This window comes from Urtica dioica, chromosome 3, assembly GCF_054948205.1.
Source record: "Urtica dioica subsp. dioica isolate 48M chromosome 3, U.dioica_male_clone48M_v1_H2, whole genome shotgun sequence".
In the NCBI taxonomy this organism is placed as follows: domain Eukaryota; kingdom Viridiplantae; phylum Streptophyta; class Magnoliopsida; order Rosales; family Urticaceae; genus Urtica; species Urtica dioica.
In genome coordinates, this window is record NC_142758.1 from 4,397,139 (window position 1) to 4,469,227 (window position 72,089).

The window sequence follows — 72,089 nt, forward strand, 5'->3', positions numbered from 1 at the left end:
AGGTTGCTATGGATTCCTAGCGTTAGTTGTGGACAAGACTAAGGATGTAGAAGCAACTCCTAACGACATGTCAGTAGTGAAGGATTATGTAGATGTTTTTCCTGAAGAATTACCAGGCTTAGCTCCAAAGCGTGAAATTCCTTTTGGGATTGAATTATTACCTGGTACAGGACCGATCTCTAAGGCCCTCTACCGAATGGCACCAACCAAAATCAAGGAACTACAAACACAACTTCAAGAGTTGTTGGATATAGGATTCAGTCGCCCAAGTCATTCACCATGGGGAGCACCGGTTTTATTCGTGAAGAAAAAAGATGGATTTTTCCGCATGTGCATCGACTATAGAGAGCTAACAAGGTTACCGTCAAGAACAAGTATCCGCTTCCTAGGATTGATGACTTGTTTGACCAACTCAAGGGAGTGAAGGTATTCTCGAAGATTGACTTGTGATCTGGCTATCATCAATTACGAGTCAAGGAGGACAACATTCCAAAGACTACTTTTCGCACCTGCTACTGTCATTACGAGTTCACGGCCATGCCTTTCGGACTCACTAATGCCCCAGCAACATACATCGATATGATGAATAGGATCTTTAGTGACGTCTTGGATAAATTTGTAATAGTCTTCATTGATGACATTCTGATTTACTCTAAGAGTGTTGAAGATCACGAAGTGCACCTTCGAGTTGCCTTACAGACATTGAGACGACATCAGCTATATGCCAAATTCTCGAAGTGCGAATTTTGACTGGATAAGGTGCATTTCCTTGGTCACGTGGTTTCTAAGGATGAGATCTCCATTGATCCTTCCAAGATAGAATCTGTGAATGATTGTAAACCGCCTCGAAGTGTGACGGAGATCAGGAGTTTTCTCGGTTTAGCAGGCTACTATAGAAGATTTGTTGAAGGGTGGACCGACATCTACATTAGCTGCTCCACTCACCGCCCTCACGAAGAAAGATAAGAAGTATGAGTGGACCGAGAAATGTGAAGACAGAAGTTGGCTAGAATTGGTTAAGGACTACGACTGTGGTATTCATTACCACTCCGGAAAGGCAAACGTGGTAGCAAATGCCTTAAGTAGGAAGGATGAGGCTATGCTATCGATGATGTGAGCATTATCTCCTCAACTCCCTGATGAAATCAACAATCTGGGAGTTGAAATTATCACACAAGGATTAGCCAATATGACCTTACAGTAAGATCTTTTTGAGAGAATCAAAGAAGCGCAACTACGTGATCCTGAGATGTCAAAGTTGAAAGATGATGCGTTGGAAACCCAAGAGTCAAAATTTTCCATTTCGGAGAATGATGAGCTCTTTTTCGATGGAAGGATTTGTGTACCCAACGAAGATGAGTTACGAAAACAGATTCTTACTGAAGCACATGAGACACCGTATTTAGTCCACCCAGGTTCCACGAAGATGTATCAAGGCCTCCGAGAACACTTCTGGTGGAACAGAATGAAGGGCGACATTGCAAAGTTCGTCAGTAAATGTTTTACCTGCCAGAAAGTGAAAGCCGAACATCAACGACCAGCTGGAGAATTACATCCAATCGAAGTTCCTGAATGGAAGTGAGAACAAATCACAATGGACTTCGTAGTTAGGTTACCTAAGGCGGTTGAGGGTTATGATGCTATCTGGTTAGTGGTGGACCATTTGACCAAGTCTGCTAGGTTCATCCCGATGAAAGTTACGTACTCGTGGAGAAGTTGGCTGAGCTATACGTAAATAACGCGGTGAGACTGCATGGCGTTCCTCTGTCCATCGTCTCAGATTGCGATGGTCGTTTCACTTCTAACTTCTAGAGGTGCGTACAAAAGTCGATGGGATCGCAACTACAGTTTAGCACCGTTTTTCACCTTCAAACGGATGACCAATCCGAGAGGACGATTCAGACCCTAGAGGATATGCTAAGGGCATGTGTCATGGATTTTGGTGGGAGTTGGAGTAAAAGGCTGCCACTTATTGAATTCTCATACAACAACAGCTACCAAGCCTCAATCGGCGTTGCACCGTATGAAATTCTCTATGGGAGAAAGTGCCGATCTCCAATTCACTGGTTTGAAGCGGGAGAAAATAATCTTGAGAAAACAAATTTTATCCGAGACACAACAGAGGCCATCAAGAAAATTCGTGATCGAATGGAAACTTCCCAAAGTCGATAGAAAAGCTACGCAGATAAGAGAAGGCATCCACTGGAATTTCAAGTCGGTGATTTTGTATTCTTGAAGGTAGCACCTCTCGAGGGTGTGATGAGGTTCGGCAAGAAGGGAAAATTGAGCCCAAGGTACATTGGTCCTTTCGAGATCATAGAAAGAATCGGAAATGTAGCCTACCGTCTAGCCCTGAATCCTGAGTTAGCATTGGTGCACAATATGTTTCATGTCTCGATGCTCAAGAAGTACCTACCCGACCCAACGCACGACATAATCCAAGAGCCCATCGAAGTACACGAAGACTTGACGTATGAAGAAAGGCTAGTCCAAATTCTCAATCGTGAAGAAAAGATCCTAAGGAACAAGGTGATTCCGTTAGACAAGGTACTTTGACGAAATCATAAAATAGAAGAAGCTACTTTGGAACGGGAAGAAGACATGAAAACACGATATCCTGATCTTTTCAGAGAATTGTAGTATGTCCAAGTAAGAATTTTTATGTTCTTCTCGACTTTTGTTAATTTTGGGGATGAAAATTCTGATAAGTATGGGAGATTATAAAACCCTTAAATGTAATCTAGTAAAGACTAATGATGTCAAATTCATATTTCATTTCCAAAAATATCAAAAGGAAATAAAAGTGTATATATTAGGTATTATTTTTCTTGATATGGTTATATACGTAAATATAATCGATATATATATATATTAATTATATGTACGTGGATAATATGATAGATATGTATGGTGGGTAATATAATATTATATATATATATATATATATATATATATATTGAATTGAATATAGATACTAACTATATATATACACTTTTTGATATTATGATACGAATATATAAGGGTAATCTAGCAACGTAGCCAATTTCAAACATGGTTTTAAGGATGTAGCCAACGTTTGGTAAATTTTGTAATCTAGCCATTTACAGAAATAAACGGTTAGAAAATATCGAAAATACCCTTATGTAACATAAATCATAGAAACCAAATACTAGCCAACGTTTCAGCTAGCCGAAGTTTACCATACGTAAAATAAACGGAAATTAACAGAAATTAACAATGCAGCGAAAATTAATAAAAAATTAGAAAGAAATATACGCTCAATAACCAACTTTGCCAAATATAATTTTTTTTTTAAATTCTAAATATATACACGTGTATTAACTTCGAAAATTCGTAATGAAAATTTGATCGGCTTGTGAATAACACCGTATTAAATGCGTATTAAAGGAAAGGAAAGAAATATCAATTGATAACACCATCGACAACTTCAAACTGGTGGGCATTGATCGGCTCTACCTACACATATGTAAATTTACCATAATTAACAGAAATTAACAAAGCAGTGGAGATTAACAAAAAATTAGAAAGAAATATACGCTCAATAACAAACTTTGCCAAATATATAATTTTTTTTTAAAATTCTAAATATATACACGTGTATTAACTTCGAAAATTTGATTGATCAAACGTGGGCTACAAGTTTTGTAAGAAAATTCTAGTAGATGATATTATAGTAATTAACATCTTACATAACTAAGACGCGTCATCATTTTTGGCTAGAGTGAAAATTTGGACGAAAAAGTTGGCTATATTACAATTTCAACGTTTCAAGTGGCTTAGTTCGACTAATTTTTCAATATATAATATGATATATTATATTATGTACTGGGAGTATGTGCCAAAGTTAATTATATAAACCAATGATTGAAATCCCGGGGGAACCGGACGGGAACCGGCCGGGATCTTTCTTTTTTGAACTCCCCGGCACTGGAACGACCAAAACCGGAAGTTTCAGGTGATTCCGGGGGAACCGGACCAGGAACCGAGAAGGAACCCGGTTCTCACTTCCCGGTCCGGTTCAGTTAAAAAAAAAACAAAAACCGGGTATAAATACCCGGGTTCGAGTCTTCTCCAGCCTTCTCTCCCTCCTTTCCCGGCGATCTCTTCTCGCCCGGTGTCCTCAGCGGCTCACGGCGTCCTCGTTTTCTCAGCTGAGACGCGCGCGCGAGGTGGCTTCGGGTCTCGGTGGCTGTCGGCCGAGCTTCCTCTTCGCGAGCTCAACTCCGTCTCGCTCTCTCGCTCTCTTCCTCTCTCTCGCTCTCTCGGCTTCTCTCTCGCTCCCGCTCTTCTTCTTCTTCTTCTTCTTCTTCTTCTTCTTCTTCTTCTTCTTCTTCTTCTTCTTTTCTTTTTCTTCGGTCTTTCTTTCTTTCCTTTCCTTCTTTCTTCTTTTCTTTCCTCGTGGGTTTTTTTTTCTTTTTCTTTTGGTTGATGTGCTTTTATTCGGCCATGAAGACTTAATGGCAAAGGTAACTAATGCAGATAAGTGATGAGTTGGCAAGCTCAACCTTATCCTATTAATTACAATCCAACCCCTTATTCCTTATTTTCTTTCAAATGGGTCCTGAAAAATTGTTACAACTAACTCCTCCTCATATAATTATTTAATTAAATCCATAATCGAGCGGATTATAATTATATGATTAGAACCAAGAATTTTCTCATTTGTTCTCGATTAATTCAAATATATTCAAGGTTTCTCGGAAATAATTCTCGTTCTTGATAATTTATTTCTTAAATTATCTCCAGAAAATATTTCCTCGGAAATACTTTATTAATTTAGATAACTCGATAATTCCTTCACTCCTTCCAAGATTTCTCATTACCTTAATATATATAAATTACTCGATAAACTCATTGGACCATAATTCACTCGAGAGACGGAAAAATATAACGAGGAATTTACTTCACTAACTTCCTTCCGGATTCCTTTCACATTGAAATTACTTAGGTCGTTAAAATATATTTTCACTTTCACAATCTTTCTTACATTCGTGAAAATATTCTAAAACCTTATCGACCTTGATATTCTTAATTTCCCATTCTCGATTATTTCATCGTTCCTTCAAGAAATTCCTTGATATTATTTCCTTTGAAATCTTGAAATCTCACTTGAAATGTGAACCGATGGAGTATAGAGAAAATCTTCTCGTTTATCTGAAACGAGAGATGAATGAAATTCTATATAAATTCAAACGAGAGAGAGAAATATAATCTCTTTTATTTATTTGCGAGAGAGAGAATCATATGAAGATGCCGTTTAGAAAATTAGGTTGTGCGGGTCTCACAAATACTGTATGACCGCTGCATACGGTCGCTTTGAGTAGTCATTTATATTCCTTCTATTGAACTTACTTTTTGTTGTGTTTGTAATTTGGTATTGTGTTAAAACATTGTACACTATTTTTAATTTTATGAATTTTATCATACGTACTTTGTATGTTTTTTGTATATTTCTTTTATGAATTCCACTCGGTAAATACGGTATTTGACGGTATTCCTCTACGGTAACGGTAAGTTCAACGGTACCAGTTTCCTTTTTTTTTCCTACTTTCCCCGGTATTCCTTTACGGTACCAGGGGTTACCAGTCAATTCTGAAGCTCGGAACGGTAACGGTATTTCGATCCTTGATATAAACACATGTTGCGCATATGTTTTTGATATATAATATATATATATATAGACGTTTCTCTTTAGTCGGTAGGTATTACTTATATATATATATATATATATATATATATATATATATATATGTATGTTTAGATTAGGTTTTTGCAAAACAACTTTTTTTTTTCTCCTCTATCTCTTTCCTCTTAACCTAAGCAAAATAAAAACCCTAGCCACCCACTGCCCAAACAAAATCTACTCTTTCAAACTCTAAAGCTTTTAGAAGTCGAGTTTCCCTCTTCAATAATTAAGGTATTCTCTTTAAGTTGTTCTTCTTTGATTTATGGGGTTTTGTCTTTTAAAAATTATTTCTTAAAATGCTTACCGTACTTTCAAAACTCGTTTTTTTTAATCGATTATTTTTTAAAAAGCTAGATTTAAATGTCTTCTATCTAAATCTTTAATAAAAAAAATATTTTTATGATATACAGGATATTTTTCGATTATTTTCCAATCAGTGCGCAGACCTGATTCACTGGTCTGGCCTATTTCCGATTTTTCAGGAATTAAAACGTTTACTGTAGATTCTAAAATTATGTTTTTGAATTTATTCTTTTTGAAAATGCTAGTTTTATATGGTTTCTTTTTAAAACTGTAATTGAAAAATATTTTCATTCTGTACATAATATTTTATGAATTTATTACGATCAGTGCGCAGATTTATTTTCGCCCTGATTATTTTTACAATAAAACGTCTTGTTTATATATCTACAAAATTTTGTTTGACCTCATCTTTGTACAAGACCTAGTTCTATATGTTTTTGGTTTTTAGTCCAAATTTTAGAATTTTCGGATGCACAGCGAATATATTTGGAATAAATTCCAAACAGTGCGCATAATTGTTCCAAAACATTTTTTGTTTTTAAAAAGATTCAATATTGCCTTCTTTAACTTTTTTTTTTATAAATAATCTGAGCATATTTTGTGTGTGCCCCTGAAGTAAGAAGTTTTCCAAATATTATTTTTCTTTTACAGTAAATTTTATAGATTTATTTTTCTAAAAAAATATTTTATCGACCCCGAGGGTGTTTTTGTAATTTTACACCTTTAGCCGAGATTTTGAAATTTCCAGAACCTGAGTTGTCTTTAGAACTTCTTCAATAGAAGCTTACTAATATTTTTCCATCACTTAGGTTCCGAGCCGCGTAGCTTTTCGACCCGTCTAGTTTTCCCGAGCCGTCTTTGACCAACGGTCGTAATTTCCGAAGCGAATGGGAGAATAATCTCACTGCAACACGGATTAGTTCAAAACTAAATGGAATGTTATGTGATATGAATTATTTGTGTGTTATGTGTATTAATGTGTGATTGTTTGGAATATGTTGATATGATATGATATGATGATATGTGAGTTTTTAATTAAGTATGCTATAAATTAGAATGGTTATATCACGTATTTTACTTCTATGTAGGTTATCATGTATGTTTATATTTTATGTCGTTCATGTTTTAACGTAACGAACACGAATAACAAGATAAGTAAGCAAGAGAGTCGTACCACCTCGAACTACGGAGGTAATTAGAGGAATTTCTCGAGCCGAATTACGGGCTCACATAGAGAGTTCCTCATATGTTTATGTTATGTGACGGGGTGTTCTATTGGAGGTCGCAGCCCCATGGTTCATTCCAAAGTGTACACTGAAATCGGTACGGCTACTCTAAGGGACCCCCGAATTAAAATACGATAGACTTTTAATAGGGTTTCTCATGTCACGGTTAAATTTAAAATACTAATAACCGGTTCGTGCATTTTTATTTTATTACTTATGTTTTGTGAGTTATAGTTATTCTCGCTGAGCGTTAGCTCACTCTATGTATATACGTCCGTGTTGTAGGTAAACAACATATGAACACATGAGGAGGGTGGATCAACGGCGGCGATAGCAAGAGGGTTGAGTTATGGTTACCGTTTACGAAAATAAAAGATTTCCGCTTTGCTTTCAGTTTTTTAAATAATCCAAATCCAAGGTTTTATTTTTCATGTTTTAAGTTATGCATTTTAATTCCGTTAAAGGTTATGACATTCTTTATGGTATTATCTACAATGGTATTTTTTTTTTGTTTTAGTTTCGATTATGCAACTTCGATTGTTTTTTATTTAGTTCATCAAGTTTTTAAATGAAAATTTTATTTTTAGGTCACGAGTTTTCAAACTTTATATTTTAAGTTATGTTTAAAAAAAAATAAATTTATCTCAAATTTTCTTAAGTTTTAAAAAGTAAGATGGTCGAAAAGTCGGGTCGTCACAGATTTGTTGGTTCAACGGTTTGACTCGCTGTTTCGTTTGCCTTCTTGTACCTCGATCTAACCTACTCAAAGAGAGATGAGAGAGAGAGAGAGCATGACTCGAGATAATAATATAAAAAAAAAAAAAATAAAAAAAAAAATAAAAAAAATCCAAACTTTAAGATCAAATACATAAAGGAAACTATCAGATCTGCCACTAACCTTCAGATCTCGGCGAGCAAAATACAGTTGCTTGGTGATTTAATAAATCGTCTGAACCATATAACTGCTCGGTGATTTAATTAACCGTCCGAACTTTGATCGGTGAATTCTTTACAATTCTTTATCGTGATATTTTTCTTTGAAAATTCATTTTCAACTCTATTGAATTTCTGCTACTTATTTAACTGCTCGATAGAATTTTTTATTTTTCCTTAATAATATCTATGTCTGTTCAATTTGCTACTTCTTTTTTCTTCCGATGTGGTAGTTTTTTTTTTCCTTCCGTTACCACTTTTATTTTAAAAATAAATAAAAAGTAAAAATTAAGTTTTTAGGGTGTTAGAAATACGTTATATTGATCTTTATTACTCATATTATGGTCAATAAAATTCTTATTTAGGGTGTTAATTACTACACAATAAAGCCACATATTAATGCCCATACAGCTCAATTTCCAATTTCAAATGATTTGGATGTAATTCTCAAATGCTACACATTCAAGACAATAAATAAACTCAAAATACACATCACAAATCATAAAATAATATTCAAATACTACCAATTTTTAATATAAACTCATATATCACGTTTATATTTTTACATACAATTAATTAAGGGTTATTTTGCTAACTAACCCAATCAACCTACTAATATTAAAAAATAGCCAAATTTTCATTTAATTAAGGGAATAGCCCATATTTTGTACACTACCTAAATTACCCTTGAAATCTCACTCACCCAACTCAACTTCACTGTCTCTCTCTCTCTCATGATGTCGTCTACTTCTCCAACTATCTCTCCGCCGGCGAACGACACGTCTCCACAGCCTCTGGAGGCTCCGCCGAAGGCGCCGGCCACGTCGAACGCGACTCAGAAGATTCTGTCGCCTCCGCCACCGCAAACAACGGTGACGGTCGACTCGCCGCCTCCACCGACTCAAACGACAATGTCGTAGATTTACAGCCTCCACCGCCTCGCGTTTCACGCAGCAATCGAGCCTCCGACAGAGTGTCCGGCGATGATTAGAGGTTTTCTAAGGTTGTTTGTTTTAAATTGTGGTTCGGGTTCGCTGATGATGGAGTAGAAGAAGAGGATTCACCGATTTTGTTGATTCACTGTAAATTCGTGAATCAGTTAATTTAATTAACTGACTGTTGAGTTAGGTTAATTAATTAACTTGTTGGTTGAATATTAGCTTAGGTTCTAATAGCATTCAATTAATTAACCTAATTCCTAATTCAGACTAAGTTATTGTTTTTGTAAATTTTTTGTGAATTTCAAATCCTTCACGAATCAGTTAATTAATTAACATAACTCACTCCAGTACGTTAATTAATTAACTGATTCGTGAAGGAAGCGAGGGCATTATGGTATGAGCAAAAAATATGGGCTATTTGCTTAATAAAAATGAAACTTTGGCTATTCTCTCAATACGAATAGCAAATTTGGCTAGTTACAACAAATTTCACATTAATTAATGATATAATTTATAATATATTTTTAAAATGATTACAAATTATGATTAGTTATATCTATGTATATATACATGTATAGGAATATATGTATATATATATATATATATATATGCATACATATTCAAAAGGTTGATTATTTTTCTTTTTAATGTATATAATTGTAATGACTATACATATTTGTATGTATTATGAAATATAAATAAGAAAATATTGCTGATAGTAAATAAAATAAATAAGTAAAGGAAATAATGAGTAAAGAATAATAATAATAATAATAATAAGTAAACGTAACAACGAAATAAAGAAAAAATAGAAAAAATAAAACAAAGGTAAAAAATGTACACATACATTTATTTAAAAAGTGAACAGTAGAAGCAAAGCAATCAAAAGTCCCATAGCAAAAGTCCCACATCGACTATGTATAAGGAAAATTGAAGTTTTAACTCTTATAAAGATGAGAAAGTAATTGTTTAAATGGACATGTAATAAGTACAAATTTTTTTAACATAAAATCTAATTCTGGCGATCACGATCTCTAGCGAACATGGACTGGAAGAATTTATGAGTTTTTCCTTATTTAGATATATATATTAATCAAAGTACCATTAATCTGGAGCTTGTTCATTGAGGTCTGACTAACCACCTATGCGACTACGTCTCACTAAAGCTCGACAATCCCTTCTACAGCACCACACTTCCTCCATCTACGGCTGCCCCGACAACTCCTCAGTGAGAATCCACTGCAACAGTAATAAAATTTGTAATAATATTAAGTAGAAAACTATTTTAAGCTCTATAGTTTCCACTATTCGTGATAAATTTTCATTTGGTTTTAGGTTTTTATTCACGTATGTAACCCCGGCAGCTTCTCAGTGGTAAAGTTTGATAGTGTGTTTTTAAAAAATAGCCAACTTCAACTAATAAGCTTTTGATATAGCAATTCGAGGTTGTCATCGATTTCGCTCATCTGCAATTCCTTTTCAACAGATCGCATGTGAAGAAAGTTGAGTAACATTATGTTTGAAATTATGAATGGATTACTTTTATTCTAACAATAGCGTAGTCTCCTAGTGTTATAGGAAGTTTGTGTTTACTTTGCATCTATTGCTATCTATATTTGTAATATTATAATATCAATTGTGAGAGAGTGTTATAGCTACATATTTTCAATGTTATAGGAAGTCTGTGTTTACTTTGTATGAAATTATATCTTTTGAGTAACATTACATTGAGTAACTTGTTGGTGATTATTACACTTTGGTAATCATATTAAGTGCGGAAAAGATTAATTACATTAACAAGAGCTAATTAATATTATGGTAATCTGACAAGATCTAGAATTACTTATTAATTATTCATGAAAGCAATGTCAACCAACGAATAAGAGCTAGGTTCAGAGGTAACACTTACATGATTTGGATCAGCTACTGAATCTTCAAGCTTTGACTCATCCTTCTTCAGTCTTAAAAGACTAGACGCTCTGAACTCGTCAGTGATGACACCGTAATCTTCCGAGACGTAATCTCCGATACGAATAAGAAAGATGAGTGGGCACAATCTTTATCTCACTACGATCTACAACGAGGCGTTTATATCGTATCGTGTTTATGAGATTGGAATTACGGTGTTCCAAGAGGGATAGAAGGGCGTCGGCCAAGAGAGGGAGGGAGAGACTCTTGGTTGAATTTTCTTAATCAAAGAAGTGTGTTTATTGCCTTCTCATGAACCTCTATTTATAGTAGTGGAAATGATATATTTTTGGTAGTTTCCAAAATATTTTATTTCCTTTTATTGTGTTCACACCAGTGAATCCAAGCTTGGCCATTAGATTTTATCTCATGAATCCTACTTTCCCTCTTAACCATCAGATAAATATCTATGAGATTTTATTTATTGTTTAAATAGAGAATATTTATTAATGAGAGAATAAATGAAATATCTTATTATTTCCTTTTAAATATTATTCTCTATAAATATTCATGAGAGAGAATAAAGGATTATATCTTATTTCCTTTTAAATATTTTTCTCTCTCCTTTATTTAAACAACTAAGGAGAAAATATTGGTAAGTACCAATAATAGCATGGACGAATTTTGGCACACGGCCAAGGGGGGACTGACACAAATCCCAATGCCCGAAACCCCTTAAAAAATCATGCACCTCAATATGTGCGAGGCCCAATTGCTTAAAACAATTATTTATTTACTTGGTCCAACAATAAACAAATAAGTAATTGATTAATTATTTACTTGATCAAACAATAAATAATTAATACTATCATAAATAATTATTTAATTATGCAAATACCAATATTTCAGAACGGATGTTGTCAATCACAATTATTGCTAGTGAGATTATAATAATGAAAACATTATTATTCAAAAGTTCTTATCCGCCTATATCAGTCGAATCGGGGACTATGGACCCAGTATTAGAAGCTTAACAAATCCGATGAAAAGGCGAAAAAATCATTTATCTTTTCTACATCGATTTGTCTAATCTTGGTCAAACTCCAACTTGCAAGCCAAGACTGAATCCTCATTGGTACTAGAATTATATTTATTTATCTTGACGAGTATCCAATGATATAGTCAGTTCGTGATCAAAATCCTCTAAGTTCAACCCGAGTCGAAAAAATTCAATTATTCCATTATACTTTTCTTTACACCTATAAGCCCTAAGCATTGTTGTTTCCCCAGCGAATGATTCTTCAGAACGTACAAACTTCGGAAGTGCGCGCAATCTATCGGTTCTGGAATCAACCCTTAGGTGAGAGAACATTTACATTCTTTCAGGAAGATTGGATTCCATTTATGTAAATCACTTCCCACTCGAACCATGTTCCGCAATGCTCCCAAGACATAAGCTGTGATTAACATGATAGTGGCATTTTAGCGAATGAGTTGAAGAGTGCGGTAACATAATCTAGTGTCCATGATCACTTCAGGATATAGATCAAGTCTCACTGTGACCATCATTTGTGATCTCAATAAGTGTGTCGTAACGGTCCTTAAACAACACATCTACAAGCAAGATCTGTCCGGGTCGTACACTTACCACAAGTGTAGAATGCTCCCACTAAGTGATCAACCTTCACTTGTGTTCCACATATATGATTTCAGATTCAGCTACCCAGGCATGAACAATCATTGACCAGTTTTAGTTCACCGCCCCAGCTCAAATGTCGTGCATGTGACTCAATCTGACACGGAGACTATGTGTTGATGAATGTTTGATAAATCTTAATATATAAGTAATAACGCTTTCGATTCGAATAACTTATAAATGTAAAAATTTTATTTTATTAATATTTCAGCGAGAATTTACAAAAGCATCTTCTCGTGGGCAAGAATTCCTAACATAAATCACTTCCCACTCGAACCATGTTCCGCAACTCCCAAGACTTAAGTTGTGATTAGCATGATAGTGGCCTTTTAGCGAATGAGTCAAAGAGTGCAGTAACATAATCCAGTGTCAATGATCACTTCAAGATATAGATCAAGTCTCATTGTGACCATCATTTGTGACCTCGGTTAGTGTGTCATAACGGTCATTAAACGACACATCTACAATCAAGATCTGTCCAGGTCGTACACTTACTACAAGTGTAGAATGCTCTCACTAAATGATCAACCTTCACTTGTGTTTCACATATATGATTTCAGATTCAGCTACCCAAGCATGAACCAATCATCGACCAGTTTTAGTTCACTGCCCAAGTTCAGATGCCGTGCATGTGACTCAGTTCGATACGGAGACTATCAGTTGATGAATGTTTGATAAATCTAAATATATAAGAAATGACGCTTTCGATTCGAATAACATATAAATTTTATTAATATTTCAGCGAGAATTTACAAAAGCATCTTCTCGGGGGCAAGAATTCCTAACATAACTATGGAAGACCTAAAAAAGCTGATTGCAAAGTGTGCAAAAGGATGAGACATCATAACTACGGTAACGCTTGGGAGGGCGAGCCACACAGAGTCATCGACATAACTCCATTGGGCTTGAGATTGAGACCTCGCCGCTTGTTCTAGAGATGGCTAGGTTTGACTAACCACCGCGATGACTAAGTCCCACTCAAGCCCGACAAACCCTTCTATAGCACCACACTTCCTCCATCTGCCCCAGGCATCATCAACATCATAAGGGCTGCCCCAGCAACTCCTCAGTGAGAATCCACTGCAACAATAATCAAATTTGTAATAATATTTGAGAGAAAACTATTTTGAGCTCTCTAATATCCACTTTCCGTGAGAACTTTTCATTTAGTTTTTATTCATGTATGTAGCCCCGACAACTAATTGCTAATTGCTTCTCTGTGGTCATGTGCTTCAATTCAATCACCTTTTTCTCCACTAAATCTCTGATGAAGTGATTTCTGATTTCAATGTGCTTAGTTCTCGAGTGCTGGACTAGATTCTTCGAGATACTCATAGCATTCATGTTATCACAATATACATGAAGGACAAACAGTTACCCAATAACCACCTAGAGCAATACACGATGAAGACGGTTATGGAAGAATCGTCTAGGACGTGGGGACTAATCAACGCACCTCCAAGCTTTGCCCCCATCTATAAAATGAAAAAACCCCATCCAATGGAGGGGAGTAGATACTCTTACTCACTCGCCCTTCAATTCAGTGTGAGTATGGCCAACTTTTTTCTATTTCCTATGTTTTTTTTTTCATATGTGTGGATGAAGTTTTATTGTAGGCGAATTAATTTACACGTCTTTGATGGTTGTTTTGGTAACAATATACATTGTTTATTGCTTAAGCAATTATTTATGAACCGTTCGATCCTTCGTGGATTCTAAGCGATTATTTGGTGTTACTAGTCAATATTTCCAAAATCTTATTATAACGGCTAATTTTTTCGTTCTGCTCAGCTCTATTAAATAATTATATAACCTTAACTTATGGTCTTGTGAGTTTCGGTATGATTTTAACTATTCATATTCGATATTCGTGTATGACAAGTTTTATTAGTACTCCCCTTATTAGATATGTTATTCTCCTTTTTTTTTATAATAATTAAATGAGGATTGTGTTTAGTCTAATAACAAAAGGTAGTAACGAGATATGTTACAAGACCACTTTTAAAAAATAAAAATTGAAATGTATTCATTACAGAATTCTCTCTTCATCTTGAGAAATGAATTCGGGCACGATTTAGAAACAAGTATTCAATTTGAAATCCCTGCGGCAAGTTTTGCTCTCAAGTCCTTCCTCAATATTTTTCCCGATGGCGACTTGGGAATTACTTCTGTGAAAAATACTCGGCTTATTCTTTTGTAAAACACAACCTGTGCATAAAAACACAAATAAAGTGATGCCTTTATAATCACTAGTTTTAGACGTTATCGAAACAAAAGGCATTGTAAAGTAATAATAACAATGATAATGATAACACATCCACTTAGGCTTTGCTAGTTTAAATGGTAGGGTTTAATTTAAATTAACAAAAAAAAATTAGAAAAATAGTCAAGTTAAACATAACTACTTGGTTTAGATTAGAAGTTAGACTGGGTGTTTGGAAGAAAGTTACAATCGAAAGACTGAAGTTAAGTAGTTGTTTAGTAACGTAACGATCCAAAAAATATATATAGTAATACTAATTATAAACGAGTTACTTTAAAAATAATTAATTGCAGCATTCAAAAATAACATTTAATTACTATTATTTATTTATATACATATATATATATATATATCTTTTATATTCAAATTCATTAAATTATACATATTTTTACGGACAATTTGACCAATAGTTCGATAGTTCGCACTCATTTTAAAAAATAGTTCAGATATTATTTTATTAAAAAAAAAATTCATCATACTCGTAATAAATTAATTAACTAAATAGTAAACTAAATTTGTCTTTTAGTTAATTGATTTACTAAACTAACATACGTCTACCTAGATTGTCCAGAGTCAGTGAATCTTTGTCAAGGAGTCAAATATTTTACACTAGTAGGTCAGCTTTGTACATATAATATAGAAGTTCTGTGTTTTTTATTTTTTCTATTTCAAATATAGAAGTCTAGTATTTAAGGGGACGGAAAGTAAACTTTTAAAAATAACAAAGACAAAAATAGTAGTTTCTTTTTCATAAAATACAAGTTGGCAGTCTGCTTCAGCTTTTAAATTCCACCCTCTCATCAAATTCAAACTAGGTAAATTATATTTATAATAATTGAAAAGTTGACACAATATTCATGTAATTTATAAAACTTACCTGTTTGGAAACAAACTGTTTAATTTCATCCTCGGTGACCTCAGAGCCCTTTGACTTGACAACAAATGCAACAGGAACCTCTCCAGCTGCTTCATCCTTCATGCTGATAAAAAAAAAAAAAAAAAAAAAAAAATACGATGAGTTGATTTTGAGTTAGCACGACGACAAAAATGATAAAAAAAACAAAAATTAATAATAGTAATAGTAACAGTACTTACGAGACGACAGCGACATCGGAAATGTTTGGGTGAGTGAGAAGCAAGGCCTCAAGCTCAGCGGGAGCCACTTGAAAGCCTTTGTATTTAATGAGCTCTTTTAAGCGGTCCACAATGAAGAGCTCGTCATCGTCGTCGACCAACCCTATGTCCCCCGTGTGAAGCCAACCTTCTTCGTCTATCGTATTCCTTGTGGCTTCCGGGTTGTTCAGATAGCCTGGCCATGTCATTTCACATCAAACTCTTAATTAATTATGAAGATTTAGTTGTGCGATCATTCGAATCTTGTCAGAAAACATATGTTGATTAACAGAATATATTCTCATTCAAACACAAATTTCGATAAATTCTTTGCAGCAACATGTGTTCCTTGATTCTTTTTATTAAAAAGCCAGCTAATAGACGTATAAGATTGACGAAGGTATTGATTTTCTTCCCATGACTCATGAGAGGATGATACACTTTGAGTTTTTTTTTTTTTTTTTTTTCCTAAATGTCATATTTAGCTTATCATGTTACATGCTTCTCATTGGTTGAAAAAAAAAATAAGACCTATTTTTTGCTAAGCTAATGGTTAAACAATTTGCTCTATAGAGCTAATTTGCTAAGCTAAATCAATAGCTAATATACAAAACAATGGTAAGCAAGTAGCTTAAAACTTTTGATATTTACTAGCAAGTCCCTCCAAATATTAAGCAAATGACCATCAAAGATGCTCTAAGTCTGTTGATTGGATATATTTTATTTTTCATATTTTAAGTTAACACATGTAAAGAGCATGAAAATCATTATAAAATAATTACTTTGTGAAGAAAAAAATTAGGAGATTTATAATACTCGATGGTGGTAAAAATACTCGATGTTTAGACAAAACACTACTTATATACTCATTCTTTTTTTTTCTTGGGCAAAAATACTCAAAGTTTCAAATTTAGTTACACGCAAATACTTTGCCGTTAAAATTTATGTTAGCACTTAACGGTCCGAGTAGTAACGGACCCACTATAACGTAACATGTGGTATTTTTGCCAAAGATAAAAAACTTTGAATATATAAGTAGTATTTTGATCAAACATTAAGTATTATTGCCACCATTTCCCCTTTCAAGAACAAAGACAGAATGAATTTTAATATATATATTTTGAAAAGGTAAAGTGCTATATATATTTTGATATGATGGTCAATAATGCAACACAGAAAAGAGTTGTAGTCCAACACATAAAAAAATGTCTTATATAAATTTGAAATGTACCTTTCATGATTTGGTCGCCTCTAATGCAAATTTCGCCGGGCTGATTGCGGGGCAACGAGGCTCCTGTTTCGGGGTCGACAATTTTCATCTCCGCATTTCTGACCACAGTTCCACATGCCCCTGATTTCACTTCAAATGGTTCCTTCGCAAACCCCAGCGACATCGTCAGCACCGGCCCCGCTTCCGTCATTCCATACCCCTGAATTTCGACATTCAAATTACCAAGCTTTGTTCACTCTCATTGTTATTCTACAACATATGTGTCTAAGACTTGAAAAAAAAAATAGAAAGCTTGATGTTAATTTTGTAGATAAAATGTTCCACACATTTTATGTGATCACTAATGAGCATAGTCTGGCTGGCATTGAACATGGAACTTAATTGTCTGATCTATAAAAAGGAGTATGTATTTTTCCATAAAATGTCTGATCTACCATAATTGTGCCTACGTCACCCTATATCTGGCTTTTGTATCGCCACTAACTTAATTGGTTATCTAACATACATGGATCTTTTTCCTAACAAATATGTATTTTTTTTTCTGGAACAAACAATATTTGATTTTTTCCTATCAAACAAATACACTTAGGGGGTCCATTACAAACCACGTCTCCCTTAAATTTATAGGTTTGAAATAGTCAAGTTGTCTATTTTGTCATAAATATTGGCGCACCAACCCTCTCAGCCTTTTCTTCATTGTTCCGCATTATGAATAAATTATTAAAATATAACTTTTATTTTCTTCCATTTCTTTAAGCTTGTTTAATGCACTCAAAAGTCCTTTTTATATATATATATATATATATATATATATATATATATATATATATACATAAAATAAAAATAAAAAATAAAAATAACTCAACTGATCACGATTCTATAAGGTATGGCGTAGATTGTAACACTTTGAGTCAAAATGTTACAATCTACGCCAACATGCTTACCTTACCAAACCAGAATAGGTTTATAAGTTGTTTTCAAGACTCAGCAACCGATTGTAAAAAAACAACTCTAATAATTTTTTTTTTTTAAGTTTCTTAGTTCATTAATTACTAAAATTTAAAATTTGTGCGTAGGAGTGATCACATCATTTATATCTTTTACACCTTTCATGAGTTCCTATAAATTATGAGTTGAACCAAAAATGCACATTAATAAAATGTGGGATAAGCTAGCCAACGTACCTGGCCTAGAGTAACGTTGGGAAACTTGGCTCTCACGGAATCCTCAAGATCTTTTCCCAAGGGTGCCCCGCCGGACTTGAGAAACTTGAGGGACGACAAATCGTGACGGTCCAAATCGGGATGCTTTGAGATCGCAAGCATGATGGGCGGTACGATTGGGGCCACGGTGACCTTGTACCTCTCCACTAGCTGGAGGAGCGACTGGATCTCGAATTTGGGCATTAACAGGATTGCGGCCCCGGCTCTGAGTGCACATAGCAGCACCGAGTTCAACGAGTAGATGTGGAACAATGGAAGCACACACAACACAACATCGTCTTCTGAGTAGTGCAGATTAGGATTCTCTCCGTCCACCTTGGAAAAACAAATCAAAGACGTACGCTTTTTAGATTAAAAATTAAAAAAAATAGTAGATAATAACTATAACCATTATAATAATAAAAAAAATTAAGATGTACGATTTTGATCAGTGATCAACGAAAGTTGTGTGATAAACACTATAATTAGTTTTGTAATTTTTGCATTTTCAATTATAAAAAAAAAAAAAAAAAAAAGTTGTCTTGGCAATCAATTCCAAATTTCTATAACATTGATTATTTTCTTAAATGGTTCATTAGGTAAATAGTTATATTTACAATTTGACGGTGCAAAATAATTCATGTTTCGTAAATCTTAAATAAATAACCACTTTCATATATTTACAAACGTAAATTTTAGGTAAATAATCACTTCCATTTGTCATCTTTATGACTATTTACTTAAGATTTACGAAACGTTGACTATATAATAATTTCAAACGTTTTAATTAGCTATTTTAATTAGTTAATTTACTTCGAGTTAGTGAGCTATTTTTTGTAATAAAAGAATCATAAAAATATTAGAAGTGCCAAAAAAATTGGACAGAAACAGAGAGTAGTTATGCGTAAGCAAAACCTGTTGCGCAACGCTGGTAACGAGACCCTTATGCGTGAGCATAACTCCCTTGGGCAGCCCGGTGGTCCCGGACGAATAAGGCAACGCAACCACATCGTTCGGATCAATCTCAGCCTCATCAGCCAAAGCCTCAGCGCCACTGATCTCCGAGAATGCGACGCAGCCCTCGGGCACGGCCTCGCCGACGATCACCGCCCTCACACCCTTGACCTTCTCGTAGCCCGCCGCCGTGGTCACCACGAGCCTCGCGCCGGACGCCTCCGCCTGCTTCGCGATCTCGGCGGCGGTGCAGAACGGGTTCGCGGCGGTGGTGGCGGCGCCGAGGTGGGACGCGCCCAGGAACGTGAGGATGAACTCCGGCGAGTTCGGGAGGAGGACCATGACCACGTCGCCTCTGCCCACGCCCAGCGACCGGAGCCCCGACGCCACGCGTCGTGCCGCGAGGCTCACGTCGGCGTAGGTGAAGACCTCCTTGGTCGGGCCGTTGATGAGGCACGGCCGCTGAGAGTCCTTTTCCGATTTGCTGCCGAGGCAGTAGGTGTGAAGTGGCAAGTGCTTCGGGATGTGTATGGCCGGGAGTTTCGACCGGTATATGATCTCTTGTTTCCCCGCTTTTGCCTCTGCCATAATTACGAGAGTCTTTTGGAGTCTTTGGTTTGATTAGTGTTGGTAAGTTAATCAAATCGAGAGCTCCGAGGAGAAAACGATGTGGAATGGGGGTATATAAAATGCAGGATATGGTGGTCGTTGGAGAAAGTGGTGTGGTTGGTAGAGGGAGTAAGATGGAAATATTGTTTCCGCTTAGGGGTCGAATTGGAAATGGAGTTGCCAATTTTGGCCGTGTTTGGTCATGCAGTCAATTTCTTGTATTTTTATTTCATTCCACTAATACATTGGATTTTATTTGACTTTAGTAATTTATGGTGCATCTTGGAATACAAAGGGAAGAAAATATTATACAAAGCAAACATTCGAAATTAATTAACAAAATACTAGGCTCTGGTTGAGTTATTCGAGTTTATACGTTTTATAAGCTCAACCCGAAATTTTCTATTTATCATTTTTATAACCCGAACCGATAATAATTGAGTTGTTTTGGTGGGATGTCTTAAATCGATTTGTTTGGATTAATTTTTCACAACAAAAATACAAATTGAATTGCTGAATTGAACTCAACAAAAATCATGCAAATATTAATAATAAATAAATCTTGTCTCATCTCAAATTTTATACTCCAATAAAAAATTATACCTCATGAAAATTCATAAAGTATAATAATAAAAAAGAGTTGTAGAAATTAATATAAAAAATATCTTTATGATCATAACGAGTCTAAGTATTATTTATTTGCCAACTGTCGTGAACACAAAGATACACCTACAAAATCAATTTAAATTTAAAAATGCATTTACCTTTTCATTATGAAATCATACAACATATGGTGTAGTTTTTTTTATGTTACCTTCATAATATTATTAATTTTCCGTGAGAAAAATTCTTTATCTAACAACATCGGGTTGGTTTGGTTGGTTCAACCTAATCTCATGACTATCAAAAATCAAACCAACCCAATACAGTTGCGGTTTGGATTGGTTACAGCCATACCCAATCCACCTTTAAGGGTAGTAACGATGTTGCCTCTGAGCGAGCCATGGTTGAGGGCCACATCCATTGCCTCCAAACGGGCCATAGTTGTTGCCTCTAGACAGCTCATGGTTGTTTTCTTTGGACACACCATGGTTGTTGCCTTTCAAATGGCCATGGCGTCATTCTGTGTCTCGGTAGCTTGAATCATGTCTGGCTTGGATATTTTCTCTCTTCTATAAAATGGGTGTCATTTTCCGATGCCATGAGATGATCTTATATAAATTTACTTTAAATTAAATTGACCTTGTTTGTGTTCCACTATATATGTTTTTTTTTCACTCCGCCCTCACTATGTGTTCATGTCTCCCAAACAAAAGTTCGTACATGAGAAAAGTAAAGGATTCTAATTTATGATTCAAATAATTCTCGGTTCTTCGCTTCTCTAATAAATTTCAAATTTTAATGGAAATTTTATAAGTTGTATATAAAAATAAGAAAATTAGAAGAACTACGCCTTTTAAATGTTGGAATTGCATTAACAATTCATTTTTTAATAAAATAAACAAACTGACTAACATATCAATTAAGCCAAAAAAATCTCTACCAATTAAATCTTGTTTTTGTGGTACCTAACATACTTTAATTGGTAATTTTACACCACTTACAAAATAGAGGTTGTGGGTTCAATTTCATTGACAGCAAAACTGCCATTCATAAAAAAAATTCTAATAAGTTACGTGGGAATTAAATAATTTCCTGCATTTTCTTTAGTTATTTTCAATTAAAATTCAAACATTTAATATTTGTTAGTACTCTTTATATCTCTCTCCAACAATTATCTGGGAAATTATATTTTGACTTTATTCTGCTAATTTTCTCTTTTTCTTTGTTTTATTTTTACAATTTGCAGTCCATTTGTGGTTTATCATTGTTATTAATAGATAGAATTAATCCCATTTTTACCCCCTGAACTCGTACCTCGGTTAAAGGTAACCCCCTGGATTCGAAAATGTTGCAAAACTCAACCCAGAACTCAACACTGTTACAAGGTCCCACTTCCGTCAGTATTTGGACGTTAAATTTCACGTTTTGATGACATGGCAAGATTTTAAAAGCTTTATTCGTGAAATTATGATTTTACCCCCGAGCCAAAATCATTCTTAGCATTAAATTCAATCTATTTCAACCTGCGTGAATTCCACTATCTCTCTCTCTCTCTCTCTCTCTCTCTCTCTCTCTCTCTCTCTCTCCTTTTCCATGTCTTCTTCTTCAACTTTTTCTCTGTCTTCTTCTTCAACCATTGCTCTTCTTCTCCATCGCCAACCAGTAGAAGAAACGAACGAAAGAAAAAAAAGAAGAGACGAAAACAACAACACAGATTCATTGAACGAGACAGCCTCAGCGAATCTCCAAAATCAATCCAAAATTTCGAGTTCAAAACAGTGCAAACCGAGCTCAAACAACGTCAATCACAGATCAATTTCACCAAACAACCTTAAAATCCAAAAAACCCAAATTAGCTGAGGAGAACAAAGAAACAGAGGAGATCAGCAGCGCCAGCGCGGCGAACGCCAGTTGGCGGTCGGAGATTAGCAGAGGGACATGATCGGGATCGCCTTCACCGGCTCCGGGAAGACTCTGGTCTTCGCTCTGCCGCTCATAATGGTGGCGATGCATGAGGAGATCATGATGCCCATCCTCCCCGGGGAAGGCCCGATCGGACTCATCGTGTGTCCGTCTAGAGTGCTCGCTCGCCAGACCTTAAAGGTCATCGAGGCGTTCTTGGTCCCCTGAGAGAGGCTGGGTATCCTGAGATTCGGCAACTTCTTTGCATCGGCGGAGTCGACATGCGATCCCAGCTCGACATCGTCAAGAGGGGCGTTCATATCGTCGTCGCTACTCCCTGGAGGTTGAAGGACTTGCTGGCCAAGAAAAAAATGAATCTCAACAATAGCAGGTACGGATTTTGATTCTGTCATATTGCATGTATGTGTTCGGTGTTGAAACGGTTTTTTTTTTTTTCGTTTTCCATATGGGCAATGAGTTTCAATGTATTTGGGGGGTTATAGAAGCTTGACATGATACAAGTATCTAAATTTGAATATCGACTGTTATGTTTTTCTACACTGCATTTTCTAAAGTTGAATATATATTCTCTCATCATGATATTTGTGGATTTTTTTTCATTTATTTTCTCTGGGTGATCATTGGTTAAATGTAGAGATTTTGATAAAATATTAATTCTGTCATTTTGGTATTGTGGCTTGAAGTTGAAACTTGTACTGAATATGGTTGTCCAAACACGCGAACCAGGAAAGAAAAAAATGCAGAGAAGAAAAGAAGAAGAAGAAAGGAAAGAGAGAGAGGAGAGAGAATAATAGAAATATTTAATTATTTAATCTTATAACAATATTTAAATATTAAAAGTATTTAGAATAATAGAAAATACTCTTATACCCTTTAAACTTTTGTCACGTCATCAAAACGTGAAACTTAACGTCCAAATACTGACGGAAGTGGGACCTTGTAACACGTGTTTGAGTTCTGAGTTGAGTTTTGCAACATTTTCAAGTCCAGATGGTGAAATATAACTGAGGTACGAGTCCAGAGGGTAAAAATGAGATTAATTCTAATAGATATTTGGCTTACTTTCATTTTGTTTGGCAATCATGTGTAACATTCTCTCTCTCTCTCTCTATATATATATATATATATATATACATATACACATTAGTTATTTAAGAACATATACAGACTTTATTTTCTTAAATTCTCTCCCCCACGTCTTTATATTCTTTGCTTAATTAGCCTATTTTAATTATTTAAATTTGTTTATAATGTTTAATATCATTGTTATAAACTATTATAGTTTTAAATAAGCTACAATTCAACTAAAAAAAAAATAAGCTACAATTTAACAAAGTAAAACCGAGTGTGATGGAGAGACAATTTAGGAAAATAAAGTGAAAATATCTATTCATATATAATTATTGGAGAGAGAGAGAGAGAGTTTGCTAAAAACGGAAAGTAGTCAAATATTATTTACTATTATTCTCATGGCATATAATTATTGGAGAGAGAGAGAGAGAGAGAGAGAGAGAGAGAGAGAGAGAGAGAGAGAGAGAGAGAGAGAGAGAGAGAGAGAGAGAGAGAGAGAGAGAGAGAGAGAGAGAGAGTTTGACGATTATTATAAGCAATTTATGACTTTAAAAAAAATTAATCTTGGAAAAAAAAAAATTGAAACCAGATTATTGTACATTTTGACTATTTCTATAAATTAAGACAAACCTAAGTTATTTTGCAAATTCATAAATTTAAATTAACTATTTAGCTACATCACCCTTTTTATAAAAGGGTTCTTCAAATGGATATATTGATAAAAGCCAAAGCGCTTAAATGACGAGAATAGTGCAAATGAAGTTAAAAGCTTCTACAGAAAGAAGATGAGAATTGGATTACAAAAAATCATAAATACAACGAAATAATTTGTGGGTTAACCATCTATGCAGTTAACCATTCATTACCAGATTATTACACTAATCACGAGCGGAAACGTCGGTCTTTGTCTATTGCGGATTGAAGTTTTAGGGGTCTTGCCCGACTAAGATTAGTGCTCAAAGCAAACTATATTTTAAATATGAGATTCAAACATGAAAAATATTAAAAACCAATCCGATTCAAAATCGGGCGGTACAAAAATCAAATATAATAAGTCTAGATTATCGACACATAATAAAAGAAAAAGCAAAACACAAAAAAGAAAATAAAGATAAAATGTATTTTCGCATAGGTCGAGTCTTTCATTGATTAAGACTATCAGAGTTTTCGTATTCCAGGGGAGATAAGGACATCGAAAATTAAAAACAGAAGTTTTGATTTTTTGGGAGGGAGAGAGTAGGGATGGCAACGGGTACGGGTAAGGCCGGGTACACCTATTCCGTTACCCGTACCCGTTACAATTTTTTACCCGTTACCCGGACCCGTTTACCCGAATTTTGAGACGGGCCGGGTAACGGGGATACCCGCCGGGTAAGCGGGTTAAAAATATTAGACCCGTTACCCGTTTATCCGGTTTAAAAAAAGGGTAGCGGGTCGGGTAGACCCGCTTACCCGTTTATAAAATAAAAATCTCTCAACAATATAAAGTTTAAAAATAATAAAATTTAGGTGAAAAATATTAAAGTGCTATATGAAAGATTGGTTGTAGTTTATATGAAAGAACCAACTTTTTTTTTTATTCTTATGTATAAAAACAATGTTTAAAATATATAATCTAATTAGGTAAACATATGATTTATTATATTTTTAAATATTTAAAAGTTAACGGGTCGGGTCCCGGGTAACCGGGTATGGGATGGCTATTCCGTTACCCGTACCCGGACCCGTTAAAACCTTAACGGGTATTACCCGTTTACCCAAAAAGAACGGGTATTACCCGACCCGAATAAATCGGGTAACGGACCGGAACGTGGGTAACGGGTCAAATTGCCATCCCTAGGAGAGAGCGCGATTAGGATTATTGGAGAGAGACTAAATGACTATATTTTTTGCTTTATCTGTTCTTGTTGTTACAATCTATTGGTTATTATTAAACGTATGCATATAAAAATGAATTGCGTTTATTTTTGTTATTGCCTCTTTTGTAATACAAATCAACAGCTGGTTATATTACAAATCTTAAGTTTCATTTTTTCTAGACTTCCAAAAAAATAATTTTAATGCATATTTTATTGATACCAAAATATATTTTATGTTATACAAAATTTAAAAAAAAAATTAAGAAATTTACATAATATTAAATAAAATTATTTGTAATTTTTTTTTGTTTTTTTCTTTTTTTTTTTGTATCAATATACGTGATAAAATTTGGCCTTTTTCTTGACAAGTATAATTATAGGATGTTGGTTTCTAGGAAAAAAATATATATATTTAAACGTGATAACTTCAACGAGCAATGTAAAAAGAAACAAGTATTTGTTGCAACTAGCCAATTTTCTACTTTTTTTTAAGGATTTAGGTAAAGTTTCATTGTATTAAGAAAATAGGTCATCAGACCAAAGTAAATTAAGTAACCTAATCATATTAATTAATTAATTTTGGATTGGAAGACTATTTTTCAAAATAAATTAAATTAACTTAACTAGTTAATTAATTTACTTCGGCCTGTTGAACTATTTTACTAATAAAATGAAATTTGAGCTGTTTTTCTGTTTTAAAAAAAGTGAGCGATTGAACTATTGACCTAATTGCCCCCAAAGAAAAAAAGCTCCAAATTTATGATAAATACTTTTTTATTTTTTATTTTTTATTTTTAATTTTTAATTTTATTTAACTACGATGTTAAAGAGTTTTTTTCCTCACAAGTTTAAGAGCTGCTCAAACCATACTTTATATATAATATACTCAAAACCATACTTTATATATAATATATATATATATATATATATATGTAAAATATTTATACATGCATATATAACATATCTACCATCCATTTCACTAATTTACAAGTTTTAAAGCACTTTAATGGGGTAAGTAAAAGTTATCGACTATTACGTATATCACTTTTTTTTTTTTTTACTTTAATTTTCTCTACTTTTAATTTATCAATAATTTTATTTACTTTTTATTTTAAATTTATTTTAAAGAAATTATTTGAAATAATTAAATAAATATCTTCTAATAAAAATGTTACACGATTATTAAAATATTAAAAATATAACTCAATTCATACTTAATTATTTCGTAGTATAATGGATGAGTGTTGTTCTAATTTGAGCTATTTTTTTGTAATTAATAGACAGTTAAAGTAGAATGCTATTACAGAGGGATGAAATTATATGTTCAATTTTTCCTTAAATTTTTGTTATTATCAATATATGTTCAATTTTTCTTTAAGTTTTTGTTATTATCAGTATATTTTTGTTACGGAATCCTTTTATCAAATATATATATATATATATATATATATATATATATATATATATTATTTGGGACACTTTATGCAGGAGTAACATTACTCAAAGTATTTGAAACTTATGTAAAGTGCGTCCAATTTAAATATTTGCTCTTAAAATTGTCTTAGAGGTATCGCACGGAAACAGGAGTCGGTGAGGTTTGTTTCAGTGGGTCCAAAATCAAATTGGATATATAAACAACCTCTCATTCACACGATTCACCAACCTGAGTAAAGCAGAACTTTGTGGAGTCTGTGTCGTCGTCTTGTCCAAAAGACCACAATATCCTTCACCTACTACTTGTGCAGTTTTAGGATGTGTCGTGGATTAGCACATCAACACGCCTTTATTAAATTATTTTTCCTTGGCGTAAACTAATTATTCTTTTGCATCATTATACATATATAATTTAGACCATATCGCGAGATATTGACAAGAATATTATAATTTAGACTAATTATTCTCATGAGATTTTACCAAAATCAAACATAAAAAAAAAATGAGGAATTGACACTAATAATATCATCTCAATATGATTTACCAAATGTAACCCAAAACTTAAAAATTTACAAAAGTAATACTATAAGTAGGTGAGAGAATTTTTTTTTTTCATCAACTACCCTCAAGACACATTAATGAAGACCAACTTTTTTGTTTTTTTTTTCTTCAGAACACAGCCAGCCTTCAGAGCCCTCAAACAAACTGTGAGAAAAAAAACACTAACTCATTCTCCGCTTGTGGGTCACCAGAGGTTTCTTCAGGAGGGTCGCCAGAGTGCTGGTCGCCGGAATCTTGCTCGCCGAAATCAAAAGGATGCTTTTTTTTTCCTGCAAATCTAAGGTTTGAATCCTAAACCCATTTTGCAATAATCCTAAACCCATTTTTTCCTTCCTTCAAATCCAAATGACGGTTTGTTTCCTACAAATCCAAGGTTCTTCTTCTTGTACTGATGAGGTTTCCTGCAAATCCTAGATCCAAAATTTCTTCAAACATATTTTGGTAAGTTTTTCCTATTTTTAACATATAAGAACATGTTTAATTGTTTTGATTCATGTTGAAATAGGTTCCATTGTGTTTGGGTGTGATTTATTTGTCAAAAATGGCGTTTTTTGTTGATTTCCTGATTTTTTTCAGGGTGTCACGAACTGGATTCAGTTTGTGACAGAAGTGTCATGAACTGGATTCACTTCGTGACACTAGTGTCACGAACTGGATATTTTTCGATGTTAATAACCGTTTTTTAATACTCATATCTAATATGACCGAACATATACAACTATGGCGGAAATATGTTTATATGCTAAACATATATCTAATATGACCGAACATATACAACTATGGCGGAAATATGTTTATATGCCAAACATAGCGGGAAGTGGGTAAAACCGGGCGTATATCAAGAGGGTTGTACTCTTACGTTTTTATTTCATACCTATTTGAATTACCCAAGTTTGATGGAAACATTGGACACTCGGTTGAACGTGACCCCTGCAACGCATTCAATCAACGTCAAATATGAAGCTGACAGGCTCATACCGCCAACCATACACGACAATGAAAGTTTGCGATGTTATTTGTACTTGAGGAAGAACGAACGGAACCGGACAAAGTTGAATCTTGTACTTGAGATTAGTCAAGGCTCCAGAGATGGGTCATTGGTTTGGTTTGTAATTCGATAAGTTTTATCCTTGAATGTCTTGAACTTCCTTAGTGTTTTGGTATGTATTACATTTTGAATGTTTTGAAGTGTATTGGTATTGGGTTTATTATTAAGAATGGTTTATAACACAACCTCATGTGTCTTGAAGTGATCTCAGTCTGTGACACACGTGTCTCAGTCTGTGACACATCTGTCACGAAATGAGGTCACTTTGTGACACATAAATTGATTTCGAAACAATACATAAAATTCTAAACTAATTAATTGGTTTCAAGACAATACATAAAGTTATAAACACATACGTACAGTCAGACACACATATATACAGTTATAAACACATATGTACAATCATAAACATGTGTATACAGTCATAATCACATAATTTTAAGTAGCCTCAACGTTGACATTTCCACACGTGTGTAGTTTTAACGCTCCGTGTCGGTATAATTTGGTGGTCATCTTCTGTCGGTACATGCTCATGTCTTCCTGTTTCAAATCAGACAAGGGAAGGTCGTGCGCCAAAAACTCGGCAGTCTTGATCATAAACATGCCACAATCATTTCTGAAGGGGCAAAAAACGCATGCTTCAATTAAAATGTGTCATTAAGAATGTGAAATTAAGAATTAGAATATTTACCCATTGTTGTTGTGGCATTTAATCGTAGTGGACGACCTGGAATATTTCTTCGTTGGAGAGTAGAATGCCAGCGACATTTAGAACATATGGTAAAATAGTGGTCAAGTTTCTGACTTCTGTGTCCACAAGCGTTTGGTGTCTACTGGTGGAACTCATGGAGTCATACACCGTTATACACCTTGAACGCACGTTGACAACAAGAAGATACAAGTGCCCGCCATCTACGACAGGGATGAAGACATCATCGACGTCATCTTGTCTCTAGAAGGCAACTGGTCAATTCAGTACCTTCGGAAGATACCTAGAAGAACTATAGAGTCTCCAACTCTCAATGTCCCATAACCAGACATCATAGATTCTCCTAACAATCGTATTGAGATCAATAGTCCTTTGATCCTTAGATTGCGAATATATTGTTTTAAGCAAACCATGAAGAGTTTGTTCATGCAAATCTATATTGTCTCTTCATATGTTGTTAGGTTTGTTTATGGACTAAAGACTAAGGTTTTATCATAAAGCTTCAGAAATGGAAGATTGAATGAACGTTTCAACTTTTATTAAAAAGAAGTTACAAGCAAGAGTGTTCTATGACTATATTACATCAAATGTACATAAATAGACACTCCTACTATTCTTGTGGGCACCATTGTCAACATCGTGAACCTCAGAAATGGAAACGCCTTTTTGGAAGGAGTAAACCTATTGGGGCTACATCGTTGCCGGGTCAACTGTTTCTTGAGAGGTGAGTCTTCAATCTGGATATGGGGATTCGGTGTGTTCAAGTCATATATCTATCCAACAAGAAAAATAGAGTTAAAGTGTTTTGTTGGGTTCAACCATAAAATTATATTTGATAACAATTCATATGCTTATAAACAAGTGTATTATTGATTTGAAACCGTAAAATTAAAATTGATATGAAGTCATGCTTCTAAACAAGTCAAGAATTGAGTTCAACCATCAAATTAATGGAGGTACCTCTTGAACCTTCTGTGTCCCTAACAACTCATACTCTTCCATAGCCTCTGCATTCATTTGGACTTCCAAACTGAGAGGCGAATCTTCATCGCCCCAAGGTTGATGACCTTGTGTGTTTTCCACATCAGTGTCATCCTCCTTCCCATTCAAAATCATTCAGTTCAACATGAGTGTGATCAAAATAACGGAATTTAGTGACGTCGTGAAAGATGTGTCACGAAGTGAATCCAGTCCGTGACACAAGTGTCAAGAAGTGAATCCAATCCGTGACACTTGTGATCCTGACTGGATTCACTCTGTGACACTGTGTCACGGACTGGATTCACTTTGTGACACATCTGTCATGGACTGGATCCACTCATCTCCACATTTAAAATTTTAAACAACAAAATAGTACGGACTGCATATCCCGTACCTCTTGTTGACCCGTTTGCTTCTTTTTCCCTTTCTCGACTTCGCTTTTCTTCTTCTTTTGGTCAGCGTCCTTCTTCTTCTCATTTGGCTTCTTGTTCTTCTTGGCGTCATCGTCCTGCTTCTTCTTTTCATCGTCGTCCTGCTTCTTCTTCTTGTCGTCCTCATCCTTTTTCTTTTCGTCGTCATCGTCCTTTTTCTTCTTCTTCTCCTCGTCATTTTTCTTTTTCGTCTTTCTTCTTCTTCTCATCTTCTTCCTCTTTCTTCTTCTTCTTCTCTTCTTCTTCTTTCTTCTGATTCTCTTCTTCTTCTTTCTTCTGATTCTCTTCTTCTTCTCTTCTTCTTCTTTTTTTTTCTTCTTCTTCTTCTTCTTCTCTTCTTCTTCATCTTCTTCCTGCAGTTTCTTCTCTTCTTCTTGCAGTTTCTTCAGCTTCTCATCCATCTCTTGTTCCTCTTTTTTTTTTCTTTTCTTTTTCCGCTTTCTTCTTGACCATCTATGCTTTGTACTTCTTGTATTTGGCCAATTTCTCTTCGGCCGATAATCGGGCTTCTTTCTCTTGGCGCTTCTTTTCAAACACCAGTGCTCTTCTCCAATCGTAGTATTGATCTCGTTCATCAAGAGCCACTCTGTAGCTCTTCACGGCGTCCAAAATCTCTTTTTTGAACTTCCTATAGTCCTTTTGCATGTAGAGGAAACGATCGTGGAGATTTCCAACTAAATTTTCGAGAGAGTCGAGCCGGGACTGTCCATGAGCAAAATAACAAAGTAAGATGGCTGACGAATGAATTCACTCCGTGATAGATGTGTCACGGAGTGAATTCACTTCGTGACAGATCACGGAGTGGATTCACTTCGTGACACATCTGTCACGAAGTGAAACCGGTCCGTGACACATCTGTCACGGAGTGAAACCAGTCTGTGACACATCTGTCACGGAATGAATCCACTCTGTGACACATCTGTCACGAGCAATGATTATTTAACTTAAAATAGAAACCCAAAATCGTGTTACCTCAATTGTCCGTGCTTGTCGTTGTGGTGGTTGTGCTTGTGGTTGTGGTGGTGCTGGTGGTTATGGGGTGTCTTTTTTGTGTTTCTTCTCTGGGCGTTTGTCCACCACTGCTAGCGTCGTAGAATGGGTGGCAATGCTTGAAGAAGTGTCGCCAAGTCTGTGAAATTCAACCTATACGTTTGACAAGTTAACAAATTAGTTATGAATATTAAGTATGAATTAACCTACAAATTGCTTACCTCATTGAAGTTGATTCCTCTCATGGCGGCCTCTTGAACAAGTTCGGTAGACTTCCACCGACACATTATTGGCCGAGCTGTGGTGGAGACTCTCTGACAAACCTCCATGTTCATCAGGAAAGGTAGACACTCGTACGCCCAAACCTGAAGCGACTCGACGAATCCAGGGAGATGGAGCTTCCTTTTTTTACCTTGCTCCAATGGCTCGCCACCCTTCTCCACAAACTTCCGGACTTCGCCGGGAAGCTAGTTCCACACCACGTTGCCCCATGGATGGAGACCGAATGTGTCCGTGTCCTTCACCGCCTTAATGAGCTCTAAGCACGGTGTCATGTTCTTCACGTCGTCCACCAGGAGAACATTCAAGACGAAGTATATTTTCAAGTAATTTACATGAACTTCTGTCGGCCAATCCATGCTCGGCTCCAAGAATTGGTTGACCAAGTTACGACTTAAATACATCCCCGGGAAGAATTTTTTGAAGAGGCTGTCATCAGAAACAACCCTCTCGAACTTGAACTCCTCGCGGTTGCTGCTGCTTCCTTCACCACCACGAATCTTCTTTTGGAGGTTTCCTTATCTTCTGTTCTGAGAGCCAGACGTAGACTACTGTCCTTGACCACCATTTGTCCATGTCATCTTCCTCGTGAATTTTTCCAAAGTTTCTTGCAAGAAATGCCATATGATCTGTGAATTCCTTCTCTTCTTTTGGAGCAACTTCAATTTTCAACGCGATTCCTTTAGTTTTCTTATCTGACCTCTGTTCTTTCTCCTTGAGGTTCATCTCATATGTTCTGAGAGATCCTAACAACTCATCAAGCTTCATGGTAGTCAGATCATGGGTTTCTTCTATAGCAAGAGCCTTCATGGAGAACCTTTCGGGAAGCGTTCTGAGCACTTTGCTTACCAAGATGGCATTGTCAATTGTCTCTCTAAGAGAATAAGATTCATTGGAGGTATCATAAATTCTAGCACTGTATTATGCTATAGTCTCCTCATCTTTCATAGATATATTCTCAAGCATAGTAGTAAGTTGACGAATGCGTTCTTCTCTAACCTTTTTGGTACCTTGGTGATAGACAATGAGGATGTCACATGCCTCTTTAGCATTCTCACAGTTAAAGATCAATTTGAAGACGTTTTCATCAACAGCAAATAAAATAGCATTCATTGCCTTACAGTTCCTGTTGGCGTCTCTGCGATGTACATCTATCCACTAGTCAAGAGGCAGAGCAACAATTTTGTTATTGTTAATGATGGTAGGGGGCTTCCATCCTTGTTCAACAGCCTGCCAGACACTCTCGTCAATGGCCTTCAGAAACGCCTCCATCCTCGCTTTCCAATAAGCATGGTTGGTTCCATCCAACAGAGGAGGACGTCCTATATTGTATCCTTCTTTCGTGTTCATTTTAACAAGCAACACACTTTAGTAAAATTCCAGGAAAAACACTCACTATGCTAGAGTGACCTGCTTTGATAGCAATTGAAATTAGCTAACACTGTTTAAGATGGTTGTTCAAGTTTTAGGTTAAGCAACTCGTAGAACAACTGATAATTTTTAGCAGATTAGATGCAATGCTATGGAAACAAACAATCAAATAGAAAGTAGAAAAGGAAACCAACAAATTGGTAACCCTGTTCGGTATAACAACCTACTCAGGGGGACTGTGATGTCCGGATAAAAGCAATCCGCTATCTCAATCAACCACGATTATATGAATATTAAGTTAGACAAAATTCCTCTTTTCTAGCACCTCTCTTCAATGATTATCTCCAGTGGGTATGGATTCAAGTATGCCTTGAACCAGAGACTCATTTCCCTGTTTTACCCCGATCTTGCATTGAAGATCAATAACACACATATGCGACGCACGATCTCAAGTTTAGTATGATGATACAAAAGCTTTGAGTTAATCAATGCATGTTGTCGATGAAGTTCTCTAGAATAAGAAGATATGCAAAGAAAATACGACTTTGTGAATAGCCAAATAGTTGAAGAACCTCGTTGACAAAGATACAAACCCTAGGTGGATTTATATATGGTCCGGTTCTGAAATCCTACGTGGAAGCAATATCAATCGAATCCCTAAAGATCTGAGATTACATCTACAAGTAAAGCGGGTACCTAACCAAGATGGTAGTTACATGATTTTCGCGTAAGGAAAAAAACGCAACCGCCCTGATTGCATGTTGCATAAGTTGCTTGTACAACTTATAGAGGCTCCGACAAGAACAACTTTGTTACAATTTGTTTTGCCAAATAAGCTATGCCATACAAAAATAACAACAATCTCCCCCTTGGCATTTTATGGCAAAACAAACTTGATCACTACATAGAGTGTTTCTTGCAAAAAAAATATGTCCATGTTCAAGCAAAGTACGGAAATAAACGCATAGTCACCAATGTTAAAGCCTAGCTATTACAACAATAAAAAAAATGAATTCTGATCAACCAAAAATACTCCCCCCTTTTTTTTCCATAAAAAGGCAAGCCAAGGAAATAAACCCATTCAAGGTTGACAGAAAAAAGAGCTTCAAATTCTTAAAAAATAAAAAAATTACAAACTTTTTGGATGTAAAAGGGGGAGGGGGGAGAGCACTTCTTGTTCTTCTTCTTCCTTGTCTTCGTCTTGGCTTTGAAAAGAGCTTCATTCCAGGTCGATGTAGTCTTTGAAATTTTCAGGAAGCTCATCTGCTCCTTCATCGTCAACCACTGTACGAGGTGCAGGAGGCAGAAATGGGATGTCAAGATCATTGATGAGCCTTCTTGACAGATGTCTAGTGTCGGCTTGAAAGAGGTCGGGACCCCTGGATAGATCACCCTCAGCAACTGTCATCTCAGGAAAATGCAGGATCGCTAACTCGTATATTATTGAAGGAAATCCAATAGGGAGACTTCCTTTTCCTGGAAGACCATGGCTGCAATCTGATCGAAGATAAGTTGACCGAAATCAACCTTTATGTTGTGACCAACAACATAGAGCAACTGACACATTCTCTTGCTAAGTCTCCATCAATCAACACTAGGTAGCCAGTTCTTCATAGCAATACCAAAAAGATGAAGATATTTCACATTGAGAGAGGATGAGAGCATACAATCGTCAAGCTCGAAGTCTGCCCAGTAGTCACCTTCTGTCCCCGACAAACCACAAGCAGAGACTCCTCTCCATGTATTACGCCGATCTTTCACCGAAGATCAATAGTACACCTATGCGACACACGATCTCAAGCTTAGTATGACGATACAAAAGCTCTGAGTTAATCAATGCCTGTTGTCGATGAACTTCTCTGGAATAAAATGACAGGCAAAGAAAATACGGCTTCGTGAATAGCCAAACAGTCGAAGAACTTTGTTAACCACAGATACAAACCTTAGGTGGATTTATATATGGTTAGGTTTTGAAATCCTACGCGGAAACAAAATCAATCGAATCCCTAAAGAATCGAGATTATATCTCCAAGAAAATCGGGTAACTAACCAACGTGGTAGTTACTTGATTTCTCCGTAAGAAAAAAGACGCAACGGCCCTAACTGCATGTTGCGTAAGTTGCTTGAACAACTTGTAGACGCTCCGACTTGAACAATTACGTTACAATTTGTTTTGCCAAATAAAATACGCCATACAAAAATAACAACGTTTCCTTTTCTTTAGACCTAAACAAAAGAACACAAATATAAATAAATAAATAAATAAAAAGATTATGGTGTTCAACGACTTTATTCACAGTTTTTTTTATTGACGTAGAGACTCACTCAAAAGTCAAAACACTATTAAAAAAAACTCATGAAATGACTCGCGATGACGTCCTAACTAGATATGGGTTCTTTGTGAGAATGTATACATGGACTAGGCTATTTTTCGTAATGCGGCTAAGATCGAGAAGGTATAGTGTTTGGCTTTTTATGCACGAGATCTAATGGATAAAGATTTTCGAGCCGGCTGCTTGGCTAGAAATGGCTTATCCTAATGCCTATATCATCCTTATTATATCAACATATACTCAATTTCTCCTAGATAAAAGGGTTGGAGGGGTCCCTAGTGTGTTGAAGTAATTCTCTCTGAAGCAATCAATCAAGCTACTAGCAAAGACACCCTAAAGATTCTCGAGACATAAATATTGGGGTTATAAATGGCAACACAAAAGCTCGTACCAAAAAACAACTCACACTCTAATAGTCATGAATTAAACCCAATGACATATGCTTAAAATATTACAGTCTCCTAGGCAAGCAATTCAAATCAAAATCAAAATGAAGCAATTAATTCACCGATTCTTACATAAACAAAGAAGTTACACTAATAAACACAAAAATAAACCCCCAAAAAATTAGGAATCCCCCTAAACTTAAAATAAACAGTAACCACAATATTTTGGACATAAAAATAGAAGGGTTGAAATATTTGAGTGACAGGGCTCGTCCATGCTCCGGGGTTTTTCTTTTCTTAAAGCTGGAAACAAAATACTAGCAAAAGCTGAAAATAAAACATTGGGTTGCCTCCCACAAGTGCTTTAGTTAACATCAATAGCTTGATGAGATACCTTATTGCTGTCGGTTGTTCTTAGAGCACTCAAAATATTAAATTCAACTCAACTTGCGTCTGATTTTGGATCTTAAGGCCCAATTCGGGAAGGATGAATCGCTCCTGAAAAGGGATCTATTGATTCTCTCTGAATTGGTTCCCAAAGTATGGAACCCAAGAAACAGGCTGGCCAAACTTAAATGCGAGATGATAAATGGGCCACTAAAAAGCCCACCAAGTCCCAAAAAAAGCCAAAGCCCACTAGGAACGGGCCCTAATCAAAGCTCAAGCTCATCCACGAAGCATATCGCACACGCGCACACCGCATAAGAAGGAGCGCGCGCGGGGTTCTGCCTCCCCCTCGGCACTTTGCGCCAGCACCATGAGGAAATCCTCCTCGCATCCACTCATCAAAATCTCCTTGTGCACTCTACGCTAACACCATGGGGCGCTGCGCCTAAAAGGCGCATGCAAGAGGTGTCAATCAATGTCGTGCGCTCATTGCCATGCGACCAAAGGCTCCCCCAGAGCCTCATAACCACTATAAATACCCCTTCCTATAGTTTCCAAAGTAGAGACTCCTAATCTTATCAAATCACTCGATTATATAATCCTGAAACACTATCAAGGACCATCTGCACACAGTGGGTCAAACCACCCGAAGCTTTAAATAGTTGTTCAATTTTCAGTGACAATACTTGTCGCATCAATGAGAGCCCCTCCAGTGGTCAAGAAAGGCCTTCCAAGAATGATGGGAATTTCTCAGTCCACCTCCATGTCGAGGACATAAAAATCTACGGAGAAGGAACTTGTAAACTTTGACAAATACGTCCTCCATGAAGCCTCGTGGGCGTTTCACTGACCTATCCGCCATCTGTAATATGGGATCCGTGGGCTTTAGCTCACCAATGACGAGGTTGATAAAGATGGAAGAGGCATAAGGTTGATGCTCGCCCCTAGGTCGCACAAAGCGTGGTCAAAGTAGACATGTCGGATGACGTGATATCATGAATCGGCCTGGGTGTTTCATATTCGGAGGAATCTCTCAATGGAGAGCGCGCTACACTCATCGCACATCGTCACCATGAGTGTCCCCGTGTATGGAGTTGGTGGCATGTAGACACGGACCGATGGTTGAGGCTTAACTGTGGGCATTGTTTAAGATGCCTCATCCATGACCAACTTCGGGCTCTCGATGGCAGCGCGATTATGGTGGATGACGCCATTGCATTACTCCTTTGGGTTATTCATGGTGTTGCTTGAGAGAAAGCCTTGTGGCGATCTGCCCAACCTGTGTCTCAAGACTCCGAAGTTGCTCGGACTGGGTTTGGAATGTTTTTCGAGTCTCGGTCATGAACGTCACACGAGGATGTCTTTGATGCTGGACTTAGGCTCAGGTGGTCGTTATTGAAGAAATCCCTATTATTGAAGTCCTTGCGGCGTCCGCGTTGGCTGATTTTATGGCCATCTCCAAGCAAAAATGTGGGAATTATTCCCCACCTCCATGGCCCCGACACCCATCCAGACACTACTCTTCGGTTTCAATGGAGATAGGGTAATGGCCGAAGGAACCATTGAGCTGCCGGTTACCTTAAAGACTCCTAGAGGAATTGAGGTCACTCACATGATCATGTTCCTAGTGGTGGATTAGGCATCGGCCTATAATGCGATCATTGACCACCCTACCCTCAGCCGATTAAGGGCTATCACAATGACTTATCATCTGATGATGAAGTTCCCATTTGATAAAGAGATCAGGATGATCATGGGCGATCAATCACAGGACAGAGTGTGCTACGTACAAGGCGGCTGGGAAGATGGTGAACATAGTCGAGGGATTACCTCTCCCACGGTTGTTGAAAACCTTCATCGGTGGGCCTAGACCTTTTAGGCGAGGGATTGCCTCTCCCACGGTTGTTGAAAACCTTATTTTTGGGCGGGGGACCCAAGTCAACGTTTATTAGTTCCCCTTTCGCATATTTTTCAGCCAACACTTTACGCATAGTTTCTGTTGTCGCTGTTTTTCGGACAACTATTTAGGAGCCAAAGACGGTTAGACCCAAGGCCGGACCAAGTGGTCTCGTCTTGACTCGAGCGTGTCGGACTTGGTATCCCAAGTCATCCCTTAGCTGTGGATGTCCCTTGAGTTCGTCAGAGTACCTGAAAAGGAGTAGAGAACACGTGAACTACAAAGGGGAAACAGGGGGGGTGCCCCTGTTTACCTCTCCGACGCTCAACATTAGTGGGATTGAGGTGGAGTATAGAGGTTTTAGGGGTGTTTAGAGGCCAAAGCTTGAGAGAAACGAGCGAGGTACGAGTTCGGCAGCGTTTCAGTGCTCAAGAATGGATTACCTGGGTCAAGGGAAGGACCCTTGTATTTATAGGCAGCCAAGGGGTGGTTTGAAGACCCCTTGGCCGAGTGAGAATGTTTGGGTCGGCCTTGGAGGAGGCTGGGTCGGCCAATGGCCGAGTGAACATGGTGGTGAGGTTCACTCGGCCATTGGCCGAGTGAAGGTCTTGGGCCGGCTGAGGTTCACTCGGCCATTGGCCGAGTGAACTGCTGGAAGGTTCACTCGGCCAATGGCCGAGTGAACTGCAGGGGCAGCTGGAAGGTTCACTCGGCCATTGGCCGAGTGAACTGCTGGAAGGTTCACTCGGCCAATGGCCGAGTGAACTGCCTTGGCGGCTGGAAGGTTCACTCGGCCATTGGCCGAGTGAACTGCTGGAAGGTTCACTCGGCCAATGGCCGAGTGAACTGCCTTGGTGGCTGAAGAGTTCACTCGGCCATTGGCCGAGTGAACTGTCCAATGGCCGAGTGAGCCATTTGACCCAGCCAACGGCCGAGTGAGCCATTGACTCGGCCCATGGCTGGGCTTTGACTTAGCCATTGGTTTGGGCCGGCTCCTGGTTGAGTCAGGGTTCCGCCGCCCAAGACCTCGTACTAGCCATGTGGGTCGAAGAGATGCCCTTGTTCCCGTTGGCCCTAGACGGGCCAACAACATTAGCCCCCCGAGTTTCCGGTCGAGCGTAGGTCGAGTGGAAACTCAAAATCTACGCTTTTATGCGGACGCGGGATGAATGCTCTCGGGTTTGCATCATGAGGAATGGCCTTCGCGCGTCGCGAGGGATGACTTTTTGTTTCGGGTTGATCGTGTGTGGCTCATTTTCTCGATCTACCAATGAGGGCGTGATCGATTAGCACGGCTTTATTGTGTTGTGCGCGCCTTATTTTCTCGACTTGCCAACGAAGGCATAATCGATTTGCACGTCTTTGTTGTCTTGTGCGCGTCTTGTTTTCTCGATTCGCCAACGAAGGCATAATCGATTTGCGCGTCTTTGTTGTTTTGTGCGCGTCTTGTTTTCTCGATTTGCCACCGAGGGCATAATCGATTTGCACGTCTTTTTTGTTTTGTGCGCGTCTTGTTTTCTCGATTTGCCACCGAAGGCATAATCGATTTGCGCGTCTTTTTTGTATTGTGCGCGTCTTGTTTTCTCGATTTGCCAACGAAGGCATAATCGATTTGCACATCTTTTTTGTATTGTGCGCGTCTTGTTTTCTCGATTTGCCAACGAAGGCATAATCGATTTGCGCGTCTTTTTTGTTTTGTGCGCGTCTTGTTTTCTCGATTTGCCACCGAAGGCATAATTGATTTGCGCGTCTTTGTTGTTTTGTGCGCGTCTTGTTTTCTCGACTTGCCAATGAAGGCATAATCGATTAGCACGTCTTTGTTGTATTGTGCGCGTCTTGTTTTCTCGATTTGCCACCGAAGGCATAATCGATTTGCACGTCTTTTTTGTTTTGTGCGCGTCTTGTTTTCTCGACTTGCCAATGAAGGCATAATCGATTTGCACGTCTTTTTTGTTTGGACGCAGACCTTGAACCCATTTGTAACTCGTTGCTTGTCGGCCGACGAGCTGGGCGGCGAGCGCGATGCCACATTTGTGTGGCGAGGTTTCCCGTGGACGCTGGCTAGACCAGATACGCCCTGCGGACGCAGACCTTGAACCCATTTGTAACTCGTTGCCTATCGGCCGACGAGCTGGGCGGCGAGCGCGATGCCACATTTGTGTGGCGAGGTTTCCCGTGGACGCTGGCTTGACCAGATACGCCCTGGCGGACGCAAGCCTTGAACCCATTTGTAACTCGTTGCCTATCGGCCGACGAGCTGGGCGGCGAGCGCGATGCCACATTTGCGTGGTGAGGTTTCCCGTGGACGCTGGCTTGACCAGATACGCCCTGGCGGACGCAAGCCTTGAACCCATTTGTAACTCGTTGCCTTTCAGCCGACGAGCTGGGCGGCGAGCGCGATGCCACTTTTGTGTGGCGAGGTTTCCCGTGGACGTTGGCTTGACCAGATACACCCTGGCGGACGCAAGCCTTGAACCCATTTGTAACTCGTTGCCTTTCGGCCGACGAGCTGGGCGGCGAGCGCGATGCCACATTTGTGTGGCGAGGTTTCCCGTGGACGCTGGCTAGACCAGATACGCCCTACGGACGCAGACCTTGAACCCATTTGTAACTCGTTGCCTTTCGGCCGACGAGCTGGGCGGCGAGCGCGATGCCACATTTGTGTGGCGAGGTTTCCCGTGGACGCTGGCTAGACCAGATACGCCCTGCGGACGCAAGCCTTGAACCCATTTGTAACTCGTTGCCTTTCGGCCCACGAGCTGAGCGGCGAGCGCGGACTCAAGACTCAACTCGAGAGCTCATGTAGAACCTGCACGAGGAATCTTGTGAAGAGTCGGCGCGAGGAGTATCGGTCGACTCGCGGACTCGTAGCTCGGCTCGAGGAACGAATTCATCTCGAGGAGACATGTGAAGAGTCTCCCTTATTTTTATTTTTTGAGTTGTTGTTGAATTGCGTTTTGATTGAGCGTTGGTCCCTGTTAGCCCCCCGAGTTTCTTGCGTTTGTGAGACAAAAGTTGAGAAACTCTCGCGTTAGAGGTATACAATAGTATGCGTTATATTTTTTCATGTGTGAAATAACTCTTTATTGCAGTAAGGGGGTCATTACAGTTTGCCATGGCACTTGGCCTTCTTTGAAAAAAGGAAATTACATTTTTGAAATGAAAGTGACCACGAAGCCGATCGAGTTCGGGCGTGAATGTCGAAGTCGCGACCATCATGGCTTGCTAGTAGACGCGACGAATTCCCTGAGATTCCCAACTCGAATTAGGGAATCAATTCGCTTCTTGAGCTGCTTGCATTCAATCGTCACGTGCCCGTGATCTTTGTGGTATTCACAGAATCTGCTTCGATCTCGCTTTGTGGGGTCCTTTGTGAGTGGAGCGGGGCTTCCCAGCTTATCGCGGCGTAAGCTCAGGATCCGGTCGGGCGTTGTGTTGAGCGGGACGAAGGATCGCTTCTGAGCTGGAGAAGGGTGGTCGTTAGGGACTTGACCCTTCCGGCGCCTTTTCCTTCGTGACTCGGGACCACCGGCCGGCATCACAAGCGTGGCTGCGCGCTCTTGGTCGAGTGCTCGATCAATGTTGGGCGGTTGCTGCCCCAAGATGATCGCGGTCTCGCGTCGGGCGTTGAGCTTTTCTCTCAAGTCGAACTCGGGATCCTCTCTTTGAGAGTTGAGGCGGTCTCTCAAGTCTCCGGAGGCCGTCCCTATCACCCTTGTTAAGGGCGCATCATTCAGGCGACGCCTTTGGTGGGGGCCGAGACCATCGACGTCGTCACCTTCACAAGGGTTTTGGACGCGGATGGTGAGCTTGGAGCGTCCCTTTCGGGACCTCGAGGTCGAGCGTCCTCGGGCATTGTGCGAGCTTTGATGCCTTGACGTGGTCGCCCGAGGGTGTCCCCCGAGGGCGCGTGTGCGTGCTCACCAGAAAGTTGACGTTTCGACGCGGCCGCCCGAGGGTGTCCCCTTGGAGGCGTGCGCGCGTGTCCACTTTCGTGAATAGCGTGGTCGAGGTTGGTCTCATGGTTGATGTCATCGACATTGTTGGAGTCGAGGAGGTCGGTGATGAGCGCGCCGGTGACGCCGGGGCGGTCTAGGAGCTCGGCGAGCCTTCGAGCCGTGTCCTCTCGGACTGCGGCCTCGGGGTCATTCGCCAGGTCTCGGGGCTGGCTCTCGTTATCACGAGGTTGCCCTTCGAGACGGCGCACGGAGCTTTGGAGGTCGCACCTCGAGCTAGTCGCTCGGGCGCCCACGGAGGTGGCGGGGCTACGACTCATCTCTCGAGAGTCGTAGAAGTGAGAAGAAGACTGGTAGAGGAGATGTGTTGCCAAGGTCGAGAGCCCCTCCTTCTAGCGCCAAAATGTTGTCGCTGTTTTTCGGACAACTATTTAGGAGCCAAAGACGGTTAGACCCAAGGACGGACCAAGTGGTCTCGTCTTGACTCGAGCGTGTCGGACTTGGTATCCCTAGTCGTCCCTTAGCTGTGGATGTCCCTTGAGTTCGTCAGAGTACCTGAAAAGGAGTAGAGAACACGTGAACTACAAAGGGGAAACAGGGGGGGTGCCCCTGTTTACCTCTCCGACGCTCAACATTAGTGGGATTGAGGTGGAGTATAGAGGTTTTAGGGGTGTTTAGAGGCCAAAGCTTGAGAGAAACGAGCGAGGTACGAGTTCGGCAGCGTTTCAGTGCTCAAGAATGGATTACCTGGGTCAAGGGAAGGACCCTTGTATTTATAGGCAGCCAAGGGGTGGTTTGAAGACCCCTTGGCCGAGTGAGAATGTTTGGGTCGGCCTTGGAGGAGGCTGGGTCGGCCAATGGCCGAGTGAACATGGTGGTGAGGTTCACTCGGCCATTGGCCGAGTGAAGGTCTTGGGCCGGCTGAGGTTCACTCGGCCATTGGCCGAGTGAACTGCTGGAAGGTTCACTCGGCCAATGGCCGAGTGAACTGCAGGGGCAGCTGGAAGGTTCACTCGGCCATTGGCCGAGTGAACTGCTGGAAGGTTCACTCGGCCAATGGCCGAGTGAACTGCCTTGGCGGCTGGAAGGTTCACTCGGCCATTGGCCGAGTGAACTGCTGGAAGGTTCACTCGGCCAATGGCCGAGTGAACTGCCTTGGTGGCTGAAGAGTTCACTCGGCCATTGGCCGAGTGAACTGTCCAATGGCCGAGTGAGCCATTTGACCCAGCCAACGGCCGAGTGAGCCATTGACTCGGCCCATGGCTGGGCTTTGACTTGGCCATTGGTTTGGGCCGGCTCCTGGTTGAGTCAGGGTTCCGCCGCCCAAGACCTCGTACTAGCCATGTGGGTCGAAGAGATGCCCTTGTTCCCGTTGGCCCTAGACGGGTCAACAACAGTTTCGCAATTTATTGTGGCGTGGCCGGTGGCTTGATGGAAATCGCATAACGCGTTTGGGTCTCTAATCCATTTTTTTTTCCTAGGGACCTCCCTCCTTGCTCTCGTCTCCTATGTTGAAAGAAAACCCCGGAGGGGCGTGCTGCTTCCTGGCCTGTGGACCGGCCTCCTGGGGGTAGGGTCGTCGGGGATTGCTCCCAGCGCTTACAGGCCGCACCCATGTGTCACCGTGTGGCTTTTTTTCGGCTGCACGCTGTTTTTCTAAGGACGCAAACTCCTCCTCGGCCTTAGCGTAGTTTACAGCCATCTCTAGTTTGAATCTCGATTCATGCCACAGACCGTTCCTTAGAGAGGTTATGGCAGATTCGGGATCTACGTTTGAGATTTTTGAGAGGACGTCCTTGTAGCGGATCATGTAATCTTTCAAGGACTCGCTCTCTTTCTGCTGGACCCCCCACATGTCTGCTATCGTGAGTTCGTCATCGACGAACATCGAATAATGTTTCAGGAAAGCTGCCGATAGTTTAGCAAAACTATCGATGGAGTTAGGTAGTTGGCAGTATCCCGCCTCTTGTTCTCTCTCCGTCAGCATAGCCCGTCCCATTGCAATTATAAAGGACAGGATGTAAGCCTTCGGGTTCGAGGTCCCATTGTACCGAGGAAGACGAACTTTCCAGGCATCTCCAATGAAAACGTCGGTGATGTTTTTAGCGAAAGGGGTCCTTCCCGTTTCTGCGACGAGTCGGTCTATCTCGGGGGCCGAACTGGTCACATTGTGAAATTTTGAGTGGACCGCTTTCAGTTCATCCGTCATCGATTTCTTGAACCTTTCGAACTCGGTCATGCTGGGCTCGCCCTTCTGTGAGGAGCGAAATCTCGTGCGCACTGGAGTGACCGTAGTGACTTCGGCCTGATTGTACTGTGTCTGGTTTTGCCCACCAAAATATTGGGGGGTGAACATTTGGAAGGTCGTCGTAGGGCGAGGTCCGAAACTTGCTGGGAAAGATCTCGGGGGTGCTCCTGCTGGCGGGGCCGGGGGCAGTCCGGTTGGATCGATCGCCTCTTCAGTGGCGGCCTCTTCTGCAGCCCCCACGAGCTGTGAGCACGGGCCCGGGGGCTGATCTATCGCCTGGGAGACCTGGATCCCGGTGAAGTCCAGGCTGACTCCGGGAGGAAGAACCCGGCTCGTCTACGTGGCTGACGCCGTGTTGCGAGTGGAAATCGAGGCGGTCATTTCGCCGAATCCTGCCTGATAATCCGGAGTATTCTAAGGGGTCAAGAGGGAATCCAACCGGGCCTTGAGGCTCCGGTTGGTTTCTTCTTGACTTTCTATTTTTTATTCAGCATATCCAGGATTGCTCTGATCCCCGGAGGGATTTCCTCTCCCGATTCATAGTGAGTTGGGGGGAAGACATGGTATTACTTTTCTGGTGAACTTGCTTCTTTCGAGATTAGCCTTTCCGAGATTTCCCACACACGGCGCCAAATTGTTGATGTCTATTTCAACAATCTCAAATTATAATATGATATATATATATATATATATATATTTGATTTATTTAAATATGTGTTTCAGATGACGTCGTATAAGAAGCAAAAGAAATTCGAAAAGAAATGAATGGAAATAACTATAAATATTTGATGTTTTTATTAATAATCGGAGGTATTACAATCAGGGGGCGAAGTGCCGAACTCAAAAAGGGGGCGAACTCAGAGAAATAGAAAAATGAAAAATCGAGTATAAAATGCGTAAGCTTGCGTGTCCGAAAATTGGCATATCGGCTTCTATTTATAGCAGGGGAGGATTCGTTGAAGTAGACACGTGTTCATCAGTTCGGCTTTGCCACGTTGCTGGTCGAAGTTATCTCAGATCTAATCTTCGCGGCGAGGTCTTCTATCTGACCGAGACGAATTCCCCTGACTAGGTCCACACAGGTAATTCGTCCTTCCTTTGGCAAACTGGACTTCTTAATGGGCTTGGGCCGACCTCCAGGAGTCAAGCTGGGCCTAGTTAATTCTTTGAAAACCGGATTGCGTCTGCTGTTGGGCTTTGGTCGAACCGAAGCCCAACTTGAATGATTTTAATTTTTGGAAATTGATTTTTAACCCCCACAGAGATCCCGCCCATTGTACGCGGTATTCTATCCTCTATGCCGCTACTTTTTATAGGGTGGAGAGGTTTAAACGAGGTTATTTTATTTTGTGTGTGTGTGTGTGTGTGTGTGTGTGTGTGTGTGTGTGTGTGTGTGTGTGTGTGTTACTCATATAAATTATGCTGTCCGAGAAGGCTGCTCGGTATTCCGAGAATAGAGATATTCAGCACCGTGTTCGAGTCAAATAGGCCCAAGAACTCTTGAAAGTTAAAGAACGGCCCGTTCATAAGTCAAGAAAAAACCTTATTAAGTAGAATTTCGGATAGAAGAGAAGATGATAGATCAAATACTAGTCAAAACCAAATAAACATGTGTAAACTAAAACAAAAACGCACACCTCAACGGTTAAGGCCGAGGATACGAGAAATAACCACCCACTACATGCACAACGGGAACGGTCACTAAGAAACCGCCGAGGACGTGGGATTGATCACCCCACGATCTTCGGCACCATGCCCACAAACACGACACGTCCTAACAGTCACGGCATCGAGGGAAAGAACATAGAAGGAGGACGATTTAACTTTTTTTATACACAATCACAAGTCATAATTCTCACATATCGTTCAACACTCTCATTTACGTTTTTTCTTCTACTAGATTAGTCTTGCCTAAACATTTGGAGTTCTCGGGACTGCGTTCTCGGTACCTGTGTATTTCGTGAGATAGTATTGTACTCATTTTACAGGTCAATTATAAGCTCTTAATATCTTTTGAGAGACGAATCAGATGAAATCATCGTGAGATTGGTAGCTCTTTCTCACCTTGCACATAAATCCACCCCTGGTAGGCTTTTGTAGTGTATAATTTGGGATGTTTATCATATTCCATCTACTTAGCATTTAGAAAATAGATTGAGAAGTTATGGCGAATTACAGTTTAGTTACTTATTATCGAAAAAGTTTCTCCAGTATTTAAAATCTAACTGCAAGTTTAATTTTAAAAAGAAATAAATCAATGTTTTTTTTATGCCTCTCCTAAATATGTTTTTATCATATATTCGTCTCTGAAGCAATAGTCTATATCCGCCATTAATCCCCTGAATTTAAATGTATGCAATAAATATGTTTTTTTTTTGTTACTGATATCACAAGACACAAAATGTAGAACACAGATACTATTATTAAGAATTGTGGTAGAGATAGGATGAAGATCAAACGCCGTCTTTGTAGGAAAACCAATTGACAGAAACTTCTTCGTGATCAGGTTTGGGACGGGGAACATCTTCCATGACTTTCTCATGGCCTTTGGGGTAATAAAACCCATTACGCTCATGTGGGACCCACGTATTCTCGTCTACCATACTGCCATGCCCACTCGTGTTTTGGGGCTTACTAGTTGCTTCGTCAGCCTCAACTTTCAGTGTTTCTCTTATCGTCTCCACCGAGCTTTTGTGGTATGTCTTTCGACCTATTGGCCTGTGCAAGTGCACAAACTTTATGCCAAAATGTAGATTATTTCGCACTTAGTATGTCAGATTAAGCTTTTAACAACAGTAAAGTTTGGGATTTTTAACCTAACAATCTGATGGGAATATTAACTACTAGCAGCGTTTCTTGATCGTAAAATTGCAAATAAAAAAAATATATATAATAAATAGGGGGTAATTAAGCCAATAGTTCAAGTCCACTCTCTTTTTAAAAAATAATTACGTTTCATAATATTTAAAAAATAGTTCATCCGGGCGACAGTAAATTGATTAATTAAAGAGTAAATTTAATTTACTATTTAACTAATTAATTTACTGCGGATCTGGTGCGCTATTTTTTCAATAAAAAGAAATTTTGGATGGAATCTTAAAAAAAATTAAGGAAATTACTAGTTGTAATAAATTCTTGTTATTTTTTTTACATATTAAATAATATTTTTTTTATTTATTATGAAATTAAGTTAACAATAATATAAATATATAATAAAATTTCTACAATTATTTAGAATGAATTAGTATTAACAATTTTGTCCTCTCGCTTTTCTTTTATAAACATTTTATCGAAATAATTTTCTTTTAAAAGTGTTTTATTTTTTTTAGTGTAAAGTTTATTTACTCCGTATATAACCTTATATTTAGGGTTCAAAATATATACACATTTAGTGCTTCTGAATTTTTTAAAATTTAGTTATTTCAATAAGGATAAATCTAATTATTTTATAAATTCATAGTTTCACTTTCAATTGGATGTTTAACTACAAGACCAAGCATTGTTTTCTTCATAAAATATGTTAAAAGATATACATCTGAACAATTTCATTTATTTATTTCCTGTAACAGAAGATATAAGTTATTTACCCTACATTTCTCCTTTTCATTTTATTTTTCCACTCTTGCAATGCAAATAAATAAATAAAAAAAAATCATCTTAATCACTACTCTTAAAAGTACTTCGAATTGTCGATGATAGCAAACAAAGGATATAAAACTAATTAATAACGATGGTAGGAAAGAGAAAACGTACGCTATGATTTTTTATATATAGGGAAAAAAAAAATAGTTAGGACGATGGAAAAACTCACTTAAGAACCACAGAATTCATGGTGTGTGCTCCTCTAGCAAAAATGTTGGCTGCCATGTTAATTTTCGTGCTATTATTGCTCCTTGATTCTTGGAGCACCAGTTTAGTGGCTTTATATACTATGCGATATGTGTATTACATTTATGCTATACACACGGGCTCGCATACATACAATCACGCAAGGCAATAACGAACAAAGAGGATATATATTGTTATCCGTTTCTCTCTTCCCAATGAGGATCAGTTATGGGCCATTTTATCAAATGTCACTGTTTGTTTCAAGGTAGTTTCTGGACCACTCAAAGTGCATTATATTCATACATACCAAATCTTATGCTTTCTTTCAAACTTGCTTGAATCACTACTTTTCGTAGTTTAAATGGTGAAAACTCTGGAGGCTCGTCGTTTAATCCATCCATAGGAAAATTAAAATACAAATTCAAAATAATGTATAATGTATAAAATATTGAAGAATAAATTAATAACAATTTCATGATTAGATCTATTTTTGCATCTTGGTCGAATACATACCCTTAACCTCACTAAATTACTTAACTCACACTGAACTACAAAAGCCAAAATAAATAAATAAACCTCTCACTTCAGCCCCGACCTCTATAGTGTTCTCGGCCTTCGCCGACGCACTCCGCTAGCGACGCAACACTCATCAACACCCTCTGACTGACACTCATCTATTGGTGGTTGCAGGCCCATTACGTGGGCTTAACGAATAATAAGGGTTTTGACCCAAGTTAAACAAAAGAAAGAAAATTAAAAAAAAAAATGTGTAAAGCCCCTGTTTGAGGCCTTTATTGGACCTCGGCCCAAAAACTTGCTGCTCTCATACACGAGTATGTCACCAGGCAACTTCTCGTGTATGAGAGCAGCAAGTTTTTGGGCCGAGGTCCAATAAAGGCTTGAAACAGGGGCTTTACACATTTATATTCTCGAAATCATTACACTTTACATTCCACAGGTTGTTTGGGATTGCACAGCTTACCCAGTTTTTCCATTTTGAATAACGAGACTGTGATTGTCACAATCACTTTCCTTTCAGTGTACGAGGTCCCCGCCGGCCACACTTCCAACTTTGTAAAGGCTCTGATACCAAATTATGATGCCTCCACTTCAAGTCTCCATTGGTCATCGGCCCACAAACTTGTGGCTCTTATACATAGTTACGTCATAATGGCTACTTCATGGATTGACGACTAAACCTACAAACCAACACGAGTCTTTCCAGCGTGTTTTGTCCTTACTCACAAGTTTCGTCCTAGGGGGTCACACAACTTGGGACAATTCCAAACCAAGGCCAAGAACGCTTAACTTTGGAGTTGTCAACAGATGGACTTCTAAAAAAAAGATACATCTTGTTGAAATGTCTAGTACCCATTAATCCATTTAAGCTTTTCTCAACTATTTATTCACATACCTAAATAATCTCAAAATCATTACACGTAGCCTTCCACAAGCGATGTAGGATTGTACAGCTTACCCGATTTCTCCCTTTTGGATCACGATACTGTTGGTGCGGTTTTATCGCACAACATTTGCAATGTGCATCCGCGGAAAGGTCCGGTTCAACACGCCGAGAGTGGGAGATCTCCTAACTTGGCTCCAGGGGGCTAAAATCGTCAAGGGTTAGGAACCGTGAGACATTCTCCTCCAAAGCTCTTCGGGTTGGCGATCTCGGGGCTAGAGACGACTTTCTTTGCTCACAGAGGGATCAAGACGGATGGGGACACATCCAAAATAACCGAGATCACCTAAATTCCTTAGGAGAGTGGCCCTAGATGGTGGTAGACATCCAAGTTGACCCTTTTCCTGCTCCTTTTCCTATATCAAGTGATGAAACGAGGAAATAATGGGATATTCTTCTATGTGGAGCGAGGAACTTGTGAATATGGGTTCAACAAGCCCCTAAACACTCATAGACGGTATTTGATAAAGCATTTGTGGTGCCATATTGTAATATGGACAAAATATATGAGAAAATGAGGTGTAGAGAATGATTTTTATCCAAATCTAGACAGAAGAGAAGGAAAATATGACTCTTTTAGTGTAAAAAGGGTGTGTATGAAGAAAATAGTGTGTGGAGAGTATTTTTCTTTCAAATCTAGGGAGAAGAGAAGGAAAATGACACTCTTTTAGTGTAAAAATGGGGTTTTTTTTATGGTGCAGGTGAGTGATGAAGATAAATAAGAAAAGATGGAAATATGTGGGAAGTGGTGATGATTTGTGGTGGATTTGGTGGTGAGAGTGTTCTTGAAACAATGGGAGAGAAGAGAAATGATAGTGTCTTTGTGTTGGAATGAGATAAAGATGATGATTTTGAGTGTCGGTGTGATGGAAGAGATGAGAGAGATGGTTGAGAGAGAATAAGTGTAGAGTTTTGGTATGAAAAGTTGGGATCCCCCCTCAAGTGGTGAAAGAATGGATTTTTATAGAGTTTTCAAGGTGCTAGGTAAGTTGTGTTTCCTTAGATGGGTGATGGGATCCATAGGGGCTGAAGAGAGGGTTTTGAAACCCTTTGGAGTGGGTCTTGGCCGTGTGGCAGCCAAGTGAAAGGCAAATCCGTGTGGCATCCAAGGGTTAGCCAGCCCAGATTGGTGGCCGGCCCGGGTTGGTTCACGAGAATGAGTGTTCTCGGGCCGGCCGGAATGGTGCATGGGAAGGAGTGTTCCCGGACCGGCAGGACTTGCCGGCCCGGATTGCTTCAAGTGTTGGTGTTTTTTAGGCTTGCAAAGGTGTGGTCGGCTTGAACCTTGGTGATTGGGGTGTCGTTGGGCCGGCAGGGCCATGGCCAGCCCGGAGACATGAGCTAGAGTATGTCACCGGGCCGGCAGGGATGTGGCCGGCCTGGGGACATGGGTTTAGGTGTGTCATCAAGACAAAAAGGTGTGGCCAACCCGAAGACATGGATTTAGGGGCATTCTCGGCCGCCAAGGGTTCGGCCGGCCCGGGTCCTGTTGGGTGAGAGGGTTTCCGAGGCGGCAAGGGTGAGGTCGGCCCGGATCTTGGTGTTCAAGCACGTTGCTAGACACAGTTGAGGTTGTCGGACCATGGTTGAGTTGTTGTGATGCCACCGGACCATGGTCATGGCAAGGCGTACGACATAACACACGACAAGGCGCACGGTGAAGCACATGACGGACGGCGGAGCACAAGGCGTGTTGAAGCACGAAGCGCACGACCAGGCACAAGGCAAGGTTTAGGACTTCCTTGCCACGTGTCTTTTGCTTCTTGGGGGGACATTTTTCGGCGCCAAAAAATGACGCCTTAACATTAACCACTCATTTTTACGTGCGAGTAGTCGTGCGTAAAACTTTGAGCCTTCGAGTCTTTTTCACATTTCTTGATTTCGTGCATTCTCTTGATTTCCGTGTTGCCGAAAGTCTTCATTACTTTCCTCAAAAATGGTTTTGTCAAAAATTAAACATATATATAAATTCAACTTTATAACATACACTTATAAACTTAATCTTGTGTTTTATTAAGCATATTTTACAAAATATCTCTTCTAAATTCATATTTTAGAATTATTTCCAATCTTGCATCAATATATTACCGTTAAAACATTTGGAGCATGGGTTTTCGTACTTTATTTTTTATGATTTTTTGTACAGAAATAGAAATTTTAACTAATTGCTGGTACTAAGACCATGTTACAACAACAAATAGAAAGCAAAAGACATTTCTTTGATTTGGACTAAAATTTACTCACTTTTTTAACTAATTGTTTACAAAACTAGCTCAAAATTAATTTTATTACGAAAATGTATTTTTTTTTTTAATTGAAAATAATTGTTTGTCTTGCAAATGAAACTATAAACAATACTCAATATTCAACGAATCCCAAAACAGTAAAAAATATATATATCTTAAAAATTGTTTCAACATTAAAAAAGTAATGATAGTCTAGAACTTGAAAAAATTTGCTCTTGTGATAAAAAAAAATTTAGACACGAGTTATTTTTGTAGTTTGATTCAAAAAAGGGCGTTCGAGCAATCTAACCAATTTCAAACTTGATTTTAAGAAACTAGTCAACGTTTCGTTTATTTTAGTAAATTAGTCATTTATCGCCATTTACCAAAATTAACGTATGGAAATGCTAAAGACAATCATGTAAAATACTATTTGATGAGACCACGCCATCAAATGTGACTAGATTTTAAACATATCCAAAACCTTGGCTAGATTGCAAATCTAGCGGCCTAATCCGTGGGATTTTTCTTCAAAAAAATACTAGCACAAATAATCTGGCATGGAAGAGCAATTCATTGCAGACCAGTAAGGCATTAGAGACCACAAATAACCCTACTGTCGCATCGGCTCATGTACATTGATTTTCAAGAAACAGCGAGGAAGATGTGACACGGCCGATTATGGTCATCACTAGTTGGCAGCACTCTCATGTTCCAGTGAATCCTTGTCTCGAAAGAAGATGCCCCATCGGAACACAGTTGGAGCCGATTCTCCAAAGAAATACCCAGCTTCTCTCATGAAACTTCAACATCTACATTGTACAACACTCGTCATGGGTCACCGATTTCACTCTCAAATCACCACTTTTCGTCGATTTCCAGAGAGTTTTGTCATCTCCAGAGGCTAAACTATTCGGAGCAACAAACAAATCACGAACTCTCTTTTCTATCAACTCAACAGAATTCGAGAATTCGTCTTTTATGTTGAGTTGCTCCAGAATAGTGAAATAGAACTTAAACTAGTGTTCGACTTTAACTCTGGTCCAAATGCTTCCTCAGTCTCGTGATCCATTGTCCCACATTTGAAGCACACACTCGAACCTACTTTTGATCTACAAAGGCAGTAATCACCTTCGGTCCCCTCCCACCCGAGTACAAGCTAGTGCCGTGGCATTAGCAAGGTTGAGATATTCAGTTCACACCCGGCCAATCAGCGCTCTTTCTTAATCATCTCTCAATTCAAAAGAAAATTGAGGAATTCCTCGTTTTATCTCCGCAATCTGCGAAAACCTCTCTTTAGACCCACCGGTCATCACTAAAGCCACTCACCCAACCCCACGACAAATCCTCTATCTCTCGTGTTTCCCTGTGTTTTAAGAATGACCTCACTTCCAACACTTTGGAAAACATGGAGATTGGAAACCAAAACCCAAAAACCTTGCGACAAGAGTAGAGACAGAAGTCTTACTTTTATTCTGCTTCAAAACATCATCACATATGTTTTTACACGGTGCTTGCTCGAGCCAGCTGTCCACGTGCGGTTTCCGTGGCTTTTCCAACTATTATCAATCGTGTTTTTGAGCTTTCGATGTTTGGTATTTCGTCTATACTTGAAACTCCTCCGACTCACAGTTGTCAAGCAATTAATTTTGACTTGCCAACAGCAGATAACATGTGTGATGATGACGAATTTGAGGTACATATATATATTTGCTCTTTCTTGCTGCGCAAGAAACAATTTATGGATTGTACATTGAATTGAATATGATATTTATCGGCTGTGAAAATTAAGAATGACAGTGAGTTATGCAATACTCTTCGTAATTTAATCCTTAAAATAGAGGAATGAGACAAGGCTGTTCCTTGGTTTATTTGTGGGAACGTCGGATTTCCCTATAACAATTTCATGCCAGCTCAGAAACTCGACTCTTCGGTCGAGGGTCGCCTAAGAAAGTATCTCAAGCTGTTAGCAAGAACCTGCATTAAAAAAAAATTATAAATTAATAAAATAATATAAAAAAAAAATCACATTTTGAATTGCTTACTGCAACTTATTTCTGATTCAGATAAATAATGGATCATAAAATTAAATAAAAAGTTGGTGAGAGAGAAATTGCACTTGTTGGAGAGGCTTAATCAAGGCCTTGTCTCTGTAGCTAACATGAAACTTGGCCTTAGCCAAAAGTCCCTGACGAACAATATCAAAGTTAGAAATTAATAGATCAGCATTACGGAAAAATCGAGACAGTGAATGAGATAAAAGCTGTTACCTCGGTGTCGAATTCTCCAGACTCAACAGCAACGTTGATGTCAGTTATTATCTTTACAAGGTCGACCAATAATCCAGGCCGGTCAGCCGATTCTACGTAAAGCAAACTGCAAAAAAAAAGGGTATTGTTTGCTTTTAAGTCTAATAATATCTTCCTTATTTGGACACACACACGCACACAGAATAGAAAAACTAAAATAAAACTGTGTTTGACTTTTAGGTGAAACAGTTGAGTAGATCACAAGAATCACAAACGAAAAAATAAAGGCTGGCGTGTAGTTACCTCCGTTTAGGCCCATCATCTCGAACACTTATGTGGGTTGCTATGTCCACATCAAGCTGGGTAAAATCAGAAACTTATTTAGCAGAGATGGTTATAACCATTTATGGAACTGTCAGAAAGCGACTCGACGCATCGCAAAGTATGAGGATTGCAGATTAATCTCAAGGAAAAAATAGATACACAAAATTGAAGAGTTAATTTGTGTAGATAATATCTAGGAGAAGACTCATATATCAATATACAAAATTGAAGAGTTGATTCGACAAAGTTCTTATGAATACAATCTGCCATTTTTTCTCCCTTGTTAATTATTACAAGTGATTAAAAGACACTAAGAGGATCAACCCTGATCACGGAAGTAAAGTTCACAGATGTGACCCCATGTATTTGTTTGGCATATGTTGTAATGTCAGTGAGAAGTGAGACTAATAATGCAAGTCTCTCGGTTAACTATCACGAGGTCCTATCTTGAAAGCTTTATAAGTCCCTTTATCTTTCTGACGTGGGATCTAAGAATATCGTAGCACTGTATAGCTTGAAAGAAAAGGCTAAATAAAGTACACAAACCTGCTGTTTAGGTGGCAACACTCCGAACGCTGTTCCCATTGCTAGCTGGGAGCTTGATTCCTGGTTAACCAACTCACTTGGGTCAGAAAACTTGTAAAAATATTCCATGTGGGGATTCTTGGTTGAAAGTTTGATTTGAACGAGATTTAACAACACACGTACCGGGTGATACTCTATTAGGTTGTTTATAATGGTTAAACGAATCGCCTCGAGTAACTCTGGGTCATCTACTTTTCTTCCGGTATCACTGCAAACAAAAACCAAATTTAAACAATTACAACCCAAAATAGATATTTTGAAACAACAAAACAAGCTCTTTTCGGCCTTTCAGAAGAGCACTTGATTATTTCTCATATAAAATGAAATAATGCTGAAAGAACTAGATCTTAAAATATTAACAAAAAAATGGATAAATTCAAAAAAGGTAGACCTTACGCTCTTTCAAAAGGTAAAAAATGAAATTCTTCAAGTTTTACCAATTGTAAGAAGTACATGTCAAACAAACTTAACTTTTGAGTATGAACATAGCATGAGAAAAACAGAAATGTAAGGAAAAAAGCAATGTTTGATTTTTTTTTTTTTTATATACCAACACATTCCTGAATAAACAATGAAAGAGATGAGCTTCCTCTTCATTTGAATAAAAGAAAACTTCAATCCGATTTCAAATGCGCAATTAAAATACATAATCACAAGTAGAGATATCAAACTCATAATCTACTTAGCCAACAGAATATATCTACTAAATTCTAACATGCAATGAATGATGATAAAAAATATAAATAAAATATATAAAAAAAAATAAAAAAATAAAAAAAAAAACATGTTGTCATATTATGCAGAAGAAACCGAAAAAAGAATTACGACACAAGTGCTGAGTCGCACTCACGATTTAGTGATGGCAAACTTGTTATGCTTCCCAGAAGAATCCAGGTACACCTTTGCCTTTACGACGTTAAGGCCAAGATTCTTGAGTGCATTCATCTGCACCCAATTCAAAATTAATTTACTCTACGATAATTCTCACAAACCAAAAAGGGTTACATCCAGGAAAAAAAAGGATAATTAAGACTCGATAAGCTAAAATCGACACGTGATAATGAAGAAGATGAAATCGATCACGTACGGTATCAAGAAGTGCTCCGAGGCGATCGCCAAAGGTAATCTCCACAACTGTTGCGTCGGGGTCTGAGTCTTGATCGATGATGACTTTAGGGATCGGAATTGTGTCGGTGTCGCTGTTGTTTCCATCCTATTTGAACAAGTCAATGAACATGAAGAATCGACATTACAAACACAAAATCAAGATCATGAACGGGAAGTACCTCGAGAGCAGTGGAGGACGATGCTCGAGGAACAAATGATGTTGGTGAAGGTAAAAATCTGTACCCAGAAAAAGAAAAAAAAAACACAAAGTAAGACTAATGGAAGCCAAAAGAATAATATTGACCTAAAAACTTAACACACTCAAACTAAACAAGAATAGGTATCAATTTAATGCTCAGATTTTCACATCTTTGTCCTGGCCTTAATCATATACGTTGACAACAGAGCTAAAAATATTCAATCAAATCTACAAAAAATACTACATATAAAGTCATCTGTTAGTTAATTTAGGCCCTTTTTTCTGTAACCAACTTGACATAGCTGGGAATCAGCAATGGTGTTCATAAACGCATACCCATCAGTACAAAGAACCGGGAATCAACATTATAAAATAGAGATAAATGAATATTCGGTAACATCAAATAATTAAACCCTGATGGAACAAGTTTTAATTTTAAGGTGAACAGATTGAGCTCAAACAATGTTAGCCATATAAAACAAATTAATAATAAAAAACACAAAATCCTGAAAGCCATATTAAGTAACTCAACGAACCACAGTTTTCCATGTAGTTTCTAACATAAAAAAAAAATGAAATCATTTTTTTTTATGAATCAGTCGCTGTATAAAATAAATAAAATTAAATTAAAAATTAAAAACTATGGGCACACCTTTCATGGGGGATAATGTAGAATCTATGAGAAGTGAGTCCAAACGAGGCCTTAACCAAATTAGTCCCAGTTGAGAAAGGGGCTACGAAATTCCTAAGACCACCATGGCTACAACTCATCTGAACACCGAGGCTCAAAGACGCCATAGCTGGCTAAAAAGAAGATCAAAATATATGAGATATTAAAGAAGGGGATATCAAAGAATAGGAAGAACAGAAATGTGGGATTTTGGGGTAAAGAGAGTGGTTTGGATAGAACTCATCAGCGTCGTTGGAATATCCGCCATGATCCATGAGATGAGATATATAGTGAAAAAACACCAAAGAAACAAAACTCATTTTATCTGCTATTATTCGCCTACACTTCTCTTTCACGCCCATGTCTTTATTTATTTTATTTTATCTTTTTCTTTCTTTTAAATCTTAGGACAGTAAATAAATAAGAAAAAAAATCAGAAAAGACGACACCACTATTTATTATTCGGTTTTAAAAAAAGATAACGAGAAAATAAAAAGTTCCGTATGCAAATTAGCATAGACCGTAGTTTTCTTTTTTTTTTTTTTCTGTTTTTAACGCGTAAAAACTAGAAAGTTTCTCAACTGTCCCGTCCTCATCTTATTTAGCTATTTATGATTATATATGTATGCAAATATATATATATATATATATATATATATATATGTGTGTGAGCAAAATTGATGGAAAGACCCGTATAAGTCTAGATGAGCAAAATTAAAAAAATAAATTAAACATCATATTTTTATAATATTTAAAATTAAAAAAATAATTTCTTCTCTATTCTTGGCATAAATTATATACCCTTCTAACGCATTTTCATTTATTTTCATATTTATTTTAATGCTGAAAAGGTTGAAAATTGTTTGTTTTTAAATAAATTACAAATATATAAATCTAACAAATAAATAAAAAGTTAGAAGCAATTTTATAATTTAAAATTATTTATTTTCTACAGCATTAAAAGATTTAAAAATTAATAATAAATAAATTGCTATTAACATGAAGTTTGCCCAAAAAAAAAAATGTATACATAAAGATACATGCTCATATGCTCATGGTGAGGCAAGAGAATATAGAATTTTAATTCTTTATTTTTTAACATACTAAAAGAAATTAAATATGTTTTTAATTTTGTTCATTTAAAATGACTTACATTGAGTATTTTTCTCGCAATACTTTTAAAGAATGGGTGTTAAATTGCAATAAATCAAAAATATTGAGTACTTTTGTTGTCAATAATTCTTTTTTTTTTTAAATTAGTCGCTGAATTTTTTATTTTTCATAAATAATTGTTTTAATTTTTAAAGCATTCCTTTTTTCCCTTAATAATTGTTAACCAGATGTTAATAACTATTAACCAGATTTCAATAAATAATAACCAGATTTTGAAAACCGTTAATCATATTTCAATATACCAATATTTTGAACCAGATTTCAATATTGTTAACCAAATTTCAAAAAAACTGTTAACCATCTTTTAAAAAAAATGGTTGACCAAATTTGGAACACAAAAATATTTATGACTTTCAGTTTCTTATCAATGGCCTCCCTTGCATTACCGGGAATGAGCCAAAGGTGTTCGTTCATGAGCCCAGGCTAAAGTTTCAATTTTAAAATTGGATAACATGCTCGAAACGGCATAAGTTCGAGTATCAAATAGTATTTTTATTTGGAGAAAAAGGAAATGTTTACTACTGAAATATTTTGAAAACATGAGTGAAATATCAAAATGATGCACGTTTTAAGGTAGTTAATACATATATAATCAATATATATATGTATATTATATATATATATATATATATATATATATATATATATATATACTGTATGGGAAGGAACTAGAAACCTAAATTAGTTAAAATGCAAAAAAAAAAAAAAAAAAGTGTAGAGGTGCCTAATTTGTAAATTTTTAAAGTAAATAAATAGGATAAAATTAAAAAAACTGGCAAAAAATAAAAATAATAATTAAAAAAAAACGATTCAGGGAGGGAGGAGCCCTAAGCCCATTGTAGCCTTGTCCATGTACTTATGTATGTGTGTGTGTGTGTGTGTTTATGTATATATTGTTATATTTATTATTCAAGATCCGAATAATAATAAATTTATATCTAATAATAACCCGGATCAAACACCAGTTAGATTATCAAAGTATCAAGATAAATCTGGATCCATCGCGTCGAGCGTGAACAGAAGCATAATTTGATGAACGTCGACCAGTCATATTTTGTCTTCCTCAATTGTATCTCTTTAAACTTGGATGTGTTCTCTCACATGGGGAACAGAAGACTAATTTCTGGTACGAAGTATTGAGGACCATAACCGCTTTATGTAAAGTTCCAATTAGGATTTCCATTAAACCATAAAATGCCCAACTATCTGATGTCTACCTATTTGACCCATATTCCACAAAATAGTCTAAGTAGGCTTTCGAATTATATTACTAAATATAACCCACAAATATATAAACAACTAATATAATTCAAATTAATAATATAAAGCCCATAATTAGATAATTGGAATTATACATATTTCCAATAATCTTCCACTTGGGCTATATATTATTCTTGATTAATTATATCACAAAAGTCTTTAGGCGCGCAACTGAATGTTGTTTATCTTTAGACTACTCCAAACAATCTGGTCCATCTCATGTACTATGGAATTACCGCAGCTTTAATCACTACACAATTGTGACTAAGCCACGCCAGTCATCAAAACAACACACTTAATGACATAGATCGAATATAGATAAGTAGCATGGAAATTACATGACAAGTGATCTGATGTATGTCTATTTCCAACTGGTCCAATTTTATACTGAAGTTAGATTAATCTTTATTGCAAATAACAAAATTTGCGAGTTCTTGAACTTCAGGAACAACAATAGTGATAATAACCATCAACTTTATTCTGCAGAAAATTGAATTACATCAAAAAATCATAATTGAACGTATAGAAGTGTATGAAACTGTAATGACTCCCACTAAACAGCGGAAACACCTAGAACAAGACCAATATGAGCGATGTGCTCATGAAACACTTTAGGGGTCAGGCCCTTGGTCAGTGGATCTGGTTTGTCCCTATATGTTCGATAGAAATCTCCTTTTCCTGAACTCTTTCCTTTACAACCAGTACTTGATATCAACGAATTTGGACTTCGTCAAACTCATGTTGTTGTTAGAGTAAAGCACTGCAGATTTATTGTCACAATAGATCTTTAATGTCTTGTCAATCTCATCTACCACACGAAGTCTAGTGACAAAATTTTGCAGTCATGTTTCCATGGTTGGATGCCTTGAAACAAGATAGGAACTCTGCATCCATGGTTGAAGAAGCTACCAGCATCTGTTTAGCAGACGTTCGAAAAATAACTCAACCAGCCAACATAAAAATGTAACTCGATATGGAGCGTCTTGTATCTTGGCATCCCGCAAAATCGAAGTTAGGGTATCCGATGATCTCCAAAGTATCTAATCTTCGATACGTCAACAAGTAGTCCTTTTTCTTCCTCAAGTAGCGCGTCACACGCTTTGCCGCCTTCCACTGTAGCATGTCTGGATAACTCATATATCTGCCTAAAACACCCACTATAAATGCTATATCCGGACGGGTACAAACTTGAGCTACATCAGCCCCCCAACAATCGAGGCATAAGAAATCTTTTTCATCTCATTTCTTTCCAAATCGTTACAAGGGCATTGCTTGAGACTGAATTTATCATCTTTTTCTTCGAGCATTTCTCCTGGTTTACAATCTTTCATGTCGAATCTACTCAAGATTTTATCTATATAGCCATTTTGTGATAATCCAAGAATACCTTGAGAACGGCCTCTTAGTATATGGATTCCTAATACAAAAGAAGCTTGGCCAAGATCTTTCATTTCGAAATTCTTCATACAAGTTTCTTGGTCTCGTGTAGTAACCAATGTCACTACTTGCGAGTAGAATTTCATCGACATATAACACCAAGAATATGTATTTACTCCCACTAAGATTTTGGCAATCATCAACAATATTTTCCTCGAATCCATATGAGGTGATTACGTGATGAAACTTGAGATGACCATAGATGGATTTCTTTAACTTGCATACCATAGACTTTGGATCTCCTGTAACAAAGTTTTATGGATGAGTCATGTATATTGTCTCGTCAATGTCTTTATTGAGAAATGCAGCTCTAAATCAAAATGAGCTATCTGTACTATTCTAGTCCAAAAAGAGTCTTTCGAGAAAAATGGAGAGAAAGTCTCTTTATAGTATATGTTTTCCTTTTGAATGAAGTATTTGGCGACTAGATGAGCCTTATATCCTTCTACATTACCCTTTGAATCCGTCTTGGTTTTAAATATCCATTTGCAACCAATTGGTTTTGCATTTTCAGGTAAAGTGACAAGATCCCAAACGTCATTGTCTACCACTGACTTCATCTCATCCTTCATGGCACTGATCCACATTTGAGAGTTAGAACTTTGGACGGCTTGAAGAAAATTGATTGGATCATTTTCACCTACGCCTTCTTCATGTTCTTGAAGAAATACAATGTAATCGTCCATAATTGTACTTCTTCTCTCTCTATCAGATCTTCTCAGTGCCACTTCTTGAGGTTGTTGAATTTGATCTAGATCTATAGGTGGTGCTTGAGGAAGAATCTCGTAGGTGTGACTAATGGCTCCTAAGAAGAGATCGAAAACAACCCCCAAAAGTCTACCCCTCCCCCCCCCCCCCCCCCCCAAAGGTCTAAAGAGGAAATTTCAAGAGGGCGAGACAAACACCGAACGGATGTGGAATCTGATGATGATGTTGTCACATTTAAACAAAGGGCCTTTGTTAGCGAGGAGGCTCAAGCTCGCTTTTTGAAATTCAAATTACATCCGATCATCCTCGAACGGGGCATCGACATACCTCGAGACTTTGCTCCCATTAGTGAGCCCCTTCACAATATCATCAAAGAGCGCAATTTGGTGAAACTTTATAGGAAACCCAATATTGCAGCTAACATCAACCTCACCCTTGAGTTTCATGCAAACTTACCGGAGCACAAAAACGGGTGCGTATTTGTCCGGGTAAAGAGCGTGTCTTGCAACCCAAGGATATCAACGATTACTTGGAGACTCCGAGGATCACAGTTGAAGAAGAGGGATACACAACATTCCTTATGGGAAGGCCAAATGGATAAGTTGACTACAGGGCCGTGGCGGCGGCTCTTGGTCTTCTGGGTGCACGGTTCGTACACAGCAGGCCGAACATGTGGAAATTCAAGCGAACTGATTTAACTTTGTTTGCTAAAGTATTGATATACTTTATTACTCTCGTCCCCACCCAATTAGTCACTTTACCGAGATTGACCAGGCGCGCATCAACATATGTTATTGCATCACTCAAGGACTGTCCATGGATGCTGATCGCGTTATCAACCAATGGATGCATGTTGTGAGAGTTGAGTCGGCTAAAGATCTTACATATCCATCCATAATCCATGCCCTTTGAGCCGCAAATGGGATTGACACTAAAAGCATCAACATGGTGAAATTGGTACCGAGTTTCATATCTAAGAAAACAATTGGAAAGTTCGTAACTCGGCAAGGTTGGGTTCGGGAAGAAGGTGACGGCCACGACGCACCCGTATTTTTGCTCGAAGGTACATTTATTTACTTAACTTTTTTATGATACTCTAAATACTTGTGTTTAATTCACTTCTATGGTTTTTGCTCCAAGGTCCTCCGGAAACGATTTCGCACATACGTCGATTATGCACAACCACCACAGTGACCCCCCGCACATGCTGTCACCACCGCAATGGGCCCCGAACCACAAGAGTGAACCAAAAAAAAATATTATGGTTTATGATGTTTAGTATGGTTCTAAAACTTAATTTAATTAGTTTATGTTTTAGATTAGTATAATGTTTAATTATTTTTATTATAGTATCGTTCTAAAACTTGTTTAATTAGTTAATGTTTGTAGTTTAGCTTAATTAGTGTTTTGATTTTGATGATTGGATGTTTAACTAATAAGTTTGATTGGATATTTTGAATTTATGTCTTCATTATGGATTTGGATGTTTAGCTATGTTGATTGAAAAATTGTCATTTTTGCAGTAAAAACTGTGCTTTTAAGACATAGTCGAGACACTTTTTTTTCTATGACAATGTCTGTTTTAAATGACGGTTTTTGAAAACCATCGTTCAAAGTCCAGATTCATCGCGGCTAAACCACAACAGTTCATTACGTGAATATTACCTGTCATAGCGAAAAATGCAACTTCAAACCTCCAAGAGGATGTGATTCTGGACTTGATTATCGTCACGGCTTGAGATTTATTGTCGCAACATAAGCCAAGTTTTCTCGTCATGACAAAGTTTTTTGCCGTCGCACCGAAATGTTGAAGTTTCAATCTCCGAGAGCATGTAATTCTGGTAATATTTTCATTGCGACGGACTTTTTTCCGTCTCGACGGAATCTGTTTGGCTGGGTCTTAAACTCGTTTTTCAACTCAAAATTAGGATTCCATCATTCAAAAAAACAATCACTCAAAGGTCCATTTCGCCTCATTTTAGATCAACTCAATCATCTCTTGTAAGTGTTTATTACTTAATGTTCTTTATTAACGTTGTTGTAGTTGTTATTCTTGATTAGAGTTATTTTTTCAAAATCTAGTGTTTTGGTTATAATGAAAACAAGGAAATGGATGTTGGAAAATATATTAAGCAATGTATATCGAGGTGGTGTTGATGAGTTTTGTGAGGTTTCTAGCAAGCATATGAATGATTATGAGTTAATTCGGTGTCCTTGTGTACGATGAGGAAATAATAAGTCTTTCAAAATTGCAATTGTTAGAACACATTTAATTGCAAACGTGATCATTAGCACGTATCAAATATGGCTCCACCATGGCGAGGTTTTTCGTAGAGTGCATTTATTTAATAGTGATGCTAATGATGAAGAAGATTCTAACGATGATATGCGTGGAATGATGGATGATTTGGAAGAAGTTTTCTCGAACGACCGGATTTGTTTGAGTCAATGTTGAATGATGTCGAGAAATCATTATTTGATGGGTGTACAAGCTTTACGAAGCTGTCGTTTCTAGTGACGTTGTTCCATCTAAAGGCGTCTAAGGGTTGGACCAATTCTAGTTTCACACAATTGTTGGAGACTCTTAAAGTAGCGTTTCCAAAAAATAATAAAGTGTCGTTAAATATGTCTGATGCAGAGAAGACTTTGAGCACATTTAGGAATGAAATACGAGAAGTTTCATGCGTGTTCAAATGATTGTGTTCTATATAGACACGCGTACGAAGTATTAGATGAAAGTTCTTGTAGTATGATTGTGCTCGATCAATCCACAATCTCCTCAATAATTTCCATTGACACCATCTTCGAATGAAAGTGTGGTATGTTTTCTTCTTTTCATTGACTAGGAAACGAGGAATCCATTTTGTGTTACTAGTGGCTGAGCAGATTTGAGCAATGGACCGAACGAGCTTGTTCTCGGCTTACAATTAGGGCTGGATAATGTACAGGTAAGCATTGACGTGGCTTTTAAAAAAAAAAAAAAAAAAAAAACTCATTTACCGGTTCCAACATATGAAGTAACTATCATTGAAGACGCGGTCGGGAGTTTTGTAGCATCACCTAGAAGGGTGTTAAACTTCAAAAGGGTCAAAGAGAGTCGCGGTCGGGACATCGTAGAATCTCCAAAGTTTGATAGTGCTATCGAAGCTCACAAAGTTTAAAGCAAAAAGATTGCATACGCTCTCATCCTTCTGAAGCTTCGATTCCTAGCGCAATATGCCAACCGATCAATGCTAGCATCCGGGAGTGTAATGAATGTCGAGGTTTCCAAGACTGTTTACGCGATCGATGTTTCATTAAATTTCGGTAAAATATCAAATTTTTTGATGTGTGAAAAAATAAGTCTTCTATGTGTAACGGTCTACATGAGGTAAATTTATATTACATATTTTTATTTTATTACTATGTATACAATGCTTAATTTAAATTTTTATTTCTACTCTTGCTAAAAATCAAAGTGGAGAAATCGAAGCGGGGCAAAAATTCCATTTTATGCCTCCATGCATGAGTTCTTTCATCGCCCCTGAAACGATCGACACACGAAGCAACGACATTAACAAGTCCATAAGGAAATGCGTACGAGCACAAAGAGTTCTCATTCCGACAATTACTAAGCACCTTGGATGCTTGTAATTCTCGAACCTTGGACTTGTAGCGGTACCCTCTTCGATCCGTTAGAGATGCATAAATATTCTCCTACCGACTTAAAAGATTTAATCACAAAGTAAACTATCTAAATTAGCTATAAATATAATCAGTAAGTATAAAAATGATCAAGTTCTAATATTTTCTTTTTTTATTGAGTTTCATAAGATTTGCATAAATTTCAAGTTTGAGCATGCGGCGGCTTGAATTTCAAATACACTTTTTTAAAAGTTTGTGTTTCATTTAGCAAACCAAAAATAAATGGCCAAAATGTCACTAGTGAGGCGATGTACGCTAAAATAAATGGATAAAGATAGGTCCATCGCTAAATGTGTGCAAAAACACCTTAAATTGATTTATTAAATATTTTCAAAAGCAAAAAATTATGTGTAAAAAATCATTTTTTTTTTCCTTTCAGAACGAGAGGAAGCAGAGCATCTGCAACACTACAATGGCGGAGAACAACGTAATCCATTAAAAAAAATGTAAACAATTAAAAGTTGTAGTCTTGTCCAAGTTAGAACTCAACACTAAACTTAAAAACAGTAGTCATATATGAATTCGACTGCATAAGACTACGTTTTTTTAATAGATCAAACTTATGACACATGCAAACAAACAAACAAAAAATCTAACAAACAAATATAACAGACAGATTGGTTTAGAAAAATAAAATTATCATCCATGGGACAAAAATTGCTTTTTTTTTTTTTTTTTTTGGATTTTCTCCATCTATCCATGTGTTCTTATTTCGTTTCTTTTACTTAAATTATCTTCAATGATTCCGGACCAATTTGTATTTTCTGAAACCATATTTAATTAAATTTGCATGTATTTACGAAAGAAATTGATCACAATAATTTAACAAAAAATTAGATAACTAGCCAACTAAAACGTTCGAAATTACTATATAAATATCATTTCACAAATCTTAGATAAATAGCTATAAACATGATGTGGTATTCCTGATTTGCCCTTTTATTGAAATAAAATGTTGGGGTATTTACGTCAATTTACGCATGTAAATACATAGACGTGGCTATTTACTTAAGATTTACGAAACGTTGATTATATAGGAATGTGAAACTGTAAATATGACTATATGTTTAATGGGCACATAATTTAAATATAGGATATACACTTTAATTATCACCATCTGTATTGTTTACTAATCCTCTTTACATAAGAAACTCCCCTGGGAGGCCTGGCTCCGGTGATCAGCAAAGGACTCTTTGAAGACTGGGCAGAGAGGATATGTTCTGCGGCGGGGATGAAAGAGTGAAAGCTAGAGTCGTTATGACGTGTTGGGCGATTCGGAGAGCAAGGAATGATAAAGTGTGGATGAGTAAGATCTGGTCCGCTACTGATCGCCCACTTAGTTTGCACAGTGGTTGGAAACGGGAAGTGATGCGCCGACTCCTGAAAATCAATACTGATCAAGTGTTGGGGCTCCGGAATGGTGGCTCGAGATGGTAACAAGTCAGTTTTAGGAACTCATTTCAGACTTGGTGTCATTTTTATATCTCCGTTGCTCGTGGGAACCAACGGTAAGTGTGAAGGAGGCTTTGAGCTGGATTAAACAAAAGGATTGTCAGAGGAGTGGAGGTGGAAACCGATTGCCTTAACGAGGTCCACGCTATGCGATAAGAAGGTCCCGAATGGTGTCGCCATTTGGCTTACTCATTGCCAAGTGTAGAGAGTTAGTGAAAGAACATAGAAATGTCTCGGCTTCTTTTGTTAAACGGCCTCCGAACCGGGTTGCGGGTTATGTTGCGCAAAACTCTTTCTTGTCCTATTGTAATGTCCAATGGAATTTTCATGAGGATTAGTGTAAGCTCTTATAGAAGCAGATCTTTCTGAGTAATAATACCAGACCTCTTTTGATACCAGACCTCACTTATAATATCAGACCTCACTTAGGAATTTTGGACAAACAAAATTAATTTTTCCCACGCACTCTTGCACTCATTTTATGAGGGAATTCTCAGGCACAGACTAGAATAATGATAAGCAAAAAAAAAAAAAAAAAGAGTAGAAGAGTTTCAAAGTAGCTGAAGAACACCCTGGGGACTTTGCATTGCCAAAAGGAACTTGCAAGATGTAACCATAAATCCAACTTGACCAGATGAGCTTTAAAGAATGAGAACTTCAAAAGAATACAAGAAAACAAAACTTATCGTATATAAAGAAGCAAATTCTAAGAAACATATTTTATTTTGTTAATATATTTTTTGGTAACAAAAAACATGCTCTCCTCAACGTAAATGTACACTAACGAAACAGTACTCCATCTGCCTGATGCTTAGAGACCATGTCGTTTAAATTACAAGATCTTTAACAATTACCTTTTTCCCAACGTGGGAGTGTCTAATTATCATCTGCATAGCGAAGAAAAAAAAAAGGCACTCCATTAAGATAACAATATGTAATCTGAAAAAAAAAAAAAAAAAATCCTGACTTTTTAAAAAAAATTTCAAAAAGCTAGTAATTTTTTATCAGTATTCAAAACTAGAATAGTTTAATAAGACTTTTTTATTTATTTATTATATATGCCTAATAAAAAGAATGAGAGGTTCATGCATCGACTGCAATGATTATCCTCTTATTTAGGGTTTTGTTCTCACCATCTGAAGGGTCAACATGTACAAAAAAACTGGCTGCAACTATGAGATAGCACAGAATAAGCATCACGCCCTTAAAATAGTTTGATGTCCCTTCCTAAAAAAAAAAACCATCAAAGGTTGAGAATAATCAACAAAAAATATTATTGGCAATAGAAAATGATTACGGAATACCCTAAGATAGACATCTCATGCAGGAAATGACGAAAATACCACCCCAAAAAAATTCATCTTAAAATAATTACGTTAAACTCTCGTCGCACTTCAAAAGACATTCATATATCAGACTTTGAAATTCCTCAAAGAGTCCGATCACTCGTTATGGCTTTTTCTACTGAAAATTTGGAAGGCGGTCGCTAATATATCTCCAAACTGATCCAGGGGATTTGTAGCTTTACAAAATCATACCATCTGACAATTTGACAGCTGAGACAACATGTATTTCCTACAAGGTTGGTTTTTCAGAAATTTAATTTCCGGCCATGAGGCTGAGCAAAACTCATCGACGTTCTCTTTGAAACTGTTCCAATTTTCCTTTTTCTGGAACCCTGAACAATAAAGTACATCAGCAAATACGTGATTCGACATCTCAGCGTTCGATGCAAGTGGAAAGACTCTCTCACTATATTCTTCTAGCCAATGCCTCTCCAATTAGGACAAAAATCGAAGGAGGCCTGAGATCCTTTGAATCAGTGTCTAGGGCGGACCAAATACGAGAACAGAAAACTAAACTGACCCTCTGATCCAGGACGATGTAGATCGAAGTTGTCCCTCTCGGGTGCACAAAATACACAAACCCCAATTCAACTCTGTTAACGCTTTTTTTCTAATCAAGCTTTAGAACTGTACCCTTTCCCCAATTCATTAAGCTTCTGAGATTGTTAATTCAAACACAATTTAAAAACCTTTCTGCCATTCCCTTTTCAGAATGTCCCAATAAACCCTCAGCTAAACCTACCTTTTGTATCTCTACCTACCTTTTGGTAGAGTTTAACACACCTTCTGATTTGAGTTTTTCTCCCAAAATGATGAGCAAATTTCGACCATAGTGATTATGACTAGCTTCAAACACCATACCTTATTTTAAAGAAACAAATAGCAAACCCACCTGCAACATAAATGCCACAACAAGGACGGTAATAAAGAGTGTAGCGGTCTCGAAGAGTTGAAAATTCAAATCCATTGGCTCTCCCATCATCCATCCGATAACCACACAGAATGGAATCTGCAACCCAGTGAGCAAAAGTACAATATCATCACCCCAGCATATCAAACGAACTTGAATTTTTATCCTAATTACCAGTGTAAATTCTAGCCTATTATATACGCCAGATATAAAAATAATAACGACACAAATTCGTGAACTCACGGAAAAATCTTATGTTGATATCCGACTTTGAATATCTGGTAACTAAGTATATCATCATTCGACTAATATCACTTTTTATCATCAGAAATTTAATATTTCGGTGACATGTCGAATTCTTACCACAAACATGGATATTTGTGTTGAGGACCCAATGGCAACGCCTATTGTGATATCCTGTGGACGATTTAACTTCATCAATCAATTAAGTGCGCAAAAACGGGGATGTAGATATGCAAGTCTTCGAAAAACTTACAAGCTTGTCCTTCATGGCGAACATAATGGCACTTGCGTGCTCTGCAGCGTTTCCTACAATAGGAAGAAGAATGACACTTATGAAAGCCACTGGCATGTTCAGTGAGTCAGATGCTCCCTAAAGAAAACATACAAGACATCAGTTTTTTGGGTGAGAAAAGAATGTGTTCAGGGTATTTTAGTTAATGAAGTTCTATTATTCAATAGATAAATAAAACTGACATTTCTGGGAGAAATATACAAATATAACATAATAGGGACATATGTTACTTCTTTGGTGTAAGTTTTCTTTCATAGAAAGTTGTTTATGTACATAAGAATTACAAGGGCTGCTCTTGCGATCTTGGTATCAACTTAAACGAGATATTGTTCTCGGACGTTATAAGATTTAAGCAACATACAAATTCAGATCTTCATTCATGTAATAATTGACTAATCTTTTGGGCAAGACCAATGTAATGTTTTCCAAGTCTTTTTGTGTTACATAAATATCTAACCGAACTGCAGTTGCTTACTGAGATATTGTTCTCGAGTGTGATCAGATTTCAACCAATATAACTGCATTTTAGTTCATGAAACCTTATTCATACTTTCTTTTCTTTTTATTTGCTGTTACGATTCTAGTTGACTCTCACATTGTTAAGTATATGATTGACATGTGAGAGTCCCACATTGCTAAAGTATGGGCTTGACATGTGGGTTTATAACCTCTTGGGCACCCTCTCCCTAATAGCTAGCTTTTGGGGATGAGTTCTACCCAAATGGTTGTATCATTTGCATGATAACCATACAGTTGAGAGCACCATCAAAGTAACCGATTGGTATACTCTTCGCTCAGAAAAAAGAAAAAAAATAAATAACAATAAAAATTTAACCATACAGCCTATATGATTCGTTAAAGCAGAAATTATTAATAAATGCTTTCTTAGATCATGAAAGAAGTCAACAATCAAATCTATATGCTCAACTGTTCGATTGAAAATAGAGCAAAACTCATTAGGCCCGAATTTAAGAGAATCCAACGAATACATCATAACGGGAAGAAAATAGCCAACAGTGATCGTAGAAAATATTCCTTAAGTTCATTTCAGAATAGTTTTACCTGGATGGCATCGACAAGGTATCCGGACAAAACGGACACCCATATAGTCAAAATAGCAAGCCACCCAATTGCTTCCCAGTGAGTTAATTCGGGAGCCTCTTCATCGTCGGAGTCTTCATTGTTCTCAACTTCTTGCTGCTTCCATTACAAAATATTTTAGCTCTAAATTTGGTCAACGCCTGAATATGTAGGTAACAGTGATATTTTCACAAATGGAAATTTTATTACTAGCTGCACAACAAACCTACCAAGATAGCTGCATGAAATTTAAACAGAAGTCACTGGATTCCCCAAAGAGTAATCGTTGCCTAAGTTTTTATAGTAATGGTAAACATGAGAATTAAGTACTCTAAGAATAAATTATGAACTAGTTATCATATTATTCTACTATTACTCTTTGATTTCTCCTGCTTTGATGCACTTCATATGTACCATGACGGGTTAGCATAAGCTATACAAGCTAAATGGATATTTTGGATCAAATTCCTTATGAATGAGACTTCGTACTCATTGGAAAAAATAAAAATAAAAAAATAATAATAAAAAAATAAAACTATTTCAATTAAATATATAGAAAATATGTTTGAACTAATATGATTTTAAATGAAACAGCCAGTATATATTGTACTGACCTCGTCAACAGGACTGTAGAGATTAGCCTGACTTTTGAGCTGAAAGAAGAGGTAACTGGCGTATGCTATAAGCATTATACAACTGCTAAACCGTGAAAGAGATAACTCCGATTTCCCAAAATGAATTTCCGAGTGCGTGAAATGAAGAACAGCCGGGAACATAAGACCCATTACAGCCATCAGAAGTAACCCGGAATTCACAATCGCCGCAGCCTGTTTGCAAGTTGGTCTCCATCAGGAAAAAGAAAAGGTTTACGAATCCAAAAATGTCGATAAGATATGAATATATATATATATATATATATATATATATATATATATGTATATAGACAAATCAGGATATAAGGTTTTAGACAAATCGCAAAAAACCTGCTACCTTATTAAAAACCTGGACTTTGTTGCTGTGAACGATCCCACCAGTGAAGAATGCACAGCCGAGCACCAAGAGCATGTTTGATAAGATAGAGCCAAGTAAAGACTGTTGAACGACCCTAATCATCCCGTTTTTCAAAGCGTAAATAGATATGATCATCTCTGTTGCGTTCCCGAATGTAGCATTTAAAAGACCTCCAACTGCAATCCCACAGAAGGCCAATCCTTTAATAATCAAATAATATAAACATGTAATATGTGCTCTCCAAGAGTCTTAAAAATATGGGACACTTAATGTGACAGTCTGTATAAGATA

General features: G+C 37.7%; 4 protein-coding genes across 4 annotated transcripts in view; all 4 read right to left on the bottom strand.

Annotated features, from left to right (window-relative positions):
• Positions 1-14,713: 14,713 nt before the first annotated feature.
• Positions 14,714-20,156, bottom strand: LOC149402162 (4-coumarate--CoA ligase 1-like). The gene is made up of 6 exons (XM_089609921.1): positions 19,439-20,156; positions 18,506-18,859; positions 17,322-17,520; positions 16,073-16,286; positions 15,855-15,957; positions 14,714-14,922 (listed from the first exon to the last, which is right to left on the bottom strand). The coding sequence occupies exons 1-6, from the start codon at positions 20,063-20,065 to the stop codon at positions 14,803-14,805; spliced, it is 1,617 nt and encodes a 538-aa protein (XP_089466047.1). The 5' UTR covers positions 20,066-20,156; the 3' UTR covers positions 14,714-14,802.
• Positions 20,157-46,923: 26,767 nt separating this feature from the next.
• Positions 46,924-48,467, bottom strand: LOC149402163 (F-box/RNI superfamily protein). The gene is made up of 2 exons (XM_089610228.1): positions 48,365-48,467; positions 46,924-47,271 (listed from the first exon to the last, which is right to left on the bottom strand). Exons 1-2 carry the CDS (start codon positions 48,418-48,420, stop codon positions 47,007-47,009), a joined length of 321 nt encoding a protein of 106 aa, XP_089466354.1. The 5' UTR covers positions 48,421-48,467; the 3' UTR covers positions 46,924-47,006.
• A 5,278-nt stretch (positions 48,468-53,745) lies between these two features.
• ACR11 (uridylyltransferase-like protein) lies at positions 53,746-57,534 on the bottom strand. The gene is made up of 10 exons (XM_089609541.1): positions 57,185-57,534; positions 56,513-56,570; positions 56,314-56,439; positions 56,077-56,171; positions 55,350-55,434; positions 55,188-55,247; positions 54,621-54,676; positions 54,339-54,444; positions 54,188-54,256; positions 53,746-54,045 (listed from the first exon to the last, which is right to left on the bottom strand). The coding sequence occupies exons 1-10, from the start codon at positions 57,328-57,330 to the stop codon at positions 53,983-53,985; spliced, it is 864 nt and encodes a 287-aa protein (XP_089465667.1). The 5' UTR covers positions 57,331-57,534; the 3' UTR covers positions 53,746-53,982.
• Positions 57,535-67,477: 9,943 nt separating this feature from the next.
• LOC149402165 (vacuolar cation/proton exchanger 3-like) overlaps positions 67,478-72,089 on the bottom strand; it is a 7,480-nt gene continuing 2,868 nt past the window's right edge. Inside the window, exons 5-12 of the mRNA XM_089609176.1 lie at positions 71,778-71,974; positions 71,402-71,614; positions 70,770-70,904; positions 69,669-69,785; positions 69,536-69,589; positions 69,155-69,271; positions 68,050-68,143; positions 67,478-67,803 (exon numbers count right to left, since the gene is read on the bottom strand). Of these exons, the coding sequence (XP_089465302.1) occupies positions 67,793-67,803; positions 68,050-68,143; positions 69,155-69,271; positions 69,536-69,589; positions 69,669-69,785; positions 70,770-70,904; positions 71,402-71,614; positions 71,778-71,974 (938 nt within the window). The 3' untranslated portion in view covers positions 67,478-67,792. The remainder of the gene's footprint in view (positions 67,804-68,049; positions 68,144-69,154; positions 69,272-69,535; positions 69,590-69,668; positions 69,786-70,769; positions 70,905-71,401; positions 71,615-71,777; positions 71,975-72,089) is intronic.

Excerpts from the sequence above, each read along its gene's own strand:
- LOC149402162 (XM_089609921.1), bottom strand. The coding sequence starts at position 20,065 with ATGGCAGAGGCAAAAGCGGGGAAACAAGAGATCATATACCGGTCGAAA. Across the intron at positions 16,287-17,321 it reads AGGCGACCAAATCATGAAAG|GCTATCTGAACAACCCGGAA; the intron begins GTACATTTCAAA and ends TGACATGGCCAG. Across the intron at positions 14,923-15,854 it reads AACAGTTTGTTTCCAAACAG|GTTGTGTTTTACAAAAGAAT; the intron begins GTAAGTTTTATA and ends TTTTATGCACAG.
- LOC149402163 (XM_089610228.1), bottom strand. The coding sequence starts at position 48,420 with ATGGCAGCCAACATTTTTGCTAGAGGAGCACACACCATGAATTCTGTG. Across the intron at positions 47,272-48,364 it reads ATGAATTCTGTGGTTCTTAA|GCCAATAGGTCGAAAGACAT; the intron begins GTGAGTTTTTCC and ends GCACTTGCACAG.
- ACR11 (XM_089609541.1), bottom strand. The coding sequence starts at position 57,330 with ATGGCGTCTTTGAGCCTCGGTGTTCAGATGAGTTGTAGCCATGGTGGT. Across the intron at positions 54,445-54,620 it reads GATGATGGGCCTAAACGGAG|TTTGCTTTACGTAGAATCGG; the intron begins GTAACTACACGC and ends TTTTTTTTGCAG. Across the intron at positions 54,046-54,187 it reads TGATTAAGCCTCTCCAACAA|GTTCTTGCTAACAGCTTGAG; the intron begins GTGCAATTTCTC and ends TTTTTAATGCAG.